Source organism: Medicago sativa, chromosome 6, assembly GCF_051527215.1.
Source record: "Medicago sativa cultivar Bolivia chromosome 6, Bolivia_mono, whole genome shotgun sequence".
NCBI classification, from domain to species: Eukaryota; Viridiplantae; Streptophyta; class Magnoliopsida; order Fabales; family Fabaceae; genus Medicago; species Medicago sativa.
Genome location: NC_140754.1, coordinates 93,345,339 through 93,417,427, shown reverse-complemented (window position 1 = coordinate 93,417,427; position 72,089 = coordinate 93,345,339). Strand labels below are relative to the sequence as shown.

Sequence of the window (72,089 nt, the reverse complement as noted above, 5' to 3'; positions counted from 1 at the left end):
CAGTTTTCTAATGAATGACTAACTGTGTTACAAGTTGATGACATTAGTCTATGTATTTATTTATGTTTTGGTGAGTATGTTGATGATTTTGTGTTCCTTGTCTTGTAGGGAAACAATGTGTTAACATTGTCAAGTGCTCCAATCTCAAGTTACAGCACTGGCCAATTAACTGTTTTACTGTCGAAAAACTTCAAAGAGGCACACATTGCACTCAAAGGAAAAGGAATAATGGAATATCCTTCAACAACAAGTGTAGGATCAATCAGTGCAGCACCTGATACAACACTTTTCAGAGCTTTCTCTTCCAATCTTCAAGGTTATTATTTCTCTCCATATATATGTGTGTGTGCGCGCGTGTGTGTGTGTTATGTCATAATTTTTTAAAGCATTTTCTTATTTTCATTTTATTTGTTTAACATTTTCAGAAGAACAAGTCTCCTCCTCTATGGCACTAGGAGACAGAATACGCGAAACTGGCAATACTATAACATCGGTATCGTACCTCTTATATTTATATAATTTTATCTGTTGGAATGATTCGAATCGCTATATTTTTCGTTATCTATTTTTCTTACGATATTAACATAAAATATATTGTTGTTCAGGAGCCTGAAAGCACCTCGCAACATAATTCTCAGGAGTTGGTTTTATCGAAAGTTACAGATCAGGAAAACGTTGTTCAAATGAATCTATACGAAGATATCAAGTCTGAGATTGACAGTGAAAATGATCTTTTTACACCAAATAAAAGATCAAAAACATTTGAACCACTAGAGGATGACTCTGATCTGCTAGATTTTTTCAAATTTGATCAAAATCCTTTTGATGGTTTTTACCAATTCCTTGAACAACAAGATCAACAAGTATTGAACCAACAACAGAATCCGACGGAAGAAGCTGTATTCAACCAACAACAGATTCCGACGGAAGAAGCTGGAGTAGAGATTGCAAATGAGCTGCAAGAAATTCTGAATGGTGCTTTAAGGAATACATCAACAGCTCAAACTGCCAATGTTGAATGTACCACAAGTTCATTTCAGGAAGTGAATGTTCAGTCCGAAGAACGACAAGCTCCTCCTTTAAATGCCGGAGAAGGGTCTTCGACAACACTACTTCATGAAAGCAATTTGCAATCATGGTATAATCCTCACGCCATGACGAGCACATCAACATTGGATACTCGAGTTTCCCAACCAATGTTTTCAATGGGAATTCTACATTTCCTAATGTAATGGGAAACTCAGCGGTGCAGCAACTTCAACTAGGCTCATCTACATTTCCTAATGTAACGGGAAACTATCAGATGCAGCAACTTCAACAAGGCTCATCACAAAACGAGATTTCCGTGTTTCCTGGTTTTGCTAGAGGACAAATGGGCAACTTCTCGGGGCAGCCTGTGGGACAACATTTTCAGGCCTACAACCAGTACCTGAGGAATAATAACATGGCAGCGTCTAATTTTCCTGCAATTGGAGCAAACACTTGGTTTCGTCCGATGCCAAGCTTGTCTCCCTCATATCCGAGTGCGAGCATGTATTTCCCTACCCTCGAAGAAATACAAGACTACGTTCTGACGTGGGAGGTAAAATAGATTGTGTTCATTATTTAATATTTTAGTATCATAACTTCATTGTTAGCTTGATTGTGAAGAAATGTTTTCTCTATTGCATCCAGGGTACATTAGCAGGAAAAATTACGTCTAGTCGGATGACCATCCTGACAGCGAAGGTATGATAGAATCTTTCTTGACCTAGAACATCTTTTATGAAAATATTTGAAATCAAAATGTATAGCTTAACATTTTCCTTGCTTCTTTCCTTGTAACAGGCTTTCAGGAAATCGAATATGCCACTAACGTAAGTCGATCCTTTTTTGTATAACCCTAAATTTTGTAACAAAACTTTGATGTTACATTTCTCAAATAAACATGCCTAATTGATTATTTTTGCTGCATTTTTCAGGCTTACACTTGGCTGGCGTGGTAGGTTAGAGATTAGCAACTATTTCTCTCAAAGGACTCTCAACCATACCATGAGGTAATTTTTAATTATTTATGCACAATGATGCATATTTAAACTAATATTAATTTATTATGTTTTCTTACATATTCTAATAATGTTCAATTGCAGATTTACACAGCCAATACATTATCTTTTCTTTCATGTGGCTAAGTACAGCAATGTAGATCTATACAAGCACTTGAAAACCACTTCTATGGTGAGTCACACACATATTCTTGGAGTTCAATTTTTATAAACAATCAAATTTACACATTCATCTAGTAAGTTGTCTTCTCATAAGTTTAAAAATACATAAATAATCCTACTAAAGAAATGATGTCCTAACGCACCGAAAAATACATAAGTATAAATATACCAGTCCAGTTCGATTCAAGAGGAACCGTAAACAATTTGGTTCAGTTTTACCAATCTGTTATAACAGTTCAGTTCGGTTTTCCTTCCTGAACCAAACCATCGACAATCTTATACATATACATATACATGTACATACTGATTTATATGATATAGTCACATTCATTTTTCTTGCCCTTACTAATTATACTCTATATTTTTATTTGAGTATGTGTTAATTATTCTGATGTTTGATGTTTTCATGCAGTGTGCTAAAGTAGATCTACAGTTCCAATCAATAATACTGTCTCCAACTGAAAGAGAATCAATCTTTGTTGGAACAGTATTCCCTGGGGTGAGTATAATATTCCAAAGTTTCTAACCTTATAGTTTTTGAATATTGAGCTACATGTGTGAGAATTTTCATTACTTATTCAATATTTATAATCTAACTAAATCAATATATGACAGGGAACATTATTTATAGAACAAGCATAATAATCAGAGAATAGAAGTCTTCTTTTTCATGTGATGAAGCTGGTGTAATCACATGAATACCTTCAAGGAGATGGAAGTTTTCTGGTGTAATGACAGGGAAAATTTGATTTGGAACATGTAAATTATCATTGTAAATATCTCTGAGCAGCATATTCATGAAAAGTAAAGCTTTTTGTGTTGATTACCCTATTGTAAACCAAGCTTTATCCCACTAAGTGGAATCGGCTACATGTATCAAATTACGTCATATGTTATAACATAAATCATATTTTAGTCCAACTTCTTAATCTACAAGTCTTTTCTATTAGTTTCTCTTATAATTTTCTTGGTCTTTAAACAGTTATATAACTTCATCATTGTAATTTGTAAGAAAAAAAAAGTAAAAATATCTTAATCGGTCATAATTTTCTTGGTCTTTAAACAATTATATATCTTCAACATTGTAATCTGTATTGAAAAAAAGTAAAAATATCTTAATAAGTCATAATTTTCTTGATCTTTAAACAATTATATAACTTCATCGTTGTAATCTGTATGAAAAAAAAAGTAAAAATATCTTAATCGGTCATAATTTTCTTGGTCTTTAAACAATTATATAACTCCATCAATTTTATAAACTAAAGCCTGGATATTTATCTAAACAATATTGGTTTTATTTAAATGCATATCTGAAATTTGTGAATATAGCACTTTTCACTATTAGTCTTGTAAAAGTTTTTTTTTTTGTTTTTAATCCTTGCAAGTATAAAAAAAAATTGGTCAGTTTTTTAAAGTCTCAGTAAAATTTGTTAATGTTGGAATTAGACATTGTAATTTGTATGAAATAATCAATTGTACAACTTTTTACATAGCTCAATTCCAAAGTTAAATTTTTTTCAAGGACTAAAAAGGTGCAGCTAGTGCATTAATACTCCCGCATACGCAGTCAGAAAAAGGGTCCCACCATCGAAATATGTTTTTTACACGAGTCTTCCAAGACTTGAACATGTGACCGTTCACATGACAACAACTTTACCGTTTCAATGACTAAAAGCAAATATATATGTTTGCTAGGATTAAAAACATTTTTTTTATGAACCAAAAACATATTTATACCAGTTTTTATATTTTGGGAAAAATAAGTATTTGAGAACATAAATGAAACACACCATGTATGACTATATCAGCAAGGTATCTAGATAATCTCATATTCATTAGAAAGCAAATTGTATGTCATATAACCAAACCTTTGTAGAATCATTTTTCTCAACCAAGAGAAAATAGAATTACATATTTGAAGCATTACCCAATCAATGAGGTTAAGGAAGTTCAGTAAAATGACAATATCAAATTGCATAAGAGTCTAGTGAACTACCACCATACATACATACATGATACAAAATTAAACTACACTCTTTACAAGTTACAACAACAAGTAACATATTTTCAAGGTCCACTTTTCCTCCAAATGAGAAAGAAAATGGTTTGTAGTAACAGCTCTATAATCAAACATACAAACAGTGCTTCATCCAACAATGAATGAATCAAAGTGGCTCCGGCAACGAATGCGAAAAGTACCTGAGTAGAGAGGAACTGTTGTTCAAGCCAAAAAATATCAGCTGATCCACTCGGCTAACTTTCCAGTTCGACAACGACTGTATAAACTTTTTGTACAACCTACTTGTTAGCTACATCTTGTCCTTTCTGCCCTGACTTTTCAACTCTTTGATTAGCTTGATGCTTTGAATTCGGATCAACAAGAAGCAAGCGGGACATAACATACGACAAGAGTTCTTCGCGGTGCGAGAATGTGAAGTCTAAATGTGCATATTCAAACTGATTATACGAAACATTTACACCGGCACTTTTCATCAATCTGTAGTGTCTCTTTACCATTGAAGGTCTTATAACTTTGTCTTTATGTCCAGCAACAAGATCAACAGGAATGTCGATGAGTCCGTAGTGTTTACCCAAGTCCAAAGGCTCAGGTGAACCGTAAGCCATTCTATTGGCAGATGCGTTTCCGTAATCGAACATTCTGAACTTTCCAACACGCATAATCTGTGCAAGATGGAGGGCAACACGAAAAGACACTCCTGGCATGTCGTTCATGTTGTAGTGAGGTAGTCCTAGAACTCCAACCCAATTTGAGCTGTCTCCGCCAACAACATAGCTCATTAGAGTTTGAACTAGTCCTCCAACCGCAGGTAGGGTATGAAGATCCCGAGCTAACTTAAAGACAAGCATGCGAAAAAATCGGGTAGGTATATAGAATGCAGGCACAACACGAGACAAAACAGGAGCCATAAAAGTTAATAGGATCTCTGCCGCGGAAAAAACTATGTTAGAGTCATCATGAAAACCAGCCGGGGATAATAAAATCAATCTTGAAAGTCTGTGTGGCTTCTCTTCTATCCTTCGTGTAATAACATACATTATCATTGCAGCTCCTCCTAAACTATGTGAAATTGCACAAAGCTTGTAAAGCTGATCGTCATCGGTTTCCTCCTCGATATCAGGTTTAATAAGCTTCAATTCGGCAGTTTTCACCTGATGGATTTTCTCTATCATAGCAGGAATATCCTCAGTACCGTGCTCATTGATTGAGTACTGCCAATATCTGCATTACAATCATAAAAAAATTATGTTCTTCACATTCCGTTTGTTCTAAAAATTCCTTGAGATTTGATGTGATGAACTTACTGTCGCGATGAAATGTTTTTGTTGACATGTTCCCTTGAAACCAAACCACGAAAGTTTCCGAGATATACATCATACCCTGCAGATAAAAGAAAACTCTACATGTAATAATTGCAACAAAATATTTGGTGGAGCACAGATATTAACTTGACAAAAATAACAAACCTTGATCATAGGCTGCAAAAGCTGGAGATCCAACAACACCATTAGATACCCAACTGAACGAAAAGAAAAATTGAATATCGTCATTATCTTGACAACATTATTTAAATTGGGAAAAGATAAATCTTTTCCAGCCTCAAAAGGAGAATTTTGAAATCCTACAAACAGATTATTCAACATAATTTTAAACAATCTTTTCTATTTACTAGACAGTTCATATAGCAAAAGTTTGAGCAATACTAACGGTCCTGTAGTAAAAAAAAAAAATATGGGAAAGTCTTATCTTAGGTTCCTAGACCTATCCCCTCCCCCCAGAGCCTGAAAAGCCGAATCTGGAGGCATGACTAACACTCACCCTAACCACTAAAAATACTATACCACACATGAAAAACCAAATCACAAGTCACAAACAGATGGCAAGACGACTCTACCAGAAAACCTCAAAATACCCAATTGATACCTCTATGATCAATAATAACCCTCCGTCTGAACAAATTTTGGCGTTATCACGAAGTAAATGCCAAGAGAAGACAATTACCGTAGAAGGGAACTAACTCTTTTAAGGTTTGGACCAACAACCTGGGAAAAATCAGAGATTACGGGATACCCTGATCTAACCAAAAGGACCCACTGCTGTCATGCTTCCACCTCCAACAATCCCCGGCATGGGAGAGCGAGATCTCATTGAGCACCAAGATCAATTGGCCACCAAGCTTTCCTCCCAAACAAATAAGTATCCACTCCACCTAAGGTCCTAGACCCACTTTCCCCCTGCCCAATGGCCCATGTGGCCAATCAAAATTCCCTGCTGGTCCAAAACCTGAAAGAGCCTTTGGAATTGGATCATCAAGGGTGCCGCTGCCACCTAGTGGTCATCCCAAAAAGAGGTTGACCGGCGATTCCGAACCACCTTGACCACACCATATGGGAACCAGTGGCCGATCAAATACAAACCAGAACCTAGCAACGAGACACCCTCCCACCACTGAGAGACATTTCGTAACCCACCCAAACGGCCACCCAGATGAAACAGGATTGAACGGATCCGTAACCTAGCAATGAGGATATCCCGCAACAGAGCTTGCCCCCTAGAAATTAACCTCCACTTCCATTTACCCAAAAGAACCATATTAACGAGGCATAGAACCCTAACCCCTAGACCTCCTCTACTCTTCGGCTTGCAAACCTCAGACCACCTAACACATAGGATTTTGCTAGCCGCTTAGAACCATCCCAAAGGAAGCGCCTCTGTAGTCAGACAATCCTTTTCCACACTTCAACCAGCATCTTCATGAAACATGATAAAATGAAATGCCATAAACCCATGGACTCCTCCACAAATATAGACTTAAACCGCCTAAGAAAATCGAGACTTAAATATCCTATAGTCTTTGAGGCTACCTTTGAGGCTAACCTACTCCACACACCTAGACTATTGGAAATGAGATTCTTGAATGAATTGATGGAATTGCTTGAGAGATTAAACCCTCACAATCAAAATCCCTTAATTATAGGGATAACAAAACTAATGTCATAAAGATGTAAATAAAATATCTATATAATAGGAATCTATATAATACGAAACTAAATCAAGGCAATATCTCAATAGAGATCAATCAGGGCTCCTCCGGTTGACTTCCTGCGGGCCCCCACTAGCAGACCAAGGTAAATAAAGGATTGAGATTCCACTCTACAGTGCAAGAAGCTCTCCGCTAAGACCAAAAAAGAGCTACTAACATTGACGCCCATCAACTGCTCTTGGCAAAGTTAACACGAAGACTTAAAGCTAGCTCAAAGCACCGGAGAATCGTCTTAATAGTCCAAAGGTTCTCCATCGTATCTTCCCCAAGGATGTAGTGTCATTGACATACTGAGAAAGGGAAACAGCTAAGCCAGAATCCCCTATCTTGATCCCTGAGTAATGATTAAGTCCTTCTGCACTTCTGATCTCCGCATTCAGCCCTTCCATCTCTAACAGAAAAAGGAAAGGAGTCAAAGGGTCCCCTTGTTTGATAACTCTTTGAAAATTAATCTCCTGAGTTAAACACTCATTAACCAGGACATAAAGACTCACAGAAAACACACACGCCTGAATCCAGAAACGCCGCCTCTCTAATTTGTTTGCACTTTTTGTATTAGTTTTCTTTTGAACTGGAGTTGTTGTTCTAACACCAACTCCACCACGCAACAAGTGGAAACAGGCTTTGGTTGTTGTCTTCTATCCTACTAACAGTAAGATTCATGCAACTACTGACTTAAATAAAACTATGCAACATAAAAATTCCCAACCTATTATAGCAAACCATTCAAGCAAAACATTGTTCTTCCAAATATGAGTTTTCAAACACACATATGCTACTTAAATCTTTGAACTTATGTAAGTAAACTAATCACGGTGTCAACCTAGAACCAAGCAAAATAGAGATAACATGACTCACCCCATTGATGAATCAAAAACTCCATGCTGAAGAAAAAGAGCTTTTCTTGCATCTCTCCTGTGAAACCAAAAACAAAATGATAAAACAGTAGACATATCAAAATATATCAATTAGCATGATGCATGAAGTATGCATTTCTGACTTCTATAGTGATTAATCTTAAATAATCATATGTAATACATTTAATTTTCACTTTGATAGATTAAAACAAAAGCAAAACTCAAGAAGATTAATTTAATTTCCCTAAAAAATGAATATTTTACCTAGGTATTCTTTCCAAAAGAAGAATGTATCCATCAGCAGTGATCACATTAATAGCTTCGTAAGGATACCTGTCACAAGTATAATGAGAAATCATGAAGCTAGCAAACAAGATGTCAAAATAGAACATGTATATAAAGGCAGCTACACGACAGCCATTACCCGAGATCTGTTATGACATCCTGACATGTACGTGTGTCTGTGTTCAGAGACTCGTAGTTGATTTTCCTCTCAGAAGATGCAGGGCCTTCTCCCCCTAGCGTGGCTGTAGAAACGGATGCATCCACAACAGGATTGCGAATTTTTTTAATGCCACTTTCATGAGATGAAAACAATCCGCATATTGCACCAAAAGCTTTTGAGGGAGATAGAACAAGATGTGCTGCCTTGTGAACAACATCGAAGACAGCTTCTATACATATCTCTGTGCCGAGATGAAGATCCTGTTTAACAAAATAATTTTACTTAGTAATATAAAAGTCACACTTATATGGATTTTTCTAAGAACTATAAATAAATAAATAAATAAATAAATAAATAAATAAATAAATAAATAAAGAGTTCAATATTAATACAACACTGACAGCAAATCCTTATACTGACAATGTATATGAATTATATCCATAAATAAACGAAACGAAAAATTAATATATAATTGTTGTTGCGAACCTCTACAATGCCGCGTCTTCTATCAGTAGCACGATGGACAAATTGTTCCTTGATACTTTGCATCCTCTTATATGCATGTAAATGAGAAGGGCGTTTCTCTCTAGAGATGCATAGGACTTTTGACACGACAAAATAAGCTAACTGGAGAAGACGAAGCGGAATCCTCAGCAATAATTTCACAGGAAGTAAAATCCAAAGTAAGATGTATTGGATCCAATTCATCTGATGCCTATTGTATCTAGCAAAAGCGGCTTCGGAGGCTCTAGAACTATGAGATGCAGGAGATGGAGGGCATTCATATCTATCACTATCTTCTTCTCCGGATGATGAGTATTCCACGCTTGAGTTATCAGAATCCACAGAAAGTTCATGGATGAATTGGTTGAAAGAGGACGCACCACTAGAAAAAAGAAAGAGAAAAAAATCAAGGTGAGGAATGTTATCGGAATCCGCTACACAAGCTATAATCCGCTATTTGTTCACATTCTACTACGCAATGGTTTCAATTAAAGTGTTAAGAAAGTAGAGATAAATTGACACAAAAATTACCGATGTCGTAATGAAAAGCCTTACTTCTCCATCCATCGTGGAAGCCGTGGCCCTCGGAAAGTTGGTCTGAGTTCCCAACCATGAATACCTTCAAGTATTTTAGCATTTCCAGGAAGTAATGCCAACAAAAGTGCAGACACTCCATTGATTATCCTAACGATATTGTTCAATGACTCACAAGTAATAGTCTTTACTGACCTGCACTAAAAAACCATATGAATAGGATACCCCTCGGCTCTCAAACATCAATGCATAAATACATGATTTAATTTCAAATACACATAGAAACATAGTTATCAGTCTTATGATAATAAGAGTGGTTTCTCAATTAAATACAAAAGTACACCTAATCAATACAAATTCCTAGTGTTTATCTGTTTTACACATTAATCACATCTTCAATCCTGATTCATTATGATGAATCCTGATTCACTTTGATGAATCACGATTCATTCTAATGAATCATTACCTAAGCTTAACTAGTCGGCAAATTTTTTACATCAAATTTGTACAGTCAGTAACTTTTCTTTTGTCATTTGAATGACTTAAATCTTGAATTATTTTCAGGTTCATATATGATATATCTTTAAAACATCAACAAAGAAAAACCAAAGTTCAGCATAATGTTTTGATCAATCATTCTAACAAAGTGCCAAAAATTTCACCAAAATCTTTTAGATTATCAATTAAATATCACCAAAAAGTAGGAAAACATGCTTAAACATTCCTGGTATATCATTGAAGCAGAACAGAACCAAAAGTGGAATTTTAGTCCATCCAACAATCAAATGATACCAATTAAACATTCAAATTTATATTATCAGCAAAATTACAGGAATTAAAATCCAAATAACAAAATCCAAAAAAAGATGATGAAACAATAACCATTTTAACACAACATTCTTATCATTAATAATTTCCTCAATAACCCTCATTCGTAATCAAATTAATATACTATAAAAGTTCATAAAAAACACAAAAACATGATTTAACAATAACCATTCCAACACAACAAAAAAAAAAAACCAAACATATTCTTAATTCTTATCATTCATCATTTCCTCAAGAACCCTCTTCATAATAATCTAATTACACAATAAACTTCATTAAAAAAACATGATCAAACAATAACAATTCAAACACAACAAAAACACCATCATTAACCATTTCCTCAAAAACCAAAAGCATTCATCAGCTACCATCATATAGAAAAATCAAATGGCCTTACTCTTTAGAGACACCAATGGCATGATCAACCAAACGTTGCATCATAGGCTTATTTTTTTCTCTTCCTTCTTCCTCAAAATCTCTCTTCAAAAATCAAAACTTTCCAATAACAAATCCAAGAATATGCAGAAAAACAACAAAATCTTCAATACCCAGAATCAGAATCAAAGTGAAAATGAAGGTTTATGAAGAGATTTGTGTTTAAAGAAAAAAAAACACTTTTTGTTGTTTTTGTTTGAACTACTACCTCCGTCCCTAATTATAAGACCTTTTGAAAAAAAAATTGTTCCTTTTTATAAGGCACTTTCTTTATTTCCAACTACATTAATTATTTCTTTACATACGCCCCTATTTATTATACATCTTTTTCTTCCATAAATGAATAAATAACGTGTTGAAAACATAAAAACCCTCTCTCTTAAAGGACAAAATTGTAAAAACGATAGTAATTACAAACATATTTAATACAAATATCCACTATCTTTATTAAGATTATTTTTTCAAAAGGGCCCTATAATTAGGGACGGAGGCAGTAATAACAAAAAAACAGACAAAAAATAATGTTTGACGAGGACGAGGTCGGTGGTTTATGTCGGAAGCCACGTGGAGGAATCTAATTAGTCAAAATTCTATGAATTGGTTTTTAGCTACGGTTTTTGAGTTTTAGCTACAGTTTTTTGGGTTTAGCTACGGTTTTTGGTTTGAAATGGATTAGATTTACACGTAAGGTGTGGGACCCAGCTATTTGTGTGGTGATTCTATATTCGTCTAAGGGATTTTTAGGAGAATCTAGACCGTTGATTAGTGTAGATTCAGAATATAATGGACGGTTGAGATTGGATTAAGATGTTTAGTTATTTACACGTGGATTAGGTAATTGCCTCTTGCTTGAAAGAAGAGGCATGATAAATTGATAATGGAAGAAAGTAGGTAAAAATAACTACATAAGTGCTTTTTTTAAATTAAACTTATTTTCAAGATGTGTTATTTATGAAGAATTTAAGATTCAACAAAGTATCCATAGATTGGACGGAATCAAATCTTAAAGTGAATGAAGTGGTGTTGTTTGGTATTCAAAATATTTTGTTGAACTTTTTGCTTTGCTTTACCTAATGAAACATTTATCACATGTTTGACGAAAACGAAAACGAAAACTTTAGCATTAAAACTAGTTGTCAACCCGTCTTCGCACGAAGTGGATCTTTTTTCGGATAATTTTGTTGGCAAACAGCATCTTTGTTAACGGTTAAAAGTGAACTGATTGTGAACGTAGATATTACATCTTTATAAATATAAAAAGCCATGGTCCATAACATATCATATCTTAGATAGGTCTACCATAGAAGAAACCTTAATAGAAGTTATAAAACATAGATTCTAAAGTAGTTGTGTTCGATGGATTACAAAGTAAGAAGGAGAAAATCATATAGCCTAACTTCACAAACTAATGAACACCCCCAAAAGCAAAATGTCACGCTAAACAATATGTTTCATGTTTGCAATGGGGCAAAGTTGTACTTCATACAGGCCTTCTTTGTGCTCGCAATTTTAAGCAAGACATATTGATGTTAAATGTTTTGGTTACACACATACCATACAGTCAGAAAAGGAGGATACTCTAATTTACCTCATCTACAGGGGGGTAATAACTAAAGGTACTTATTCTTATGGTATGATCTCTCATATATCCATATGCAACAGATATATGTGATCAAATAATATTAACTAATTTCTTTTAACACAACTAATTCTGAAGAGATTGAAATATTTATTTCACAATGGTAGATGATGCTAGGTCAGATTGAAAATTCTGTACTGTGGCAGTCAAGGTTAGCTAGAATAAGAGGACTTTTTATCCAAGCATGTTTAAAGGCTTCTTTTTATTCCTTTAAAATAAATGGTTATAACTTTGGTTTACAGGTCAAACCCACTACCTCTCTCAAAGTGATACATATATAATTGAGATTCATATTATGTGGTAGTGCTACGTGGGAAAAAGCAGGGAACAGCATGTACCCAAACTCAAAAATAAAGGGAAAAAAGTTCATAGATCAATAAATTAAAAATAACTTTACATACCAAGGCTTGGGGTTTTTGGGAAATTTTTGTTACACATGAATAGATTATTACAGGAAAACACAGATTTGTTAATATACTTAAAAGTAAACTGATCCGAAACATAGATATTCGGGCATATCGGAAGATCGAAATTCCTCTACAGAAGTAGTTTGAATAACAATTGCAGCTGGGAAGTTATCAGCAATGTGATTCAACCAGTTACTTTGCTTGGGAGAAATCATTCCAATTAAACTTTGATCCTCAGCTTAAACCGAATCAAGTGTGGACTTTCTTAGAAAAAAGCAGAAATTGGAAGGGGAAACATCCATGTCACACCTAGTAGGTTATGCCGACGACTTCATTGAGTTGTTCCAATGATTTTTTATAACATTGTCACTCCTGGCTTTACCCAAATGATACAAAAATAGATCAATCATATAGTGTCCTAATTTGAAAGAAGCTCTAACACAATTCAAGTAATCCATCTAATCCACTCTTAAGACAGAAGAGATTTTGAAGACATTCTAAAACAAAAAAATCATGCAAATAAAAGTGAGAATTTCTTCGGGAAGCACTACTCCCGAACATTATCAAGAATTAAGAATTTGAAATTCATGATAGGCATATACGATGGGCAGTTTCTATAAAAAAAATTCTCAGCAACATTGCCCCTTACTTTTTGACTACCAAAGCATGAACCATTTAGAATTAGATCAATGATAAAATATATGCTCTTTCTATACTTTATATTCAGATTTGATTCATCAAATTCTAAATTGCCAATTTCACTACATCTTGTTTATCTAAAGAGAACTTGGACCAAAATAAACTATTCTCATTGGAGAATAAACTATTCTCATCCCACAAAGGTAGCACGCTTACCATTAAATGTGCCGAATTACATTGAATACAACCTAAAAACACCATTCCTCAATTTTGCAAAACCTCACAATGACAGAATTCCTGAGACAATCGAAACTACTTAAACCATATTTCAAACTTCACTGTGCTACTTCCGATTATTTTGTTGAAGCAATGGTTAATTTAAAAAGATAGCATCAACATATGAAATTTGAGTTTAAAATACGTCAAAAAGGAAAAGGGAGCAGTACATACTAAAAACAACATATGCAAACTTGGTGATTGGAGTCACTTCAAACCACTACAAAAGCATCATACTTGAGTCCACATACATACTTTATATCGTAACTTTGGGAGTTTGCTGTTCAGCTTCCTTGTTGGCTTAGACTTGCCATGCTCACAGGAGAAGAAGCTGAAATCATATATTGAAAGATAAATATCTCAAAGTTGTATAGTGTTAATATTGTTAAGTCCATAATCAAACAAAAAATAATGCAAATTTCTGCTTGAATTTTTATTCAGTTCATATCTTTTAGCCACTGCAAATTTCAAGCACCAAGATATAACCAAAATAATGCAAACACATAAAAAATTGATAACTCACAATTAAATGGCAAGTAATGGTGTATTATTTCCTATATGTAATCACTAAGTTGGTTGAGAATCTTGAGATTGTTCTTTTATAACCTCAATTCATTAATACAACTACAATGGATATTAGTACCTGTTTGTCATGGAGCTCAATGAATTTTCTGATAAGGACCTGCAAGTTCACATGATTAACCTTCACACCTTTTCTAGTTATTGCCATAAACAACAAAATAAAAAAATATAATCAGGTGCAGGGACTTTCTTCATCCTGAAAGCCAGAACCGCTTGTAGTTTTTAGGAAAATGAATATTAGAGAAAGCTATACAGAAGTGTATATATTCCTTTCTCTTTACTTTCTTTTGTTTTTAGAGAATACCGAAAGAGTTACACGGAAGATACCTGTCGACATTTTCAGTATTCTTTGCTGCGATTCCCCCTTTGGGAGCTGCTAATAACTGCCAAAAGAGTACAAATAAAATACAAATTAGCTTGACCAAAAGCACTGTCAGTTGATATAAGTGCAGAGATTAATAAAAGCTTATTCCTACCTGAGGCAACATCCACACCGATTTCATCAAGCACCTGCCAAGAATAGGGTAAGTGAAATTACTATAAGTTTCTTTTTGTAATTTCAAAAGCTAATATTATCTTAATGTAAGGCCTTGAATTCATTTATCATCTTTATGATTTTGTTTTAAAAATATTTTTATGTTTTATAATCTAAATTCACAAGAACTGCATTAGAAATATAGAAACACTGCAACTAAAAACATAATTAATCCTAGCCTTTAATGTGCATTTGTAACAGAATAAACCAAAAATCATCAAAACAATATTTAAATGAGAAATTAACAGCGATGAATAAACCTAATCAAACAAAATAAAACTCACGGCGACCAAACTAAACCACAGTTCATAAAAGTCGCGAAATCGAGGTTTCTACTTACATCGTGCAGAATTTTCCTCGCTTCAGTATCCATTGGTAGTCACAATCTGGCAATTTCAGTTAAGCAAGAGCACCATTCACTGACCTGAAAAGGTAACAACCAAATTATAGCAAGTAATTACCGTGTAAAACACAACAACCCATCGCTCATGATTTTTTATGGGAGAAACATATCAAGCTTAAATCAAAATTGTGGGAGAAACTCATCGCTCATGATTTTTTATGCCTAACTATGATTCCAAATCATTGTAGAAACCTGGCAGAGAGGGATTTCTTTGTCAGTGTGGTGAATCCCGAAGAGGTATGTAACATATCAATATTTGAACTTGAATATTGGAATTTGAAGAGGTATGTCTCTTAAATAATTTCATCGTTTCAAACTGATATTTTCAAATTTACCTGGTTCTGAAAGATGGAGTTATTTGAATAATTAACTCAATTCAGTTTCCTGCTATCATAAAATGTTAAGCTGGTCTCTCACTTTGCAGAAAGTTTGTCAAATTAGTCCATTTGTCATGTATTTGCTCATCGCTTGAATTTCATAGACATTAAGTATGTAATTTCATGGACTAAGAATATGAAATTTCAGGGACAACTTGATACTCAGTATGTAACTCCAGTGACAACTAAGTGAGGGACTGACGTGACATTTTATAAAAGCAGGGGACCAAATTGATACACCCTATAAAAATAAGGGAGCAAACTGGATATTTACTACCCTATCTAGTATCTATAACCAGCCTGATTATTCATTACAATTACATGAGTCTTCCATCTTATTTTTATCAACATAAACTGACAACAAATTTTAGAAAATGAAAACAAAATATGTTTTTAAAAATTAAACAGACACTTACACTTCCTTTGCTTGTGCCACTTCTCTATACTTCCATACCAGTTCCACTGGAAACATAGTGCTGCAATACACATTATTCCAGCAGCAATAACCTCAACAAATGCCATTAGGAATGACCTCTGAGGGGATAAACCTGAAGTTGCTAGGGATAACGCATACCCTCGAAATTGCAAGAAATGATAAAACTGCCACGTCTTATGCCATCAAAAGCTTTCTGAGCAACTTCATCGGCTTTCATAAAACCAGAAGAGGCGACAATGATTTTGGTGAGCTCTGGTTCTCTTATTTTCTGCAAAAGAACCTTTCAGTTTGTACTTACACTTGGATTACCTCACAAAATGGTACTTGGCATGACAAAATCAGACCATTTAGGACTGAGCTAACAATATCCTACATGACAATATACTATATACCCAAAGACACAATCATAATATGGAAGCTAGACAAAATCAGAGAGAATATCAGTAAACAACAACACAAAGGCACTTTGACAGCATTCACACATTGATGAATCAAGGAATACAACAACCTAAAGTCAAGTCCTTTAAGCTAAAGACAATTTGGTTGTGATAAATAATAAAATAGTAGCATTCTTGCTGTGAAAGTAACAAAATAGAAAGTGATGAAGAAGGAATTTCTTCCACGAGCTTTCCACATGCCACGTAGGGGGCATGTAGATGAAGTAATAATGGTTTGGCTATTTTCTTTTCCACAAGTATGTTTTCCCCTATACTGCGTATAGCACATGATGTCCTCATCCTCATATATTGAATTCTCTTCCTTTTCATTTTTAATCTAATTGATTGAAAGAATTCACATTTCAATAATTATAAGCAAATTTTATAACAGATTTGAATGGTCTAAATACAATTCGAAAGTTCCTGAAAACTTGCACATAATAAATCAGTAAGTAATTCAGCCTGAATCTTAAATTTCTAACAGTTTTCTCAATCTTTCTATTTAAATTTCAAGTATAAGAACATAACCATGCACCAAACCAGTTCACTAATGTTGCTATGCTTCATGCCTGCCCTTTAATATTGACAGGAAATATCTGCAACATAAGGTAATTTTTTAGCAAACTTTTATGCCGTCTTTTTACTAAGAGGACACATTCTGCAACTGGCGAATTCGAAGTGCAACTCTTGTTTTCGGAAAAGAAACTATTTAATTTACCAATATGCCGGTTACGGCAACTGTTGGGACTGCTCCCACAGCCACATCATGAACCTGTTACTCACACAAGGATATCAATTTTACATATATATTAGGAATAATAACTTGAAGCTGTAATGTTCTTAGTAGGGATGTACCTTGAGATAGAATGCAACTGCAGTAAATATACATCCTGCAACAAATCTTGATCCAGATACCTAATTGAAACCAAGAAATAACAATAAGAGTATCATACATGTTTTCATAAAAAGAATAAGAGTATCATACATGAAACGGAGATAAGCAAATGAAAATTTGAAGATAAGTTGTTTGTGCTTTGAATTTACCAAAAGTAGGGGCTTCCGGCCTGCTCTATCTATGAGGGCTGCTCCAACACCTGTGATCACAATTTGTAAAAATAAAATCATGATTGAGTTGGATTCGGGGGAAACACAAATCAGATCTTCCAAGAATTATTGGTTAATTTAAAAATAAGAACCTGAAGGATAGCGTATATTATACTCCCCGTCGCAGAAGGAAATCCTACGACAAAAATACACCAATAAACCAAAACAAAATAAAAATCTGAGTGCTTCATGAAGGTTATTCAAGTTTCAAAACATGCTTTAATTTTGAGCTATAGTTTACATGCAAAAAGTGATATGCAAGAAAGTATATGATGGTGCTAAACTTGGAATGAAGAGTTACAATTACATAATTAAGTGATAGTATAAAAGCAAACACCATTGATTCCCCTAATTGCTGGCAGACCATAAGCCCTACTCCAATCTACTCATGAAGAAAAATAGGAAGATGAAAATTTTGAATGGAAATACTTCAGATTTGCTTAATAGAATAATAACATGAGAACTGGAAAATAAACTATCATATTCAACCAATACTTCATTTTCCACCTCTCAACCTAGTAGCCCACCACACACATTCTTCAAGAAAATGAACTACTATCTAGAGTGAGTGAGCGCAAATATCTTCTTTGAAATAAATCCAGCACCTTTGGTTTTTCATCAAATAAGAAAAGCAACAAATTGCCTATATCATTGCCAGAATTTTCTTTGCAAAGGTTAGAGGAGTTGGTTAAGCTGCTAAATTTATTATAAGTGACAATATGCCTGATTAATCTATTGATCAATAGAACTTGTAGTATTACAGAATAACACATTAAAAAGATCTCAAAAATAGTATTTGATTAGCAAAACCATGTGTCAGTAGGATTCAAGAATAGGACAACATGTAGTGTAATAAACTTCACTGTAATACCACTCCAATAAGCAATTCAAGTAGCACCACTCCAAAACCATACACATCGCTTCGAGCAGTCAAATGCCTTATTCATATTGACAAATAGGTTACATAACAGGTATGATCACAACTGATCAATGATAACAGACACACATGTTAAAGCTTACATACATTCTTATTTTTAAACATCGGCAGAAGTCACCGGAAGATAAAGCTTACCTACATCAACTCAATTTCAAGCCGGTCATGACGAATGAAAGGAAGGCGACATTGAGGATGATCATCACCGGAAGTTTACGGCAGCTAGCGAATCCTGTTTCAGAGATTCGAGTTCAACGACTGATGCACTTCCTTGCACGTTTTTGTCTCTCTTCCTTGCAACGCTGCTGAACCAATTTATAACAACCCTTATAATGGTCAGAACCCAAATCGTTATTCTGTCTTGTCGCTTGTTCGCCGTCTTGCAAAGCCATCTCACCGCGTCGCCATTATGCAGCCCACTGCAATACTTTGTTCTGAAACAGTGAAATTTAGAGATGAATTGTTAATTAAAATAAAGAAACAACACATAACTTCAAACACTAAGCATAGATACACCCTTGATTTATTTAGGGCTAGTTTTGATTGACTTATTGTAGCTTATCTGCTGACATATGTTTTGTGAGACTGTTTGGGAGAACTTGTGGAAAAAAGCTTATGAAAATTTTCACAAGCTTTTTTGGTTTATTTTCATAAGTTCTACAATATAACTTATAAAAATAGCTTATAGCATATACAAAAACACCATTTCTATAAGCTATATTTAGATAAAATTAAGATTTTTCACAATTTAGATTTAAGGACCTATCCTAGCCAATGTCATCAAAATAGCTTATAGCATACACAATTTAAGTTTTTTCACAATATAAGCTATTTTTAACACCTATTATGACAACTTAACGACCAATGTAATCATCAAGGTATGTATTTTGATAAAATTAAGATTTTTCGCAATTTCTGTGAAACTGTTTTTGTATATACAAAAGCACCTATTATGACAACTTCATTTCACAATTTACCATCAGGTGTATACTACATACCTTGATGAGGCCAGTTCCAGTAACATGATCAGCATGTACATGTGTATTCATAGCATACACAAACTTCAAACCCAATTCTTGAATGAGTGATAAGTCTCTATCTACTGTCCTATCAGTAGGGTCAATCAACTGAAGTTTTCAACAAAAAAAAATCAAAAATCAAAATCATCAATCAACTAAAATTTTCATAAAAACACCAAAATCATCAAAACAACTGAATTTTTCATAACAAAAAAAAATCACCAATCACCAAAACAGAAGAAATCCATTATTCAATTCAACAAATAATTCTAACCCACATAAAAAAACACAAATAATCAAACAGACACTTCAAAATCATTTTTTTCACAGAAAAATAAAAATTCATCAATCACCAAAATAGAAGAAACCCATCATCAAATTCAATAAATAATTCCAACCCAGATATAAAATTTAAACTTCAGAAAAATCAATTAAAAAGGCCACATAGCTGACATTCTCTATTTTCACCAATCAATTCACCAGAAGTTGAATTCGACGAAATCCCTACATCAATTTTCCTGGACAAAACCAAACAACAACCCAAATCTAAAAAAAGTAAAAAAATCACCATTGATAATCAAGAAAATGGAAGAAGAAAATGAATAAGCAAGTACCATTCCTAATCCCTTACCTCCCTTAACAGCCAAACCTCTACTTTGTACCATCCTCCAATTAATTGGTTCTGGTCACCAACACAACATACAAACAGTTCCAAAATCACCCATGCATAACTCTTGAAGCTTGAATTTGATTAAATCTCAATAATGGTGAGAATGGTGGTGAGGTTCAGTTAGGGACAAGAGAGGGGAAGATTAAAAAAAAATAAAACTTGCATAAGATAATTGAGGCTACATGGGTCATGATCTTTGAATTGCATGCTGCTTTGTGAATCAAATTTGAGTGAAAAGGGAGAAAGATTTGGAGAAGATGGTGAACAGTGAGAGGGGGACGATGGGTTTTTAGAAAGAGAAGGGAAAAAAAATTCTGAAGTTTAGAGAGAGAAGGGAAAAAATTTCTGTATATATAACATAACACTCTCCAATTATCAATTTCTTAAAATACGCTTAATAAGGGCGAAAATGGTAAAAAAACAGTCATGTATCGTCCTACATATATAAGTAGATTGTGTCAAAAATAAATTTTAGCATTGAAATAACGTTTTTCATTGAGGTTTTTTTAAGGATTTTTATTGAGGATTTGGTTAGGTTGTTATAGGTCAATTAGTAGGGATGGAAAAACGGGTTCAATCTGTCGAGACGATCCATTTAGCCTTGTTATTTTTGGCGGGGTGAGTCGAAATTTCGAACTCGCTTTCTATGGTTGGCTCGTCTAGCTTAACTTGTTGAAAAAATGATGCGGGCACGAGTCGGGGCGTCTTGGCCCGCTTAACTCGTTTTTTATAGACTTATTTTATCCTTTTGAATTTATTTTAGAACTTTTTTACGTTGTAGATTTTTTTGAACAAACTAAGCGAATTATATCAAAAAAAAACAACAAACAGTCCCTCGAAGCACAAGGAGTGCTAGAGGTAAGCTCGTTAAAAGTTTGATACAATACGGACACACTACCAACAACCAAAGAAAAAATAAAAATTACATAGCAGTTTGAAAACAACATAGAAGATTTTGCCTCCAAAAGGGATAGTCAAAGTCGAATGTAATGTAGTTCACTTTCAACCACCAATATGTTTGGAGTTTAACGCTTTTCGAGAAGACAAAGTGATCAAATTGATTATTAAAAATTCTACGTTACGGTCTTTCCAAATAACAAATAAGGCGAAATCCAAATAATAGTGAAAGTTGTCCTTGAATTTTTGAGAAACCTCCGAGCACAAAGCTGATTTGAATGAGTATTTAATTCGCCATGAAAAACTGTATTGATACCAAGCGATGGGATATCGAAACCACAAACATTTGTAATGATCACACTTAAAAAACAAATGGTCTCTGTCCTCTAATTCCCACATGAGGCCGCACAAGATACCATAGAGACATCCATAACATTTCTCTTCCGCAAATTATCCTTTGTAGCAAGTCTATTCGGGAAGAGACGCCAAACAAATATATTGACCTTTAACGGAACCGCTTTAAGCCACTAAAATTGATGAAAATCCTTAGAAATATTAGTGTCAACCGCTCGTTAAGTAAGAATAAGCGAGATTGCACGAGTGTATTTGTTGGAAGGATGAAGCTTCCACACCCACCTATCAACCATGCCAACTGCAAAACAATAACGTATAACCGCTCCACACACTCCCCCACCAAACCCTCCTCCCACGCAAATAACCTCATCCTCCACCTCCACGCCACACCACGAGCCCCCGACCTAACACAAACACCTCCGACACGTAGCTAGCTTATTTTTCCGATAACTCAAAAAGTCTTGCATAAGACGTTGCTAACGGAACATCATCTAGCCACCGATCCTCCAAAAACAAAGTGGTGCTACCATCCCCGAGCCTTCCTAATTAGTTTAATCTTAATTATTATGTTGTTTTCCCGATCTCATGAACAAAATATATGCTCTTTTCATAAATCAAGACCTGGTAAAGCTTTGATAAATATTTCTAATGTTTGTGCAATATTTCTTAATTTGCTTATTTTTCCTTTGAAACAATTTTTACAAAATACGTTCTTGACCGTGCGAAGCACGGGTTTGTAACTAGTATCTAAAATAAAAGGTTAACACATTCATGGTGAGAATCATGAAGAACATGAGAACTCGTAGGTGTATAGTTTTTAGCTCGTAATCCAATTAACAACATAATTTGCATGCTGCCTAAAAATGTATGAAAATGTAACATGCCACTCTCCCATCCTAATGCGATTAATGAGGGCGAAAATAGAAGCACTAAGATGAAGAGCCATGCATCGTTTGTTAATTAGAGTAACCACCATCGAATCTAACTCGAGAGACCAACAAATTACTTTTATCTCAAACTACTTAAAGCATACCAAAATAAATTTTAACTAATAAAAGAAAATGTGTTAAAAAGAATGTGATAGAGTGTGTGTGTGTGTGTGTTTTTTTTCTTCTTTTTCTTATAGAAGATATGATAAAGTGTGTTGCTACCTATAAAAATATTCTAATGTGTATGGTTGGGTTGTCAAAATGAAAATAGTTTAATGTGTATATTTTGTGTATGATTATTATTAAATTATCTTTGATATTTTAGTGTGTGTGTGTCTTATAGATTTCTTTCATTTAAGGTAATCATATTCCATGTGTACCAAGAACTAGATGTATATGTATAGATGTATTTTATAGGTTAAATTACTGTAGGGAATTAAGCTTTAAGTTTGAGGTTTGTAACTTGATTAGTCGCTTTAAGTTATTTTTGTCACACATAAGTCGCTTTAAGTTTGAGGTTTGTAACAAATTGGTCTTTAAGTTATTTTGATCATGTATAAATCCTTTAAAGACAAATTAGAAGCATTAATTAGAATTATGTTTGAAAAAATAATAAGAAGAAATGCACCTAGTATCGTAAGTTGACAATAAACTAAAAATGAATGAAATAGATTCTAAATGTCAATTATTTATTTATTTTTTTTGTATTTTTATTGCATATTGTTTTCCACAAAAAATCTTTGGTTAGAATTAATTCGTTCCTTTATGATTTTGCAAATCCAAATGCACCTTATCTTAACCACCAATATTTCTGAAGTACATAACGTGTCACCTTATTGACTTGTAAACTCAAATTCAATGTACACCTTACAATATGTCACCCCAAAAAAAAATCAACATAGTAAAACGACAAGACAACATTACATTATTTTACTCCCAAAGTATAGAACTAGGTGCCACATCTTGCCATTATTATTTCCAATTGCCACCACACATAGAGAAACTCAAAGCCATGAAAGCTTCATTACGCAGTGCTACTCCACTTGCTCTAATTTCACCTAACCAACTACTCAATGCATCCACTCCTGGTAATTATAACTCATCCACACTCTTTATTGCTTGTTTTCACTTTCTTGAATTCAAACATATTATTTTACTTATGATTATCATTTTTAAAACCATTTTGCTTTGTTGATTAATTTCACAAACATTACAAGTTTTATATTTTCTTTAATAATCATCTAGTTGTTAGAGGAAAAGTCCCTTGTATAATTTGAAGTTCAGTCGAGTTAATTAAAGTCGGACTTTAATAATCATCTAGTTGTTAGAGGAAAAGTCCCTTGTATAATTTGAAGTTCAGTCGAGTTAATTAAAGTCGGACTAAAGATTGTTTCAGTATATAAACTCGGGTTATTTCAAACACTTTGACCATAAATTAAGCTCGTTAATCAATTGAGTCCAACTCAATTGAAGAAAATATTGATGAAATTGTGTAAGAAGGATATAACTAGTTGTTTTATATTTATGATATTTTTCCTAAAATTATAATAATAAAGGGATATAGAATGTATACTCGTTAAGATATTTGAGCTCTAATTTTAATAGATTAAATATCAAAGATAGGAGTATTATAATGACTATGGTAGCCAGTGAAAATGTATTTCAGTTAAGACATTTCAGCTCTAATTTTAATAGACATTTCTCGTTAAAAAAAATTGTATTAAGGTTCAAATGTTAATTGATACATATAAAATTTGTAATTGCAGGTGATAAATATTTTGGTTTCAAATATGGCAAAGATAGGAGTATTGTAATGACAATGGTAGCCGAGTGGAAAAGGTGGTGGTTTGTTGGACAAGCCTCCAACCATTGAAAAAACAACACCCGGCCGAGAATGCGAATTTGACTTAAGGTAATACGAAAAAAGTTATCTTATTTGAACATCAAAATACGAATGTGTGATGTTGTATATATTTATCTTTATTTTTTTCTTACTTTTTATCTTATGTAACTTACACTCATATCAAAAGTATGCATAAATACCAATTGATACCATATTTCACATCAAAATTTTGATGTCAAAGTACCATTACTCTAACGATAACATTAGAAGTTGAAAGATTAGGGTAGTAAACATTACTTTAAATCGTCTCAAATTACCAACATGAAAGCATTACATTGGTCTAACTAAAATTTGACTCGGAGAATCTTTAAGGTCTTGGGTCTAAGTCTTGTGGATAGAAAGAATGCCCGTTAGGTTCTTAGACGGACATTAATCTGTTGGTGATTTCCAAAATAATGTAATCACTTTAGATCAAGAGTTGTAAATCTTCATGAGAAGCTTTCATATACATTAGAACCTTTGGCAAAGGGGTGCTTAATGAACCTTAGCATTGGTTCAAGTGTGAATGATCATAACCTTTGGCAAAATGGTGCTTAATGAACCATAGCATTGGTTCAAGTATGAATGATCATAACCTTTGGCAAAATGGTGCTTAATGAACCATAACATTGATTCAAGTCAAATGGGTGCTTTCTCTCATATGAAGGGTCATATAATGCACTATAAATACTTGGCATTTGGGCATTAATTGCACACACAATTTTGGACGAATTTTGTTGCACTAACAACATAATTCTTCATCATTCTCTTACTCTAAATCATCCATCAATTCTCTAATGCATGAGTGAATTCTTGGAACCATAAATACGTAAAATCTTGTTAGGAGATACGCTTGGTGTGGTTGTGCAATACACGTCAAGGAACTCATAGTATCTGAAGGGGATTCGCGGTCATTCCTTATTGCATCCAATTACGGTTATTGGTGGGGGCAAATCGAACCTAAAGGTTAGTGTGGCAACCCCATACGCTTTGAGTTTTACATGCATAATCATTAAACATTTCGGGTTTCAAGTGCGGCGGCCTCTTCCTAACAAACAAGATATATAACAATCTTTAGGTTCGATTTCTATGGTCGCTTCATTGAAAGAAATGACTTCGACTTTGTTAAGTTGGAAAAGTTTGATGGGGGAAATTTCATCCGCCGGCGAGAAGAAGATGAAGTTTCTTCTTACAACATTGAAAGTGGCATACGTTACGAACATGGCAAGGCACGAAGAGAAGGATGATGAAACATTCTTTGAGACAAGAGATAGACAGAAATGGGATAACGATGATTACATCTCGCTTGGGACATATCTGAATGGTATGTCGACTCTCTATTCGATATCTACCGGAAGCGGCCCTTCTGCAAAAGACTTGTGGGACAAATTGGAAACCGGATACATGCGTGAAGACGCAACAAGTAAGAAATTCCTTGTATCTCATTTTAATAATTACAAAATGGTAGATAATAAGTACATTATGGAACAATTATATGAGATTGAACGTATTCTTAACAACTACAAACAACATAGCATGAATATGGATGAAACAATTATTGTATCATCCATAATTGACAAACTTCCTCCTTCATGGAAAGATTTCAAACGAACCATGAAGCATAAGAAGGAAGACATTTCTCTTGAGCAACTTGGCAATCACCTTCGTTTAGAAGAAGAATACGAAAACAAGAAGGTATTAAGAATCATGTCACTCAAGAGAAGGTTCATGTTATGGAAGAAGGAAATTCAAGCAAATCTTCCAAAAAGAGAAATCATGAAAATGATAAGTCTCATCAAAACCACAATGGTAATAACAACAAAAGAAAAGGAAAGGTGAATGTTACTTTTGTGGGAAAGAAGGACACTTCAAGAATGAGTGCGGGTTCTTTAAAAAGAAGAACAAAGAAAAGAATTCAAGAGCAACAAATGATGATTTTGTTGCGGTCATTTTACGAAATCAACATGATTGAAGATGTTGATTCTTGGTGGATAGACTGCGGTGCTACTCGCCATGTGTGCAAAAACAAGAAAATGTTCAAGACCATCAATGAAGATGGGAGTGTTTTGTACATGGGAAATGCTTCAGCTGTGCAAGTCCAAGGAAAAGGGACCATTGAGATTGAATTCACTTACGGAAAAACACTTACTCTTAAAGATGTATTTTATGTTCTGAAGTTAGGAAGAACTTGATTTACGTACCATTACTTAATAAGAATGGGTTCAAATGTTTGTATTTGAGGGAGATAAATTTATCCTCTCAAAGGGGGGTGTGTTTGTAGGTAAGGGATATTTGTGTGAGAATATGTTCAAATGTAATGTTGCAAATATTAATAATAATAATATGATTTCTCGCTTATATTGTTGAGTCTTGTGATTTATGGCATATGCGATTAGGACATGTTAATTTTAGAAAATTGGAGGATATGATGAAATCGAAATCTAATTCCTAATTTTGATAAAAACTTTGATTCATGTACTACTTGCATGTTGACTAAAATTACAAGACAACCTTTTAAAAGTGTTAAAAGAAGTTCTAGGGTGCTAGATTTAATTCATTCAGATGTATGTGATTTACATGGTTGGCCCACCATTGGTGGTAAAAAGTATTTTGTTACTTTCATTGATGATTGCACTCGATTTTGTTATGTTTATTTAATGCATTCAAAAGATGAAGTCTTAGATAAATTCAAAATATTTAAAGCACAAGTAGAACTTCGGCATGAAACTTTCATTAAATGCTTTAGAAGTGATAGGGGAGGAGAGTTCTATCATCGAGGTTATTTTGAATCCTTGGTATTGTGCATCAAGTAACCGCACCATACACCCCACAACAAAATGGAATAGCGAGAAAGGAAGAATAGGACTTTGGTAGAAATGGTTAATGCCATGTTGTCCTATTGGATTATCTAAAGGATATTGGGGTGAAGCAATGCTAACGGCATGTTACATCCTCGATAGGGTTCCAAACAAAAGGAACAAAATAACCCCATATGAACTTTGGAAACAAAGGAAGCCGACTCTTAATTATTTAAAAGTTTGGGGTTGTAGAGCAATTGTGAAAGTGCTGAACCAAAAAGAAAGAAATTGGGTGAAAGAGGAATTGAATGTGTATTTTTAGGCTATGCGAGAAAATAGCAAAGCATACGAGATTCTTGACTATTGAATCGAATGACTCATATTCTGTTAATACGGTAATTGAGTCAAGAGATGCAATTTTTCAAGAAGATAGATTTAACTCAATTTCTTATCCCAAGGATATTGTTCATTCTAATGTACAAAATTTAGAAAACAATGAATCTAATGTAGATACATTGGATGGTTCGAGAACTTAGAAGAAGTAAAAGGATCGGAAAGAGAAAGATTTTGGATACGATTTCTTCATGTTTCTTGTAGAAGGAACGAGTAAATCCATAAATAGTTATGGACCAATTTGCTTTAACCTTGAGAATGATCGGTAACATATGAAGAGGCTATAAAATCTCAAGATTCAGCCTTTTGGAAAGAAGCTATTCAAGAAGAAATGGATTCAATTATGGGTAATAAAACTTGGAAAGTGGTAGATCTCCCACCGGATCCAAACCGATAGGTTGTAAATGGATCTTTAAAAGGAAAATGAAAGTGGATGGTACCATTGATAAATTCAAGGCTAGACTAGTTGCTAAAGGGTTTACACAAAAGAAGGCATTGATTATTTTGATACATATGCATTTTGTTGCAAGAATAGCATCAATCAGGAATGCTAATTGCACTTGGCATCCATCCATAAGTTTGTAATCCATCAAATGGATGTTAAAAGCTTTCCTAAATGGAGAGTTGGATGAAGAGGTATATATGAAACAACGGAAGGGTTTGTGATCAAAGGTCAAGAAGATAAAGTGTGCAAATTAACTAAGTCTTTATATGGGTTGAAACGAAGCACCCAAACAATGGCACCAAAAGTTTGACCAAGTTGTGTTAGCCAACGGATACATCATAAATGAATACGACAAGTGTATTTACGGTAAATTCCAAAATGGAAAAGGGGTCATGATTTGCTTATATGTAGATGACATGTTGATCTTTGGTACAAGTATAAATGAGGTAGAAGAAACTAAAGCTTTCTTATCCAAAAATTTTGATATGAAAGATTTAGGAGAAGCCGATGTGATTTTAGGAATTAAAATCATAAGAGATGGTAACCATATTGGTTTATCCCAATCTCATTACATAGAAAAGGTGCTTCGAAATTCAATCATTTAGATTGTAAACAGATATCTACCCCATTTGACCAAGCTTGTCGGTTTGCAACCAAACAAAGGTTGTCCGGTGGCACAACTTGAATATTCTAAAGTAATCGGATGCTTGATGTATGCTATGACTTGTACTAGACACGACATAGCATATCTTTGTTGGAAGGTTAAGTCGGTATACTAGCAATCCAAGTAAAGAACAACGGCACGCATTTGTGAAAAGAGTATTAAAATACTTAAAGGGAACAATGAATTATTGTTTAACATATAGTGGAGAGCCTTGTTTTGGAAGGATACACGGATGCTAGTTGGGTAACATATGTTGAAGATCATGCTTCCACAAGTGGATGGATCTTCAACCTTGGTGGAGGTGCGGTTTCTTGGGGTTCAAAGAAACAAACATGCATTGCCGACTCCACCATGGCTGCAGAATTTATTGCATTGGCTGCAGGGAGTAAAGAGGCGAATGGCTAAGAAATTTATTGTATGACATACCGGTTGGCAAAAGCCAATGGCGCCGGTATCCATACATTGTGATAGTCAATCCACACTATCAAAAGCTTATAGCCAAGTTTATAATGGGAAATCAAGGCATATTGGTTTAAGACATAGCTATGTAAGAGACTTGATTTCTAATGGAGTAATTTCCATCATGTTCGTAAGAGCAGAGAAGAATCTTGCGAGATCCTTTGACGAAAGGTCGACAAAGGATATGGTGTTGAAGACATCATTGGGGATGGGACTCGAAGCCCATATCTAATTGATTACCAATAGTGGAAACTCGGCCCACACTTGAGTAGCATCAAGTCTTGGGTTCAATGGTGAAAGTACACTATTAGAGTAATTGTAGTACTTGACAATAGATACATCCCAAGGGTAAAAGTACTTGGACCATAAGAAGAAAAAAGGTAGGATGAGGTTTTCCTCTTAATGGACATATAACATATATTTGTTTGGAATGCATACTTATGGGGCATTCCCGATATAGTCTACCTATGTGAGAATGAAGTTTGGCCGCTTCACGGAGTTCAAGGGCTTGACTCTTAAATTCTCATGAAAAGGGATATATGACACAAGGCCTTCTTAATGTGTCATTTTACAAGTCTCTTTATCAACGGTACCGAGATTCTATGTGTAAGTTATGCACACTTGTTCTAATGAATAGTTGGTTCAAAGCTTGCCTACCATACTATTTGGGAATGAGCGAAAACTTAACTTACTAAGTAATGGTTCAAATCGTGAGATACCATTATACGAAGGCATGGAATTTCGGATTTATGAGATTTAGTATTTTGAAAATGGTGGGGGATTGTTGGTGATTTCCAAAATAATGTAATCACTTTAGATCAAGAGTTGTAAATCTTCATGAGAAGCTTTCATATACATTAGAACCTTTGGCAAAGGGGTGCTTAATGAACCTTAGCATTGGTTCAAGTGTGAATGATCATAACCTTTGGCAAAATGGTGCTTAATGAACCATAGCATTGGTTCAAGTATGAATGATCATAACCTTTGGCAAAATGGTGCTTAATGAACCATAACATTGATTCAAGTCAAATGGGTGCTTTCTCTCATATGAAGGGTCATATAATGCACTATAAATACTTGGCATTTGGGCATTAATTGCACACACAATTTTGGAATGAGAATTTTGTTGCACTAACAACATAATTCTTCATCATTCTCTTACTCTAAATCATCCATCAATTCTCTAATGCATGAGTGAATTCTTTGGAACCATAAATACGTAAAATCTTGTTAGGAGATACGCTTGGTGTGGTTGTGCAATACACGTCAAGGAACTCATAGTATCTGAAGGGGATTCGCCGGTCATTCCTTATTGCATCCAATTACGGTTATTGGTGGGGGCAAATCGAACCTAAAGGTTAGTGTGGCAACCCCATACGCTTTGAGTTTTACATGCATAATCATTAAACATTTCGGGTTTCAAGTGCGGCAGCCTCTTCCCAACAAACAAGATATATAACATAATCATCGACAAGCTAATAGATACTTCACACCTAAAAAAACAGCTTCAAATTTTAAATTCAAATGTTGCTGCATCCTTTTACAATTTGAGGTGTACTTAAGGGACACTAGTAAATTATTTTATTAGGGACTTATATTGATAACATGAGCTATATAGTTCACATTCCATTATATTCTTCCCATTGAACTAAACATGTGAAGTTATTAGAACTGATTAAAGTAGATTGAAAAACATGTTGATCTTTATATTCAAGTTTCCTTGTCTGCTATAATAGTTGTGGTCACTGGTCATTTCAATTGCTAATGATTCCATCCTCCATGTGTATAACAATGTTGAAAATCAGTCTTTGTGCTTTCACAATTACTAACATTTAATTATAGGTCCACAATAATTTTTTCATTTTTTAGATAACTAAAGACATAATTAGTTGTCAAAAGTGGATATATGAATGAATGATTTCTTTTACTTCATGTGTCTTTGAAAAGAAGTGTAACTATGAAGTTAAGAAAATCATTTTGTGGAAGCTCATTCCTATCTATCTTTCTGCATGTGTAGTCCCTTTTATTTGTATTTCCTTGTCATGATATCACGTAATCACATTAATTGAAAGGCAAAATGAGTAGTCAAAACTGAAAACCTATGTAACTACATAAACAATGTCATGTCATATATAGCGAGCGATTTAGAGATCGAAAATATCAAATCGGTCGTTAAATCGATCGTTAACATTAGAAATTAGCGGTTTAACGACATTTCCTAAGTCGGACTCTAAGTTAGTCAAAAATCATTTACAAACCGATAAAAAAATATGGTCACTAAATTGGTCGACTAATAGCGATTTTTTAGTACTTCGGATTGAAGACATGTTTCGGTGTCAGACAAGATATTAATGCTTGTGATTATATACATCATTTCTATTTTTCAAGCCGGTGGCGTATATGATGTTCGTGTACGTATCCATGCATCATAGTTCAAAACCTTTGATGACATGTTTTATTGTTTTTGTTACTAGGAAATCAAAAAAGACATCTCCACCATACAGAGTAATGCTACACAATGACAACTATAACAAAAGAGAATATGTTGTGCAAGTGTTGATGAAAGTGATACCTGGAATGACAGTTGATATTGCAGTTAACGTCATGCAAGAAGCACATATTAATGGATTAGCAGTGGTCATTATTTGTGCTCAAGTTAATGCTGAAGACCATTGCATGCAATTGAGAGGAAATGGTCTTTTAAGTTCAATTGAGCCAGCTGATGGTGGTTGTTGAGTCAAAATTTAGTTGTCTCAATTACAATACCTCGCATTCACCACAGTCGGTAAATTGGAACCTTGAATGAAGATGATCAAACGATTCATATTTTAATTTCGATCAATCGATTTAAAATATGAGTTGTTCGATCTTCATTCAAAAGGTTGATTGATTGGTTGTGGTGAGGTATATATAGTAAAACTATAGGGTGCTAGGTGTATATTATACACATTTTCCATGGTGTCCTCCTTCCCACTTAAAGATAGATTGTATACAAAATTTATGACAAGACATTGAACGGTATATGTATAGTACTAGTTAGTATTTATTGAGAACATACTTAATTTTCTACCAATCAGTAGTAATATTTAGGTTTAATATCTTATTTACTATCAATTGTATTGTTTTTTAATGAAACAAGGACTATCAAGACTTGTTCAAGTTTACAGATTAAAGACTATCAAGACTTGTTGGAATTTGGTACTGCCCTAATTGGAGGAGTATTTGCAAATTGATCAAATTAAGCATTAGTAGTTAAAGCTTGGAAGATTTCTCAATCCGACCCCTAAAATGCGACTTTTTACTGGAAGTGCTTCCGATAGTATTACGAGCATATAGGAGGTGATTGAGAAATTTCCTAAAGAATATAATTCAAAAGGTCTAAATCAATTGGATTGATTTAGCTCGAGCCCGTTTAATTCATTTTGAACTTGAGATCAATAGATTTAGGCTACACTACTCGATTGACATTGTTTATGAGTAAACCACGGGAAAGAGACACCCTTAAAATCGTCGGCAGTAACACGAGCCACGCCGCCCGAGAAGGAGGCTGATGAAGGACGCTGCTTTACACCGTATAGCATTACCTATTCAAATGATGTGCATGCAAACTGAAATCAATAAAAAATATTTAAAAACGTTAAATTGTATCCCGATCGTATGAATATATGTTGTTGATTGTCCATTTTGGTTGTTCATAAATAATTTCTCTAAATTAGATCACCTTGAAAATTGTAAAAGGGCACTGCTATTAATCGCGAGAAAATTTCTCCGCGAATATCACGTGTGTAAAATCACCCAACTTTACAATTTGTCAAAAAAAATCACTGCACTATACACATCCTCTTGTTTCTAACATATTGAATGTTAACGTGTCTTCATTTGATGTTATAATCAATTGTGGTGTATCAGGTATGTTTTGTCAAGTGAATGAATTACACATTTCATGTCCACTCCCATGCACGTGTTGCACACAACATTTTGGTTTAGGCTCCTTTTCATTTGATTAAATGTACCTATGTTGAATTGAATTGTCAAATACAATGGAATATTTCCTCAAAAAATTTACAATGGAATACAACTCTATGAAAAATTGTATATAAAACGAGGATGCAAATTAAGATTTATTAGCCACTGTATGTACTAGTATTCGTGAGGTTGTCGTGAATTATTTGCTCGCGATAAATAGCATTATTCATTGTAAAAGAGCACTGCTATTAATCGCGAGAAAATTTCTCCGCGAATATCACGAGTGTAAAATCACCCAACACTTGAATTAACCATAATTTTGACAATTTATTGAATTAGTCATCTAGTCGACTAAATTAACCAAAATTTGTAACATGATTAACCAGATATCACATGTGTAGAAAGAAAACAAATTACTCAAACTAAATTCAACCTTCACATCACTTATAAGCGATGGCGTTGCCTGGATCTTAGGTTAAGGGGTTCAAAATTTAATTAATAATTATAATAATATATATTCAAAAAAATTACATTGTATCCGATTTACGATGTACTCAAAAAATTATATGCATACTCTGTACTCAACAATTGTATCTATGGTTCTTTCTTGTTTTGAAATCGTTTAATAATCAACTTGATATCCAAATATCTTTGTCAACTTTTATATTTTAAAAAAGGGTCATGCTAACAAGTGTCCCAAAGGTACTTGTTAAGTATTCAAAATTGGAAATGATTGATGAAATTTAGATAAATAAAGTTACTTTTTGTTGTTTTAATAAGACAAAGTTTCCATTTTAAATTTCTTAACAAATGTCATAAAAAAAAAATTATACAAAAAACAATTCATTTATCTAAATTTAAACACCGGATATATCGGTATACTCAAATTTTCGAATGTACCATAGAAATCGTTCAATATATCACATTGTGACTGTCGAGCTCAAATAATTACTAAAATTGTTATAAAACCAAGATATATCCTCACTGTATAATTAGTTTGTAAAATGTAATGGATAATGGAGTTTATTTTTATGTTTAATATGCTGTGAGACTTCTTTAACCAACAAGACTGATAACTGTATTCTATCAATGCTTATGACCATACTGTTGAATATAAAATCTAATAACCGAAAGTGATTAACATAGTTTTAAAGGCATTTAATTATTCACACGGAAACAAAGACAATGTCTCCTTAATTAAGCCAAAATGCTTGACTAGAAACAACGTAAAATATGCAAGTTACACCAACGAAACGATAAATCTTTTTAAGGTTGTGGGTCATCCTCGTAAAGCAAAAGGTGCTCCTGGTATTGCGGGAATGGTGAAATTTTTAATGGGAATGGAGAATCCTCATTGTATTGAGGATTGAGGATTGCTTTATATTTTTAATCACCAACCTATTTAAGTTTGTTTTATCTTTTGTAGACACAATTTAGATTGAGGATTGTCCTCGTCGTATTGTTTCTTATGTTGCAGCCGATATAGTTGCTTAATGAAATATTTTTTACGTCAAAAAAAAAGAAAGGAATGGATTCTCTATCTTTATATTCAGGTGACTTTATTGTGTTTTAGATGCGTTAGAAAATTATGTTAAGAGAAAGGTAGGGAAAAAAGTCGCTAAAAAGGTGGACGATTCAAAATAACTATAGGTAGGAACATAATCATAAACTAGCATAAAAAATTGACAACTTCAGCTAAATTATTCGTTTGCTTATGGAAGAATTCTTAATATGTGAATTGCTAAGAAAGTCACACTTGACACTCTCATGTACATGTTTTCAAGCCGTGACCAACACTCCCTACTATTTTAGTAGTGAAACATGTGATTTCTACTAGCATTGAAACATGTGATTTTTACTAGAGTCTATGCTAACGAGTGTCTTAAAAATACTTTTTAAGAATTCTTAATTAAGAAACTACCGATTGAAAAAATTTAATAATTCAATTTCGATGCATTGAATGCATAAATTTTCTTAAAAACTTACTATATAATGTCTTTATAGAATACATTTAGAGCACTCATTAGCATTATTATTTTTTAAATAATTTAATCCAAAAAAGAAAAAGTAATGGAACCACCCCAAATTATCAAAAGTCCGGGGTGTTAGAGCATCCACATCCATACCACCCATATGGGTGGTATAAATCGGTCCCATATAATACATTATATTATTTTACACTTCCCAATTATTTAAACAACTCACATACATCTTCTAAATATTCATACCACTCATCTAAAACTTTAAAGTAAGTCCCACAAAACCCCAATATACCTCACAATTGTATTTTATATTAATACATAACACCTTTTCAAATCATAATTTAATTTTATAATAGTTTATAAATTCAACAATCTAAAATACCACGGTAGCAATGCAGAGGAACGGTTGCCATTCTAAATTGTCAAATATCCTTACTGTTCTGACAAAGTTGCATAGGGAAGAGTTAAGACACTCAAAAATTCAACCGATATTGGTGCTCTTACATTTTTCAAAGTGACATAGGCTCTCCTTGATTTTTCTTTCTTTTTGCGCTGAAATATCTAGAACATTCGGGAGTGTCAGCTAGTAGATGCAATGGATGCCAAGCTATCATGTGATGTCATCTTAGCTGGTTTTGATGATGTCACCTCATTTCTTGTGTAGTACGATCAAAATGTTTTGGAGAATGTTCTCGTCCATGCTTCGGATCATTCTCGACAAAACAACTCTCGTTTTAAGTCCCATTTTTTTTTTTTTTGAGATTTTTCGGAAGAGATTAATAATGGTGGAAAACAATAAAATTAAATAAATTATCACTTATTTTTGTGATTTTTGGAATTTGTCCGGACAAAATTAGGGTACTACAATTATTTAGGAAAATTATAACAAATGCTCCTAAGGTCCGGTTAAGGAAAGAAATATAGTTATCTTTGAACTTGTATAGTCAAAGTTTTAAAAGTGTAAAAAAGGGTGAGATCTACATTATCCCTTGATGAATTGAGGGTAATTTACCTCTAATGATAAGTAGGATTCAATTATGGAACGAAGAAGACGGATATCATATGTTGAATGAAGGAGATGAAGAAGTTTGATGTTCTTGAGATAAAAATGGTAAATAAATGTAAGAAAAAACCATACCGATGAGACCTACATTACCTCTTGATGAAATGAGAGTAATTTACTTCGATGACAAATATGATTCAATTCTAGAACGAAGAAAAATGAGATCACATGTTGAATGAAGGAGATGAAGAAATTTGATGTTCTTAAGATGAAAATGATAGCGATTGTAAGAATAAAGATGAAGAAAATATGATTTTTCTTTGATAGAAGTAAATTACCCCAAATTCATTAAATGGTAAGATAGAAAAAATATATTCTCATTGTACTAGTTAGCATAAATAAACCAATTATTTAATAGCACCCTCTCAGATAAATCTAGCACATTATCTACTTGGCTAGTACTCCAACAAATTTGCAATTGTAAATGTTGGGAGTTAATGGTACATAGCAGAAGTAGATTCACTATAGCAATCTGGCTGGCATAAACCATGGAACCTGTTGATTTTTTTTCTCATCCTATACCTCATTAGGAACTTGTTTTCCACCTCCACAATACACCATGTACTACCACGCTTGGTTTGTTTGGCACTAAATGACCATCAGTTTATCACCCTTATGAATCTCGCAAGACTCGTCATCAATTGCAGCCACCAAATTTGTTCGGAAGAAACCAATGTTTTCTTTAGGCCCTCCAATATATCTAGCACCTTATAAATACACATTTAGTTCCATCATTATTTGGGGTCTAGGGTAAAAAATTCGAAACATGTTATGCCAATTGGACTTAACATGACCTTCTCATAGCGCACAATTTAATGGATATGGAACATAGCACCTTCTATAAATTCTCCAAATTAAAGTGTGGACTTTAGGAGGAACTTGTGCTCTCGACACACCACTCCAATGTAGGACTATAGCCAAGTTTAGAGTCAAGAAAACATGAATGAGGAAAACATGAAATTTATCTACCAACCACCTTCCAGTTTACACATGATATTCCAGCCATGCTTGTCAAGGATGGCTTCGTTAAACTTTTTCAACAATAAAACTAGGAACAAGGAAAATACTCATGATATAAGAAGGAATAGATTGTAGTGCCGACTTTATCATGACTTCCTTACCCGCTTTAGACACTTTATTATTGAGAATAAAAAATTCAAAAATCCACGAGTTTTTTTTTTTTTTGACAAAAAAAATCCACGAGTTTATTTTCCTCAATATCATATCCCTAATATAAGCGAAAGTCGTCTTGTTGCTTCTCCCAGTCATTGAAGGTAACTCAAGGTAGGTAACAATTCTCAACATGTGACGAACACCAAAAATATTTGTGGCGTTAGAAAATTTCTTTATGGAGTCCTCTACATAGATCTCTATAATTATAATAGTTTTCATAATGTAAACATTATGTAAAAATTGTTACTTACACTAACAATTACACCCTTCCGGTATTTATTATAAGCAAAAATCTTCATTTTAGATTCATTCATTAAATGATGTATGTGGTCTATAATAAAGACTATATGCATCATTAATTGAATGAATGTAGAATGTGGATTTTTGCTTATAATAGCTACCGGAGGGTGTATATTTTAACATTTTAAAATGGTGATTTTCTTATATATTAAAAAGAGTAGCTTCTCCTTTAAATAAAGTAGAATTGTATCATCGTGAGTTTAGCTCAGATTGGTAGGGAATATTGCATATTATAGCTCGGTTGGTAGGGATATTGTATATTATATGTAGGTCGGGGTTCGAACTCCGGACACTCCACTTCTCCACATTTAAAATATGTGAGCTTTAGTCACTAAACTACTTGAAAAAAAAGGCTTAATTGCATGTTTGGTCCCTTATGTTTATTTTAGTTTTCAAGTTGGTCCCTTACGTTTTGAAAGTTTCAAGTTGGTCCCTTACGTTTTAAAAGTTTTCAAGTTGGTCCCTTACGTTTTGAAAGTTTCAAGTTGGTCCCTTATGTTTATTTTAGTTTTCAAGTTGGTCCCTTATGTTTATTTTAGTTTTCAAGTCGGTCCAAAACATAAGGGACCAACTTGAAAACTAAAATAAACATAAGGGACCAACTTGAAAACTAAAATAAACATAAGGGACTAACTTGAAACTTTCAAAACGTAAGAGACCAACTTGGAAAACTAAAATAAACGTATGGGACCAACTTGAAACTTTCAAAACTTAAGGGATATAGAACGAATGCTCGTTAAGATATTTGAGCTCTAATTTTAATAGATTAAATATCAAAGATAGGAGTATTATAATGACTATGGTAGCCAGTGAAAATGTATTTCAGTTAAGACATTTCAGCTCTAATTTTAATAGACATTTCTCGTTAAAAAAAATTGTATTAAGGTTCAAATGTTAATTGATACATATAAAATTTGTAATTACAGGTGATAAATATTTTGGTTTCAAACATGGCAAAGATAGGAGTATTGTATTGACAATGGTAGCCAGTGGAAAAGGTGGTGGTTTGTTGGACAAGCCTCCAACCATTGAAAAAACAACACCCGGTCGAGAATCTGAATTTGACTTAAGGTAATACGAAAAAAGTTATCTTATTTGAACATCAAAATACGAATGTGATACCGTATATATTTATCTTTATTTTTTTTTCTTACTTTTTATCTTATGTAACTTACACTCATATCAAAAGTATGCATAAATACCAATTGATACCATATTTCACATCAAAAGTTTGATGTCAAAGTACCATTACTCTAATGATAACATTAGAAGTTGAAAGATTAGGGCAGTAAACATTACTTTAAACCGTCTCAAATTACCAACATGAAAGCATTACATTGGTCTAAGTAAAATTTGACTTGGAGAATCTTTAAGGTCTTGGGTCCGAGTCTTGTGGATAGAAAGAATGCCCGTTAGGTTCTTAGACAGACATTAATCATCGACAAGCTAATAGATACTTCACACCTAAAAAAACAGCTTCAAATTTTAAATTCAAATGTTGGTGCATCCTTTTACAATTTGAGGTGTACTACTTAAGGGACACTAATAAATTATTTTATTATGGACTTATATTGGTAACATGAGCTATATAGTTCACATTCCATTATATTCTTCCCATTGAACTAAGCATGTGAAGGCAATAGAACTGATTAAAGTAGATTGAAAAACATGCTGATCTTTATATTCAAGTTTCCTTGTCTGCTATAATAGTTGCGGTCACTGGTCATTTCAATTGCTAATGATTCCATCCTCCATGTGTCTAACAATGTTGAAAATCTGTCTTTTTGCTTTCAAAATTACTAACATTAATTATAGGTTCACAGTATTTTTTTCATTTCTTAGATAAACTAAAGCATCATTATCAAATTGTCAAAAGAAAAGTGAATACAATAATATATGAGTGAATGATTTCTTTTACTTCTTGTGTCTTTGTAAAGAAGTGTAACTATGATGAAGTAAACGAAATCATTTTGTGGAAACTCATTCATATCCTATCTTTCTGCATGTGTAGTCCCTTTTCTTTGTATTTCCCTGTCTCGTGATATCACAATCATATTAATTGAAAGGCAAAATGAGTAGTCAAAACACAAAACCTATGTAACTACAAAAACAATGTCATGTCATATATAGTGAGCAGTGACCGATCTAGAGATCGAATATATCAAATCGGTCGTTAAATCAATCGTTAACATTAGAAATTAGCAAGGATCCGGGAATGTGCTCCTCCTCAAGGTCTCGGGTTCGATTCTTTCCGGTGCCAATTTGGGTGGGCTAATTTAGCTTCTACAAAAAAAACATTAGAAATTAGCGGTTTAAAGACATTTCGTAAATCAGTCTCTAAATTGGACAAAAATCATTTACATACCGATAAAAAAATATGGTCACTAAATTTGTTGTCTAATAGTGATTTTCTTAATAACTTTAGATTGAAGGCGTGTTTCGGTGCCGGACATGATATTAACACTTGTGATTATATGCATCATTTCTATTTTTCAAGCCAGTGGTAGTGGCATATATGATGTCCGTGTTTGTATCCATGCATCATAGTTCAAAACCTTTGGTGACATGCTTTATTGTTTTTGTTACTAGGAAATCAAAAAAGACATCTCCACCATACAGAGTAATGCTACACAATGACAACTATAACAAAAGAGAATATGTAGTGCAAGTGTTGATGAAAGTGATACCTGGAATGACAGTTGATATTGCAGTTAACGTCATGCAAGAGGCACATATTAATGGATTAGCAGTGGTCATTATTTGTGCTCAAGTTGATGCTGAAGACCATTGCATGCAATTGAGAGGAAATGGTCTTTTAAGTTCAATTGAACCAGCTGATGGTGGTTGTTGAGTCAAAATTTAGTTGTCTCAATTACAATACCTCGCATTCACCACAAATGCCAAGAAATTGGAACCTTGAATGAAGATGATCAAACAATTCATATTTTAATTTCGATCAATCGATTTAAAATATGAGTTGTTCGATCTTCATTCAAAAGGTTCTTCGATTGATTGACTGTGGTGATGAATATATAGTAAAACTATAGGGTGCTAGGTGTATATTATACACATTTTCCATGGTGTCCTCCTTCCCAATCATTAAAGATAGTTTGTATACAAAATTTGTGACAAGACATTGAACGGTATATGTATAGTGCTAGATAGTATTTATTGAGAACATACTTAATTTTCTACCAATGAATAGTACTATTTAGGTTTAATATCTTATTTACTATCACAGTATTGTTTATTAATGAAACAAGGATTGTATACTATGAAGGACGGACGCTCCTCGGACCAGGCGTGTTTTGGTGCCGGACATGTGTCGTATCCGACACCGACACATATAATTACACCGAATTATGTAGTTTTCTCAAATTATTAGCGGTGTCAACGTGTTAGTGTTCATGTCATGTCCAATATCCACGTACGTATCTATGCTTTATAGATTGTATATCAACAAGAACCGAAACATACATAACCTTTTGATATGTTGGATTATTATAAGATGAATGGTTTATGCACAAGCTGACTTCAAGTTCAATCAATGAAGCACCAATTGGTTATCAAGAATACATAGCCCTAAAAAGGTTAACTAATGGCATAAGATAACATGTCAGCAGGGAATGAATTTAAACTTTAGATGCTCTGATGCCATATATGCCAAATTGAAGTTATAACTTATATATATAAAGCTCTCAAAAAGAAAAACTTATATATATGAGGAATATTGTACATGTTCAAGTTTGCAGATTAAAAGACTATGAAGACTTGTTGGAATTTGGTGCTGCCCCTGATTGGAGGAGTGTTTGCAAATTGATCAAATTAAGCATTAGTAGTTAAAGTTTGGAAGATTTCTCAATCCGACCCCTAAAATGCGACTTTTTACCGAAGTACACGCTTCCGGTAGTATTACGAGCATATAGGGGGTGATTGAGAAATTTCCTAAAGAATATAATCCCAAAGGTCTAAATCAATTGGATTGATTTAGCTGGAGCCCGTTTAATTCATTTTGAGCTTGAGATCAACAGATTCGGACCAATATGTGATTACTCAATTGACATTGTTTATGAGTAAACCACGGGAAAGAGACACCCTTAAAATCGTCGGCAATAACACGAGCCACGCCGCCCGAGAAGGTGGCTGATAAAGGACGCTGCACTACATTGTATAGCATTACCTCTTCAAATGATGTGCATGCAAACCGAAATCAATAAAAAAATATTTAAAAACGTTAAATTGTATCCCGATCGTATGAATATATGTTGTTGATTATCCATTTTGGTTGTTCATAAATAATTTCTCTAATTTAGATCACCTTGAAAATTGTAAAAGAGCACTGCTATTAATCGCGAGAAAATTTCTCCGCGAATATCACGAGTGTAAAATCAACCAACTTTACCATTTGTGTCCAAAAAAAATCACTGCACTATACACATCCTCTTGTTTCTAACATATTGAATGTTAACGTGTCTTCATTTGATGTTATAATCAATTGTGGTGTATCAGGTATGTTTTGTCAAGTGAATGAATTACACGTTTCATGTCCACTCCCATGCACGTGTTGCACACAACATTTTGGTTTAGGCTCCTTTTCATTTGATTAAATGTACCTATGTTGAATTGAATTGTCAAATACAAAGGAATATTTCCTCAAAAAAAAATTTACAATGGAATACAACTCTATGAAAAATTGTATATAAAAAGAGGATGCAAATTAAGATTTATTAGCCACTGTATGTACTAGTATTCGTGAGGTTGTCGTGAATTATTTGCTCGCGATAAATAGCATTATTCATTGTAAAAAAGCACCGCTATTAATCGCGAGAAAATTTCTCGGCGAATATCACGAGTGTAAAATCACCCAAAGCACTTGAATTAACCATAATTTTGACAATTTATTGAATTAGTCATCTAGTCGACTGTTGGAACATGTGTGGAAATTGAGTAAAAAAGACTAAACACAAATTCCCATGTTGGGTAGAACTAGTGTTGTGTGAATTGAAAAAAGTGGAAGTCCCACATCGGATGGAACACACACATTAGTAGTGTTTATATAGTGGGGGTGTACCTCTAATTAATGGGGGTACATAAGCACTAGAGAAAAATATATATTGATATATATTTTTGGAAATGATAAATTAAATAATTAATTTAATCATTATTAGAAAGTGCTTTCTTAGTCCCCAAGTTTTGCTTGTTCCCAAAGTTTCTCACTTATTAGTTGTGAATTTTCCCTATAAATAGAGAACTCACATAGTGCATTCCACACACCAAAGAGTTTCATTGAGTTGTCGGGAACTCTTTCTCTCTTCTCCCTTTCTTGACTTGTGTTGACGAGTCTTTCCTCTCTTCTCCCTCCTTCGACTTGTTTAACAAGTCATTCTCCTTTTTCTCGCTCCTTTCCGTCCCTTCGGAATTAAGAGTGTTCTTAAGACCATTGTCCCTTTTCGGTTTAATGTCCCTTCGGAATTAAGAATGGTCTTAAGTTCATAGTCCCTTCGATAATATATGTCCCTTCAGAATAAAGAGTACTTTTTAAGATCATAGTCCCTATTTGGAATAAACAATGTCCCTTCGGAATCAAGAATGATCTTAACGATATATAAAAATTATTCAATAATTTTATTTGAGGAGAAATGGTGGTAACACCATATTTGAGTGGTCATAGTACCATATTGATAGTTTGGAGAACTTAAAGGTTAGAATGGTGGAAACACCATATTTGAGTGGTCTTAGCACCATAATAGAATGGTAATGATACCATATTAAAGTGGTTTCGGTAAGAGTGGTCTTAGTACCATATTTGACGGTGTAATTCTCGAACGATTTTCTACTGCGGTAGTTAATCGAACAGTTGTAGCCGGGTTTGTTTTATCCCGGAGGCGGCGTGGTTGATAGTTTACCTTGCACAATTTTGGGTAGTGCCACGAAACGTCTTAAAGAGAGCGATTCGGTCGTGACTCAACCTAATAACAACTTCGGTAGATAATAGAATTTGGAAATCCAAATACAACAGTTTGGAAATCCAAAAAACAACAATTTTAAGACGTTTCGATATGTCTACCGAAGAAGTTACTTATTAAGGTTAAGTTGTCCCTAAATATATTAAGGATAAATCAAGCTATAGAAATACATCTTTTGACTGAAACGATGAAGTGATTGTTGTTTTAAATAACAACACTAAAAATTCAAATACGTTGAATTTGTTTGAAATATGGTTTCGAAATCGTAGCCATATAATGAAACAATAATTTGTTACAAAACAAATTATTTGTTACAGAACCAAACAAGTTTAGTTTGTTAAAAAACATATGAAAAAGGTTTGGACCGGAAAAGAAAATAACGTGAGGCTGCTCTTTTGTTTTGATTAACTCGAAAGTCTTCGGTTGAAAATTAATAACACATGCTTACGTGTTGTTTTTTCTTATGAATCAGGTAACGTGAAATGCTTATGTAAGGTTTTATATAATCATCATCATGATAAGAAATAAATTGTTAAAGCCGATACGTCATGTTCTAAACTAAGCCTCTTTAATTAATAGTTTGGAATGTACCGTGGAACAAGATTAACCATCAAAATGGTTCTTGTTATTTGTTCCAAATGTTTTGTAAAAAAAAAAAATTAGAAAGAATGCGAATTTCAGATTTCTATCGAATAAGACCGATTTGACTCGGACTTAAAGAAAGACTTGTGTACCATGCATTCTTGTGGGAAAAGACTGCACTTTGATGGTATGTTAAAAATTAAATTCTCCTTCTATTTCATTAGTTGTGTGATTTTAATATTTGACATATCAAAATTGATCACGAACAAGTGTTTAATTTTAAACTTGAGTAACTTGGAATTAATTTTAAAGTTATATGATTGAACAATTTTATTTATTGCAGTCAAGATATATGAACCAAAAGTTCATATAAATCAGAATTTAGAGAATATGAATCTCTAAACATAATAAATTATGATATGTGTGAATTTGATGACACATAAATTAGAAATGATAAAATGATGTTTTTATCATATTTATTGATAACTTGTGAATTTTGGAAAATAAAATTGATATGCTTGAATGTTCAATTTTTATAACAAAAATTGAAATTTATGTTGGCTAGAGTACCAAAGTCTAAGAACAAAAATTCTAATTAAGAAATTTTTGAAGAAAAGACAATCCAACTTCTTATTTTTGAACTTGGGATTGTCTCGAACTATATTTAGATTACGGACCCCGAGAGTTGAACTCACTAGTAGAGCCTATGAATGTGTATTCATCGGGTATGCGATAAATAACGAAACATATAGGTTTTATGACCTAAATGTTAAAGTGATCATAGATTTAAAAGATGTCGTTTTCTATGTAAATATTTACCCCTTTAACTAAAGAATAGTGGGGGCACTAGTGGGGGCTCTAATGGGAGCACGACATTAGTGGGGGCAAAATAAATTCCCCTTTAAAAATTAAGAACTAGTGGGGGCACTATATTCCGATCATATTTCGGTAATCGAAATAGTTATGAAAACATCATACGTGATGTTATAGAACCTCGAAGAGGTAAGAAAGCTAGAATAGCTAAAGAGTATGAACTTGGTTTATACATTGGAAGAAGATCCATTAAGCCTTAAAAAGTTATATCCTTAATGGATGCTGAATTATGGCAAGAAGCAATAAACGATGAAATGGATTTTCTAGAGTCTAACAAAACATGACACTTGGTTGACTTGTCTCATAGTTGCAAAACCAATCGGTTGTATTTGGATTTGGAAAAGGAAACTAAAACCTCACGGGACGGTTGAAGAATACAAGGCTCTCCTTGTAGTCAAAGGTTTTAGACAAAGAGAAAAATATAGACTTCTTCGATACTCATTCACCAAATCACTAGAATCATATCCATAAGAGTACTAGTCCCTTTAGCCGCTGTTCATAACTCGATAGTACTCCAAATGGATGTGAAAGTTGCCTTTTTATGGTGAACTAGATGAAGAAATCTATATTTAACAACCTGAAAGTTTTGTGATTCATGGACAAGGAAACAAGGTATGTAAGTTAGATAATTCTTTGTGAGGTCTAAAATAAACTCTTAAGGAAATATTTTGACCGTAAACTTGCAAGCACACCTTATGATCCAAGTGTAAAACTCTTCAAGAACACTTGAGATGGTGTTAGACATATAGAATATGTGAGCATCATTGGCGGTCTTTAGGTATGCCATTGAGTGAGATTTTTGTTCAAGTTTATAGTAGACGGATAAGAAGCATTGTCATGCTATTGAAAGAGTCATGAGGTGCCTTAAGAAGATTATGACTCTAGTCCTATTGTGCTTGAATGGTACAAGATACAAATGAGAAGTATCATATTGTACATGAATGGTACAAGATACAAAATAGAACATCCTTCGATGAGTCTTAAAGCGACCAATGACCGCATATTGAGCATCATTAGAGGAGTTGTTTGTTAAAACAAATGATATTGACTCAGTCCACTATGGAATGAATCTGAGATGAGAACACTAGAGAAAACTAGTGGAGAAGCAAGTTGACAAGATGCTTGCTAGTTGAGATCCCTTAGTGGATAAAGCCGTTTCCGAAGTGTTAATTTGTTGTGATAGTTCAGCCTATTACAAAATTGAGAATCGTTACCACAATGGTAAGAGATGATTATTAAGTCACAAACACATAAAGTATTAGAGAGCTAGCTACTTTCAAAAGGAACGGTTAAACTAGATCATGTACGTACCGATAAAGAATTAGTCAATCCTTTGACGAAAGGAATTACTAAAAAAGAAAGTCCTAAACACATCCAATAGGATGGGACTAATGCCCAAAGGTCACAAGTGATGGTAACCCGAGCCTACATGTCCGGAGCTCCCAAGAAATAGGTTCAATGGGTAATAACAAGTCACAAGTGATAGAACATGCTATGTTAAAAGTAAGAAAGCATGATTCATTTTGTAGTAACGAAGGATGAGATAATAGAAACTCTTAATGAGATCTATACTCTATTTGGAGTGGAGTACATAGCTACAGGAGTACTCTTGATAGACTCACCTATATGAATGTGGAAATAAGGGCCGATTCCTATGGAATTCGGGGCGTAATACCTAAAGTGTTCGTTAAACCGGGATAGACGTGCGAGAGTCATAAACGCACGGGCTTTTAGAATACACCTTATGAAAAGGTTTGTGTGTGGGTTCTATATCCGAGATAGAGTTCAATGATGTAAGCAACTCTTGTTAATCAGTAATTTTACTCGCTATGCAAAGGTTCAAGTTGTAGGTGACACCTTTGTTTACTAGCAAATCTTATGGAGACGTTTTTGACGTTATTTCGAAACCATTTTTTAAATTCAAGTGGGGGATTGTTGGAACATGTGTGGAAATTGAGTAAAAAAGACTAAACACAAATTCCCATGTTGGGTAGAACTAGTGTTGTGTGAATTGAAAAAAGTGGAAGTCCCACATCGGATGGAACACACACATTAGTAGTGTTTATATATAGTGGGGGTGTACCTCTAATTAATGGGGGTACATAAGCACTAGAGAAAAATATATATTGATATATATTTTATTATTTGGAAATGATAAATTAAATAATTAATTTAATCATTATTAGAAAGTGCTTTTTTAGCCCCAAGTTTTGCTAAAATGTTTTGGTACATAATATAATATATTTTGGTACTAAATTTAATATATTTTAGTACTCAATTAAGATATTTTTTGTACTAGATCTAATATGTGAATTACTTAATCGCAAAGTAATATGTTACTTGTTCTCAAAGTTTCTCATATTACTTGTTCCCAAAGTTTCTCACTTATTAGTTGTGAATTTTCCCTATAAATAGAGAACTCACATAGTGCATTCCACACACCAAAGAGTTTCATTGAGTTGTCGGGAACTCTTTCTCTCTTCTCCCTTTCTTGACTTGTGTTGACGAGTGACGAGTCTTTCCTCTCTTCTCCCTCCTTCGACTTGTTTAACAAGTCATTCTCCTTTTTCTACTCCTTTCCGTCCCTTCGGAATTAAGAGTGTTCTTAAGACCATAGTCCCTTTTCGGTTTAATGTCCCTTCGGAATTAAAAATGGTCTTAAGTTCATAGTCTCTTCGATAATATATGTCCCTTCGGAATAAAGAGTACTTTTTAAGATCATAGTCCCTATTTGGAATAAACAATGTCCCGTCGGAATCAAGAATGATCTTAACGGTATATAAAAATTATTCAATAATTTTATTTGAGGAGAAATGGTGGTAACACCATATTTGAGTGGTCATAGTACCATATTGATAGTTTGGAGAACTTAAAGGTTAGAATGGTGGAAACACCATATTTGAGTGGTCTTAGCACCATAATAGAATGGTAATGATACCATATTAAAGTGGTTTCAATATTAAAGAGTGGTCTTAGTACATATTTGACGGTGTAATTCTCGAACGATTTTCTACGGTGCGGTAGTTAATCGAACGGTTGTAGCCGGGCTTGTTTTATCCCGGAGGCGGCGTGGTTGATAGTTTACCTTGCACAATTTTGGGTAGTGCCACGAAACGTCTTAAAGAGAGCGACACGGTCGTGACTCAACCTAGTAACAACTTCGGTAGATAATAGAATTTGGAAATCCAAATACAACGGTTTGGAAATCCAAAAAACAACATCGACTAAATTAACCAAAATTTGTAACATGATTAACCAAATATCACATGCGTAGAAAGAAAACAAATTACTCAAACCCAATTCAACCTTCGATCACTTATAAGCAGTGGTGTTGCTGGATCTTAGGTTAAGGGGTTCAAAATTTAATTAATAATTATAATAATATATATTCAAAAAAATTACGTTGTATCCGATTTACGATGTACTCAAAAAATTATATGCATACTCTGTACTCAACAATTGTCATCTATGGTTCTTTCTTGTTTTGAAATCGTTTAATAATCAACTTGATATCCAAATATCTTTGTCAACTTTTATATTTTAAAAAAGGGTCATGCTAACAAGTGTCCCAAAGGTACTTGTTAAGTATTCAAAATTGGAAATGATTGATGAAATTTAGATAAATAAAGTTACTTTTTGTTGTTTTAATAAGACAAAGTTTCCATTTTAAATTTCTTAACAAATGTCATAAAAAAAATTATACAAAAAACAATTCATTTATCTAAATTTAAACACCGGATATATCGGTATACTCGAATTTTCGAATGTACCATAGAAATCGTTCAATATATCACATTGTGACTGTCGAGCTCAAATAATTACTCAAATTGTTATAAAACCAAGATCTATCCTCACTGTATAATTAGTTTGTAAAATGTAATGGATAATGGAGTTTATTTTTATGTTTGCCGTTTCAAAAAAAAATATGCTTTGAGACTTCTTTAACCAACAAGACTGATAACTGTATTCTATCAATGCTTATGACCGTACATATTGTTGAATATAAAATCTAATAACCGAAAGTGATTAACATAGTTTTAAAGGCATTTAATTATTCACACGGAAACAAAGACAATGTATCCTTAATTAAGCCAAAATGCTAGACTAGAAACAACGTAAAATATGCGGGAATGGTTGTGGGTCATCCTCGTAAAGCAAAAGGTGCTCCTGGTATTGCGGGAATGGTGAAATTTTTAATGGGAATGGAGAATCCTCATTGTATTGAGGATTGAGGATTGCTTTATATTTTTAATCATCAACCTATTTAAGTTTGCTTTATCTTATGCAGACACAATTTAGATTGAGGATTGTCTTCATCTTATTGCTGCAGTCGATGTGGTTGCTTAATGAAATATCTTTCACATAAAAAAAAAAAAGGAATAGATTCTCTATCTTTATATTTGGTAACTTTAGTGTGTTTTAGATGCGTTAGAAAATTATGTTAAGAGAAATGTATGGAAAAAAGTCGCTAAAAAGGTGGACGATTCAAAATAACTATAGGTAGGAACATAATCATAAACTAGCATAAAAATTTGACAACTTCAGCTAAATTATTCGTTTGCTTATGGAAGAATTCTTAATATGTGAATTGCTAAGAAAGTCACACTTGACACTCTCATATGTACATGTTTTCAAGCCGTGACCAACACTCCCTACTATTTTAGCAGTGAAACATGTGATTTTTACTAGCATTGAAACATGTGATTTTTTTAAGAGTCTTGTCAATGAGTGTCTTAAAAGTACTTTTTAAGAATTCTTAATTAAGAAATTATTCTTTAAAAAATTTAATAATTCAATTTCGATGCATTGAATGCACAAATTTTCGTAAAAACTTAGACCATCCACAATGCGGCACCCCATTTGGGTGCTTAAATGGGTCCCGACCGTACACGTCATTCGTTTTATAATTAATACGTAATAAGCACCCAATCTCTCCAACCCAAGGCACCTCAAAATAATTATTAATTGTGTCCCAGCAATAACTCTATATCATTATATTTTAACAATAATTTTTATACTCATTCATAATTATATAATTTTAAAATATTGAAATAATTTAATTATAAATTATTTAAATAAACAAACAAATTCAAAGATGGAAAAAATAAAGTAATTAAGTACAGATTTTTTTTTTAAGGAGTAATTGAATACAAGAAATGTCAACTAAAATTTCCAACGGCTATGCTACAAGAAAATTCAAATTCAACTATTTTTTTTAAGGAATCAAATTCAACTATTATTTACAACTATTATATAATCATTTTTAATATCAAAATAATACAATAATTAAATATATAAAAAAATAGAATTAATTGTACATGTGGGGCCCATGAGTAATAAGAGAGAGAGGGTGTCTATACAAGCACCCACCTTCATAAGCACCATATTCATTGGTGTCACAAAGGGGGTGCTTATTTACAATGATGCTTAATAGGGGAAGGACTCCCCATTGTAGATGGTCTTACTATATAATGTCTTTATAGAATACCTTTAGAACACTCGTTAGCATTATTATTTTTAAAATAATTTAATCCAAAAAAGACAAAAGTAATGGAACCACCCCAAATTATCGTAAATCTTGGGCGTTACATTTTTCAAAGTGACATAGGCTCTACTTGATTTTTCTTTCTTTTTGTGCCGAAATATCCAGAACGTTCTAGAGTGTCGGGTGTAGTAGATGCAATGGATGCAAGTTGTCATGTGATGTCATCTTAGCTGGTTTTGATGATGTCACCTCATTTCTTGTGTAGTACGGTCAAAATGTTTTGGAGAATGTTCTGGTCTATGCTTCACATCATTATCGACAAAACAACTCTCGTTTTAAGTCCCTTTTTTTGAGATTGTTTGGAAGAGATTAATAATGGTGAAAAACAATAAAATTAAATAAACTATCACTTATTTTTGTGATTTTTGGAATTTGTCCGGACAAAATTAGTGTACTACAATTATTTAGAAAAATTATAACAAGTGCTCCTAAGGTACTCATTTACGAAACAAATATAGTTATCTTAGAACTTGTGTAGTCAAAGTTTTAAAAGTGTAAAAAAGGGGTGAGATCTACATTATCCTTTGATGAATTGAGGGTAATTGACCTCTAATGATAAGTAGGATTCGGTTATGGAACGAAGAAGACGAATATCATATGTTGAATGAAAGAGATGAAGAAGTTTGATGTTCTTGAGATGAAAATGATAAATGGATGTAAGAAAAAACCTACCGATGAGACCTACATTACCTCTTGATGAATTGAGGGTAATTAACTTCTAATGACAGATAAGATTCAATTCTCGGAACGAAGAAAAAAGGAGATCACATGTTGAATGAAAAAGATAAATTTTTTATATTTTTAAGATGAAATGGTAACTAATTGTAAGAATTAAGATAAAGAAAGTAGGATTTTTCTTTAATAGAGTAAATTACCTCCGGTTCATTAAGTGGTAGTATAGAAAGGATATGTTCACAGTTATACTAGTTAGCATAAACCAATTATTTAATAGCAGCCTCTCGTATAAATCTTAGCACATTATCTACTTGGCTAGTACTCCTACAAATTTGCATGTGTAAATGTTGGGAAATGGTACATATAGGCATAAGTAGATTCACTATAGCAATCTGGCTGGCATAAACCATGGAACCTGTTGATTTTTTTTCTCTCACCCGATACCTCATTAGGAACTTGTATTCCTCCTCCACAATACACCATGTACTACCACCCATGGTTTGTTTGACACTAAATGATCATCCGTCTACCACCCTTCGAATCTCGCAGGACTCGTCATCAATTGCAGTCACCAAATTTGTTCGGAAGGAACCAATAATTTTTTTCTTAGGTCCCTAATATATCTAAGACCTCATAAAAATATTTGTGGCGTTAGAAAATTTCTTTGTGGAGTCCTCTACATAGATATCTATAATTATAATAGTTTTCATAATGTAAACATTATGTAAAAATTGTGACTTACACTAACAATTATATTTTAACATTTTAAAATGGTGTTTTTCTTATATATTAAAAAGAGTAGCTTCTCCGTTAAATAAAGTATAATTGTATCCTCGTGAGCTTAGCTCAGTTGGTAGGAAATATTGCATAATATAACTCGGTTGGTAGGGATATTATATATTCTATGCGGGGGTCGGGGTTCGAACTCCGGACACCCCACTTCTCCACATTTAAAATATGTGAGCTTTAGCCACTAAACTACTTGAAGAAAAAAAGAGAGTAGAATATTAGTTTGTGTTTTCTAAAAATAGTTCAAATATATATTGATATATTGAAGTTACAATTACAAGCACACATCGTAGACATCTATCATAATAATTGGAACAAACGACTGGTGGACATGATCAAATATAATGTGGACGTATCCTTTTTAACATTAATTTTATCCTGAGTGCGATATTTGTATTAGAGACTCTTAGGGGCTATTCATGCTTGGAAAATCAAATTATTTCTATTCCATCGCTACCGTTCATGAAGCTGAAACCATAGATTTGCTGCAATATATCAAAGTGGTCGTATGTTAGTAAACAGCTAAATATGATTGCTCATAGTATAACTTGAGCATTCTTATCTCACCATAGGCCCCGTATTTTCAATATTGTACCTATATTTTATACTTCATCTGGTACTATTTATAAGAGACATTTAAGTCAACAAAAATTAATGAATATGGTCTAAATTATAAAGCTAATACATTAACTTTTGTTGATTCAATACATTTTATAAATAAGACCAGATGGAATATTCGTAATGGGTTAACTTTGCCTTTGCAAAACAAAAAACAAAAACTTATCTAAATGACTTAATATATATATCGAAAATTGGGTGTTTAGTTTTTCTAGAAATAGACTTGGACCAATGGTGGTTGCATGGGAGCAGCATTGTCTCCCGTAGGGAGCAGATTGTCTCCCGTGAAGTTTCTCTCCGGTCTTCTCTGTGCAATCCTAGCCTTTCCTTCTTTTTAAAGACATATCAACGGCTACGATTAAAACCAATTAAATCACAAATTTTGTCTCTTTCACAAACCATTTTCTCGCTCCATTCCCGCATAGGTTTGCGACGGTGTGGGGGAAGTTGCGATTGAAACCACGGCCGTGCACGAATACGTACGTTTCTCACGTGGATCTTGAAGGTTAAAATGACAAACACGTTTTCAAATACGATCTCTAACTTCTCTCGCGAATACGTACCTATTCTCTCGCTTTCTTCTCTCGTTTAGGGTTTCATTCTCACTTTCAAATTTCCATCGATTCTTGCTCAATTCCATCTTAATATCGGATATATAGCATGCTTAATTTTCGGCGTCAATTTTACACTGCGATTCTTGCTCAATTCCTTCTTAATTTTATACTTTGATTTTCGACTTCACTTTTCCATCTTCCTTTCTTCTCTCATTTTATGTATTTATTTTCTCGATATTGTGTAGGATTGATTTTAATTAGTTGATTATCAATTTAATTTCAGATTTACTTACTTGGAAGCACTTTTTCCGTCATTGGAATAACACTCACACATGTTGGAACATATGGAATTGGAAAGTTAAATGAATTAAGAGAACTTATAATTCAATATTGTTTATTGAATAGTACTTGTTTATGAATTGGTGAAATGCCGTAAAGAATTGGAGACAGTTTATTCGGAGAAGTTGGATATTTCAAGTTGGACATGTTGTGGAAGAGGTTAAGGTTAGTTATGTCGTGGACATGGGGGTTAAGTCGATTGCAAATGTCTGCTTGCTTGTTCTATGAGTGGCAATGGAACCCTATAGAGTGATTGTTATGGTAGGGCTTTGGTGGTCTGTTGTGCTTTCGAGGCTGAAGTTGTGGTCTTCGGCGTGTGTGGACCGTTTTGGTGCTACGTTTACCGTATATGACAACATCGGTTTTCTTCGTTTTGATAGCAGCAAGGTTCGGCTAGTGTTTGTTGACGGCATGGCAGATTATTTGGGCTAGTTTTTAGGGTGTTGGTTTCGGGTTTTACGGTATATCGGTGACCTTTGTTTGTTTTCCTTGCTCACGAGTTTGTTGTGCTTCTTGTACACTCTAGACGTGAATAAAAAATGTAAAATTAGAGTTGTAACATTTGATCTTTATGATCTTGTACTTTAAAATTGTGATCAATGTAAACAAATTATTTGTATACATTGTTTAGCATATTGCCGCTATTAAACTCAAATGGAATTAAACTTGTAATATGTGAAAGATCCGAAGCAATTGTTAGGTGTAAAAATTGAATCAAGATGAAATTGAACTTGTAATGTAACACTCGCTATAACAATGCGAGAAACCAACACCTACACCGATATAACGGTGCGAGAAATCGAGCATACAATTGTTAGGCTGCGCATTGCTATAACCAACATGTATCGGCAATAAAAGACATAGAAAGTCCGATCATATTCAAATTAAAAACTGAACTCGTCAAATTGGAAAAATATTACACCCGCATGTCAAACATGTATTACCGATACATGTTGGTTTCGCATTCGTAAAATTTGTTTTTCTCGCACTATTCTAGCAAAGGTGCATGTACTGATCATAAGAGGTCTACAATCGTAATACCTTGCGGCCAATTTTATGTGTTGTTTTTACCGCACTATTCTAGTAGTTTTATGTGTTGGAGCAAAAATTTTATGTGCTGTTTTTTTTGCACTATTCTAGCAAACTTTATGTGCTATTTTTCCGCATTATTCTAGCAAAGTGCAATACCCGTAACAAAACCCGTAGAGCGGTTTTATGTGTTATTTTAAGTGTCAACAAGCAGAGAAATATTGCATTGATCATAAGTGCAAGCTATACCAATAATTAGGTTCCATTGATCGAAATTTCAAAGTATAAGATCTTGAAGATCACATGTTAAAACCATAACTATAATTTTACATTGATGTACAAAGAACCTAATACAAGCTAATAACCCATCCTCTTTTACAACTAGGACTATAATTTTACATTGTAGTACAAACAATCTAATACAAACTAATAACTCTTCCACTTTTACATTTTTCTCTTTAGAATAACATCGGTGCCAAAACAAGCCCCGCACGCGCCAAATACCACGGCTTCAGCCTCGAAAGCACAAATGTACCACGACAACCCTACCGCAACGTACACTCTATTGGGTACCATTGCCACTCATAAAACAAGCAAGCCGACGTTTTTCAACCCACTTAACCCCCATCTCCACGACAGTATTTTCCAAAATCTTCTTGTATTTTCCCTACAAGTATGCTTATATTCTTCAACATGAACAAACCACTTGAAATTCATCCACATAAACCATTTTGTGATATAACCAACTTCTCCAAATAAACCATATCTCCAATTCTTTCAGGTATTTCACCAATTAAGTTAGAGTTGTAGACATAAAAAAACCTTCAAATTGTTCAACTCGGGCATACTCAAAAGCAAAGAAAACAGGAGCATTAAAGGACAAATCCAAACACTCAAATTCAACAATTCACCAATCTCATCGAAACAAACGGTACCATTCAAACAAAAAATAACGAGACCAATGATTTGAATTGAAAATTAGTATTCCGTAATCACCGTAATCAAATTAAGATTTCTTTTCTTCAAATTATCACCGTAATCCATTCAAATGATTGGAACCGAAATAAAATTCAAATTGGTACTCACCGTAATCCACCATCGTGGGTGCGCCACCGCCTCCACCGTCGCACAACATAAGGAAAGAAGGATTTTGAAGGAAGATGGAAAATAGAGAAGGAAGGACAACCGTCGCCGTAGTCCGCCGTTGTGGTTTGCCGCCACACGTCTCCACCGTGCAACCATTCCCCGCCGTTGTTGAGATGGGTTTGGGAGGAAAGTGGGTTGAGATGGGTTTCGAAATTGAGAGTGAATGAATGGCAACGAAAAAACGTGAGGAAGGGAAGAAAAGAAATGAATGAACTTGTAAAATAAATAAAAAATGAATGAAGGGCTAAGATTAGTTATGACATCATTAAAAGGAATGGATGGCTAAGATTATTTCACAGGAGAAAACATGAGGTAATTTTCACCGGAGTGGATCCTCTCCCCGGTTGCATGACATAAATATGCAATCTTTATGACATACACTCTCCGGTCACTAATATAAGCAAAAATCCACTTTCTAGGTTCATTCAATTAATGATTTATGTAGTGTTTATTATAGACTACATACATCATTAATTAAATGAACCTAAAAAGTGGATTTTTGCATATATTAGTGACCGGAGGGTGTAGCCATCATTCGTAAATAAAATGATATGCAGCCCAACAATATCCTCAGTTGTACGTAAGACCAAAGTTTCTATAGAAAAAGAGAAATGATATTTGAACAACCACTTTTAAACAACTTTGGTGACAACTTTCTCTCTCATATTCTCATTGTACTTTTATTCTATCTCCTTCCTTTTCTCTCTCTATTGTTATTATCCAATCGAAGAGAGGAAAAAAGGTTGTCAATAGAGTTGTTTGATTTTGGTTGTCAAAATATCACTCCTCATAGAAAAATATGCACGCAAAACCAAAGTTTCTATAGGAAAATGTTAACGAGTGCTCTTAGGACACTCTTTAAGAGTTTAAAATAGTAATATTTTATGAAAATATGCGCATTCAATGCATTGGAAATTGCAATGTTTTACTTTTAAAATAAATACATTTGAATAATTTCTTTTGATGGAATCCTTAAAGAGTGCCCTAAAGACACTCGTTAACGAGACCCAAAAATAAATTGTATGATCACCAAAGTCACAGTGTATGTTTTTCTTTTAATTTTTGGGTAAATTAATGTTGATAAATATTTACAGATAGAAATCAATTTTCTTCTTTACTCTCGTAATTTTAAGAGTGGTAATACTTTACAATGGCAACCAAACAGTGTACTTGTAACTCAATATCTGAATATTTAAATAGCATGTTGTGATTGTATTTACCTAAATGTACAAAACCTGACAAAGTAAACTTTTGCCCTTATCTAAGATAAAATAAATGTGAGCTGTGATCCAATACAATATGATGCTTTCATATGTATATATCTGTGTGGGATTGCTCTAAGGAGTCACGTAATTTGACCTCTCTTCTATGAGTAAATCATCAATTTGGTCTCTGTCTTTGTACTAAATTTCCAAATTGGTTTATGACTCTATTAATAACTCAAAATGGTCACTTGTCTTTGTTAAACGTTTTTCAAATTAGTCCCCGACTCTATTACTTGTTTTGTATTTTGAGTGTTAATGACTCAATGTCTTTTGGATATTATTTGATGATTAATGACATAATGTATTTTGGATCTTATTTGGTACGTTAATGACTTAAAATACAAAAGAACTAACAAAGTCGGGGACCAATCTGAGAAATTTTTGATAAAGGCAGACTATTTTGAGTTATTAATAAAGTCAGAGACCAATTTAATAATTTGTTACAAAGACATGAACCAATTCAGTGATTTACTACTATTTTCTAACCTACCTACTTTTAACCTCTGTGGTCCTTCTTTTTCCATCTGAGTAAATTATCACTCTCATTGTCTATTATTAAAGACGTAAAAATCTCTTACCACTTAAATAATTTATTAATAATAAATCTCATGTTATCTTAAAAATATACACGTAACATTAAAATGAAACTAAATCTAGTACTGCAAGTACATAATAACTTTTACATAAAAGCCACCACCAACCATGGTGCAAAATATTATGATCATCAGAGCTACCGCTGCTCTATGCACATCTAACTGTCACGTAAGAAAATTCACCGTGGCCTACTTACTCATTTGAGTTTTAAATCTAAAACACCTCAAATTAAGTTTTTTGTTTTTGTGAAATAGTATACTTTATTTGTATTTTTGGAAATTTGTTAATCAACATAAAAACCGACTAATTCATATAATCGATCTGTCTGTCTCTCGAGAAGTCACTTGATTGCAAAGTTTGTCCTACAACCTTGATGAACTCGGTTCAAGACTCAGGTGAGAGAGGAGTTCATATGATTGATTCTATTATCCACTAGCAGATGATTCAATTAAAGATAGAACAAAATTCCGGATGAAGTATCACAAAAATTGTTAACATTTAAATGATTTGAACTTAAAATTTAAAGAAGAGCATACTCCTAATTTTTAACTCGAAAGAGTAACAAGAAAGAGTAATAAAAATGTTGCTGCCTTCCCCTCAAAATAAAAAAAATAAATGTTGCTATCAATACAAGCTTTTAACTCCTAGCACTCTAATTTCACTTTCCTCATCAAGCATTTCTTGAGAGCAAATTAATCGATCTTCCCCTAGGGTAAAAGCATAAAAATAGTGGTAAATTAATGAAATAATTATATTACGTAACAAACTTTAACAATTTTAGTTTGATGGCATGTGAAATGGACAATGACATTTTCCGATGAAGTAACAAATAATCCTATTGTGTATGATAATAAAATATCATGCTGTTATATAGACAAATCTAAAATTGGGAAATTTTAAATGGACAAAAAGTGAATTGCAGTTATCTACCAAAAGAAAGTGAATTGCATTGAGATAGATGTGAATGTATATTACTTTTATAAGGAGTGAAATATACTGAATTACTAATAAAACAAATTTCACAAGCAAAGACTTCCTTGTGAATGTAACAAATAAAAAAGGCTTCTTGTGAAATTGTTAATTGTTATTTATTCGCTAAAGAATTAAAGTCACAAATCATAAGAGTTAGTATACGTAGTTGCACATAGAAAATATCTAATTCAAAAGTAAATTTTTTAACATTATTTATACTTATTAACAACACTTAAATGAAATGACAAAAATCACTTCTAATTTAATCAATGTTCTGTCTTTGAAATTGAATTTGGGTATGCAACAAGTTAAAATTCTTAGAAAATGTTTGGTTATTGAGTTTCGTAAATAGGGATGGCAATTGGACCCAGACTCGATGGGTACCCGTATAAAATACCTATAATGGGTAGAATAAAACTCCGCTTTCATGGGTCCCGACTTGGGTCCGGGTATTACCCGCAAATTTAAATGGGTATGGGTACGAGTAAGGGTACTATAATACGGCACAGCCCCCCGCAACCCGCATATACATGTTCATATAATATGATAAATAATTTATTTATTTTTGGTGTATAATTAATTCATTTATTTAGCTATTTAAGCCTAAGCCTAAACCTAAAAACTTCTTAATACCCGATCCCTCCCGCCGGCATACAATTTTTTAAGGATGTTTTGAATGCTTTTTATTTTGTTAAATACTAAGATTCGTACTATTTTATGAGTTGATTTGAAAAAATTTGAACCATAATTTTATTTCAATTGTGATATTCTTATTGTCTTTTCATAGTTAAAATGCGGGCATGGACACTAAGGTACCCATTGAATATGGGGAAGGGTACTAAAGTTGTTGCCCACTACCTATAGGGTACCCATTGACATCTGTATTCGTAAAGCTCCAAGGATTAATTTTAACTTTTTTATGTGAGTGCTTTCATTTCTTTCAATTATTTCATTGATTAACCCCTTGAATTTTAATTTTATCTTAAAAAAAAGGGTTAAATATGTTTTTTAGTCCTTACATTTTGCGTCTCTTTGAAGAATAGTCTCTACATTTCATTAAATGTTTTTAAAATCCTCACATTTTATCTCCGTTATCAAAATTAGTCCGTGCCGTTAATTCTCTAACGGAATGCTAATGTGACAGTTAGTGGGTCCCAATAAATATGTTTTTGGTCCCTACATTTTGCGTGACTTTGAAAAATAGTCATTCTTTTCATAGTTAAAATGCAGTGTATGGACACTAAGGTACCCATAGGATATGGGGAAAGGTACTAAAATTGTTACCCTCCAATATATGCAATAAATTTGTTTTGGTTCAAAAAAAAAAAAAGAAACCTGCAATGTCACACGCAAACGACATATATAAATAAATAAGATTTATTTATAAATTAATAACTAAAGATATGATACTGAAATTGTTTAAAAATATATTTTTTGACAAGTTGTTTAAAAATATATATTTTATGTAAATTGGATTTAAATAAAATCAAAGATATGGTTTTGAAATTGTTTCAAAAGATATATTTTGGACTCAAATAAAATGAAAGATATGATTTTGAAATAGTTTTAGTTTATATATTATGGATTCAAATAAAATCAAAAGTACGATTTTGAAATTGTTTCAAAATATATATTTTGGATTAAAATAAAATAAAATATATTATTTTGAACAAGCTCTCCATCTATAGCACATTCCCTAAATCCTAACCTAATTTCCATCGATAGCACATTCTCAGTTCAACGCCGCGAATTTACCAATTCCAAACCTGTTGTTCGATGGCACCTCTTTCAGAAAACCAAGGTAAGTAACTCCTGCTATCATCTCCCAATAGATTGATTCACTCCCTTTTGAAACCCTAACCTAACCTAATTGTTCATGATTTTGAATTAACTTTGTGTTTAGTAGTTTAAAATCATCAATTCATTAACTTTGTGATTTTGAAAGCTATGGTTTTTCAGAGAGAACCCTCGAAAGTGTACGAGGTAATCAATGTGTTGTTGTTGTTGTTGTTGTTTTCTTTTTGTTTTACAAATAAATTCCTTATTGATTGATTGTTGGAGAATGAATGAATGCAGAAGAAACTATTGCATCATCAAGCAAGAATAAGCGCAAGAAGAACGCAGTTAATGTTATAGGAAGAAAAAGAATCCGGCCCTCTGTTCAAAGTGATGATCACAAAACAATAGCAACAACAACTATTGCGGATTTGCTTGAATCTAATTACAGACGTATTTTAAATAAAGAAATTTCAATTTCATTCACTCTGGAACCGCCACCATCTAAACGCATAGTCAAAATACCTGAGAAGAAACCAGACCTATGTCACTGTTATCGCACTGAAGCGTTAGACGGCCGCGAACAATGCCTGTGCAAAAGAAATATGCTTAGTACTCGTTTTGAGCACTTGGATGATGATTACGAAGACTATTTTGAGTGATTTAGCACCACTCATTTTATTATTGAATTCACCTCTCATAAACATTTCTTTTGTTGTTTTGGTTGTAAATAAATAAATAAATGGTTTTATTTGAGAAATTTATTATTTATGTCTCATTCTTTCTCTTGTTACAATCTACAACTCTCTATGGATTCTATAAAGGATAAAATTTAGTCCTATGATGCTTGAAAGGATAAAATTTATGCTGTTGTGCTTTTTTTTTGTCATCTTTTATCTGAAACGTATACTTGAACGAGTTGATTGATAGGTGCATGATTCAAGTGAGTCACTACTTGAATGAGTTTATTCAGGCAGGCATGTATCTGTTTTTAGAGAATATAAAACCTTAGCCAAACCATTCAACAACTTGAGGAAGTCATCTTAGCTAATGGCCGTTATACCCTAATTTTGGACCTAAAAACACTTGCTCAAAATATTTTTTCATCTCTCGATATGTGTCTTTGACTTTTGAGAGATTGCCAATTTGATGTTGTTTACCTTGATATTTTACTATGTTTTAGTTGCATGTTTTACTATCTTTGTTTTGAAAATTTTCAATTGTGACTTTGTCTATGTTTTCTTGCATTTTAAACCATCTAAAGGGTCTTTCTTGCATTCCAAGTTATTTGAAGAGTGTCTCGATCAATTGCATATTTCTCTCGCATTTTATTTCAATGTTATTTGCAAAAATTCATGAAAAAGGGCATTTTAGTCATTTCCTGCATTCAAACTCATTTTAGTCCTTGAAAAATTGTCTCCGGGTCTTTTCAATTTGCTTGAATAAATTCTTGCTTTAATTCCCCGTTAAAAACCATTTTGAAATTGCATTAGAGTCATTTTAGTCTCTAGGGGCATTTTGGTCATTTCACACGAAATTTTGACAGAGAGAGGTTACTTTGAAGTACTTCATTTATGTAGTTGGTTTATTTTAGTCCATTTTGTGTTTTTTATTGGTTTCACTTTACGTTATTTTCAAAATTACATTTTTTAACCAATTTTTTTAATTTTTCATTTTAAGTCCTTTTTTCATTTTTAATTGCAGCTTTGTCCTTTAACCGAGTTTTGCATTTTAGTCCTTTAAGTTTCAAATTTTTGTTTTTAGTCCTTTTTCAAAATTGCAAATACCGGTCCTTTAGGGTTGTCAAATTACGAATGGTCCAAGTCCCAAATTTAGTCCAAATCCGAGCCAAACAAGTCCGTAAACAAAGTGTCACAAGATGATTGGGTCTCAAGTCCACATGGCAGCCTATATAAGGGCCATATCGTCACTGCACGGTGCCAACGGTCCCATTCACAACACGCCAACTCATCAAATCACGAAACAAAAAGAGATTTTCTCTCTTGGCGATTAGATCAAAATTCAACAGAATCAAAGAACATTGTTGAAGTTCATCAAGAACTTCATCAATATTCATCATCACCAAACCCTAACCAACTCAATTCTTCACCAAATTCATCATCTATCGCACAAAATCAACACAAGTTTCCAGAAAATCGAAATCAAAATCGTTTCAATTCGACAAATCCTCATCAAATTCGGTTGGATTCGTACTAGTTCTCGGTGATTTTCTGCGAAAATCCTCATCACCGAACTGTTTTTTCTCCTCTTGCAATTCAAGCGTAAAGCGATCACAAGAAGAAGTTTGAGGAAGAGAAGAAGAGGAATCAAAGAGGAATTGAACCGGTGAAGAAGACGAAGAGTGAGAAGACGAAGAATCTTCGATTTATTTTCGGAGATTGAACCAAAACACTTACAGGAAGCAAAAGCAAGGCATCGAATTCTTTTCACCGTTTCTTTGCTCGAATCTCCGAATTACAACGAGGTAATCCGTTAATCCTTCTCTGTTTCACAAGTTTTCTTCGCATGAGTGTGATTCCCTCACAAAACGATGTAGATCTACAAAGTGTTTAAAGCGTTTAGTTACGAGTTTCATTGAAATCTTTTGAAAAGAATTTAAACCGAAGAATTTAGGAGTAGATCTACGTCGTTTTGTGGTTTCTTTGTGTTTTTTGGTTGTGGATTTGTGTTCAGTGTAAAGAGACGAGTAGAAAGATGTTTAGATCGGGTTTTTCGAGCTAAAAAGGTGGCGGTTAGGTTTCCGGCACCGGAATCTTCACGGCGGTGGTCAAATCCGCCGGAGAAGACGACCGGCGTTTTAGAGAAAAGGAAGAGCGTTTTAGGGATTAGAGAGAGAAAGAAGAGGAAGAAATGAACCGGACCGGTAGTCCATTCCTTTTATAAACCTTTGAACCGGTCCGGTTCAGTTCCGGTTCACTCTTCCTTCGTTTTCCACCCTTAGATCTAGGTTTTGGAAGATCTCGGATCAATCAAACGCCTACGAGGCTCTTGGATAATCCAGATTCATCCATACGTTTGGGCTTGGGCCTAAGTCTTTGCTTCCTGCGTTTTTCGATAGTTTTTGCTATTTTCATACCGCTTGTTTGATATTTGCACCATCGTTTGACTAAAAACCTTGATAAAAGTTCCTAAAGTTTTGTTCAATGTTCTCTTGCTATTTTTGATAAATTTTGATGTGTTTTACATGATAATCTTGATAACAAATACATGAAAATATTTTGTTCTTGGGTAATTCAATACTTTGGTTTAATTTTGTTTAAAATGTTGTTAAAAAAACTTCTAAAATTTTGTGAAGCAGCTCTTGTGATTGATGAGGATACTAAAGACTTGGTTCTATGATATTTTAGCATGTTAAAAATGGATAAAAATATGTGTGATTTTGCTTGTGATTTTTGGTGCCTTTTGTCAATGTTTGTGAAGTTTTCTTTGCATATTTTGATTCCAATATTTTGCCTCATGATGTTTGATACTTGATGAATAAATTTAAAGATATGTTTGTCTTTGATTTAGTGTATTTGGTGTTGTTTGTGATGTATGGCATTAGTTTCTTGTTTTACAAGTCATGCAAATAATTGTGTGTGAAAATAAAGTGTCAAATGTGTCTAAAAGTGTGTCATAACTCTTGGCTTGAATATGTTCCTATAATTCCCACATTGTGGCTGCAATAAAATCTTTTGAAAAGTGCTATGATGAGAGAATTATAGGTCATGTGCATATTGAGAAGTTATCGTAAATTTTTAGTGTATTTTGACACTTTATTCTTGTTGATTTTACCACTTTTGTTTAACACTTTCTTGCCTTATTTCTTTACCCTATTATATCTTGTGCTACTAACCCTTTCATTTCATGTTTCATACATTCCATAAGCATATTTCATCCTTTAGCTTTAGTTTTATTTCTTGCACTTTAATTTTCATGCCAAGACTTAGCATGTAAAAACTTAGGGATTTTTGTATTTTCTTTATGCTTTTAATTTCTTGCAAGACCATAGAATGTAAACTAGGGCATATGTAAAGGACAATGGACTCTAATGATGTACACCGACACAAGCACCGACACATGCACACACATCACATGGATACTTTAGATGAATGCTTAGGGAATGTATGCTTTAGATGTATGCTTAGGAATCACGATACTTAGAAAAATTCTCTTTTCCAAAAAACATGAACAACTTCACTCAAATAATTTTCCAAAGAAACCTTGGGATCAAAATCCCATTGAATTTTCCCTTTATTTTCTTAAACAAAAACTTTAATGAATTCTAATAATACTTAGACTTTCTTTGCAAAATAACTAATTCCACCTCACATTTTCCAAATCTTATGCCCTTGAGCCCTCTCTCTCTTATTCTTCAAAATTCCATTTTTAAAATTAAAATCAACCAACAAAAACAAAAAAACATTTTTTGGAAGAGAACTACATGGAGTTTGATCCCTTAAAAGGGTATGTAGGCAAGAAGTCAAAACTTCTCCAAGTCCAATAAAACAAAAATTCAAACACCTTCTTCTCCCTCCAATTCTTAACTTAGTAAACCCTTAGGTGTAAATAGCATTTTCAAATAGCATTTAAAAACAAAGCGCGCGCGTAGAAAGTAAAGACGGTTCTTATAGGATACTATAGTCGTTATGGGTGCCTAACACCTTCCCATGACGAAAACAACTCCCGGACCTCGATTCTCAAGGGTTTTTCTTATTTTTCCCTTCCCAAGAAAAAATGAGATATCAAAGGTTAAAAAGGTTCAAACTTAATCAATGTTTCACACCCGAAAAACCAAGATAAAACAATGGCGCCATAGATTCTCGACTGCGAACACGATTTCCGAATTGCAAGTACGCATTCGAATCCGAACTAAAATTACTTAATGTTATAAAACCGAGTGTCCGTTGATCTTATGCGGCGACTAGAGGATTCTATTTAAATGAAATGTCCCCACCCAAGTGTCATGCCGAATAAAGTATCCTTACCTTCCCCCACCACCCGCCTAACATTATCCCCAAACCACCTACCAACACCCTCACCCACCCCCTCACGTACCACCGCGTAAGGTCCTCCACCAAACCGAACACCCCCCCCCCACATCCTTCAACCGCCCCTCCTCCTCCCCATAACGGACTTTCAAAACCGTATACCATAACCCCACCACCCCCCCCCTCATCAGTCAACATCCTCCAACACCATTTTCCCATCAAAGAAATGTTAAAATCTGTCATCCTCCTCACCCCCAAACCACCATCCTCCTTTGGAGTACATATAGACTCCCAATTGATCCAGCCTATTTTCCTATAATTCTCACCACCCCCCAAAAGAAATTTTTAAAAATAGATTCAATAGAAGAAATTATACCCGTAGGGGATTTGAAAAAGGAAAGAAAGTAAACCGGAAGAGAGGACATGACGGCCTTGAGGAGAATCGGACGGCCACCAAAGGAAAGGAACTTATTGTTCCACGACGACGTACGAGTAACTATACGATCGAAAACAGGTTTCCAAAAGGACAACTTAGTAGAATCACCACCAATTGGGAGCCCCAAATAAACAAACGAGATAGCCCCACGCCGACAATTCATAACCGAGGCCGCCTCCGCCAACCAAGAATCGGAAATATTAACACTTGTCGATACTCTTATGAAAATTCACCTTCAACCCCGAAACTTCACTCTTCTCCAAATTATCGGCTGTTGAAATATCTTCATATTGAGTTGTTGAAAGAACCTCCTTTTAAAATTATAATACCGCAAGTTTCTTGTATGTATAAAATCATAATCTTTAATAAAGAGCATTCTCCACTTCCTTGATGTTGTGTTTTCAAATGATTGGGTGATATTGTTCCTACTCTAAGGTACAAATTGTATGCTTGACTTTGCTGCAATATCGGTATTGACAAAACTAAAACACCACGATATATATATAATAAGCAAAATACATTAGTGTCCTCACTTAACCAATTCAAGTTGTTCATAATTTTCTTGAGGACGTGATTTTTACTCACATCAAGTGACATCACAATCATTCTATTACATAATCAATTATATTTGTCCATATCAACATTTATATAATAACAAATTTTAGAATATCTTCGGGATTTCTAATAATATTTTATACCTTTACATTAAAATTGATTTGTAATATCCCGCCCGACGGTATCGGTATATTACCCTTTGATCGTGTCAGATGAATTTAATTCATGGAAAGTAAGTTAAGGTTAATATTTTATGAGATGTCGGCTTTTTACGGAAAAGTATCGTAGTCGTTTTAAACACGCTTGAGGCAAGGGCATAATGGTAATTTCATGAAAAAGGATATTTATATGTTTTTGGATGGAAAATATCTTATTTTCCCTTATCCTTTCTCTCTCTAAGTTTGGAAAACATTTCCTCTTCCTTCTCTCTTCTCCCACACGCCCATCTCTTCCTCTCTCCACCAAATCTTCCAAATCTTCCTTCCTTCATGGCAAGTGAATCAATCTTGTTCCCTCATGATCTCTTGTACAAGTAGAAGCTTGATTAAGGTTTGATTTCCCTTTTTCCACCTCTCATGAAGCTCATCCCATCTCTTTTTCCTCTTCACCAATCTTTCATGAAACTTCACCCTCTCATGGTAAGTTTCCAAACTTGTTCCCTTATGATCATTTAAGCTGAAGGAAGTATGGATTATGTTTGATTTCTTCTATTCCTCTTCTTGAAGAAGTGATTTGAAACTAGGATTTGGTGTATGGTGAAGATGGATTCTAAATTGGTACAAGGTATGGTCTCCACTTGATCAAGGTAATAATATTAAGTTTGAATGGATTAATATCTCTATTCTTCCTCACCAAGAATTCCTTTTGATTTTAAGTTTTGAATATGTGTTTTGAGGGTAATGTTGGAGTATGGTTTTGAGCTTGAAATGGTGTCTTGGTTTGCAAGATAAGGACAACAAGTTTGAAAGGCTTGAGCTAAGGTTGCAAGGAAATCAAGTTAGGGTTTTTGATTCTTGAGCTTATAAGCTTGGAGATGTTTCAAGAAAATTTACTAGGTGAGTTCCATAGCTAGTTTTCCTACCCTTTGGGATCATGTTTATGCCATGTTAGTTTATTATGAAAACTATGAAAAGTCTAGGATTATGTATTGTGATAGTTGCCCCTTTTCTTGCCATGCATGCAAAACATGTTTATACTTGCCAAATGAATGTTTTATAAGTTTCCAATGATCAAATATGTTCCAAAACACATAGAGACACTTGGTTTGAGGTTTTTGGGTCAAAAATACCATTTTTAAGTGATCTGGACTGTCCTAACTCGCCACGGCGAGCTATTACTCGCCACGGCGAGCTAGAACTCCTAAAGGGGGGTTCCCCGCTCGCCCCCAACTCGCCACGGCGAGCTACCACTCGCCTCCCCGGTGAAATCACTCGCCTAGGCGAGTAAGACGATGAGAAATCTCACCGTTTTGCTTGCTTCAGGCAGGCATGGGGATTCGCGACGCGGTTTTCTCCGTGGTGTCTTTTTACGAATGTAAACCCCTCAAACCAAGGTCCCAATTGATGATCAAGGAAAGCAAGATTCTTATGTTAAAGAGGCAAGTATTATGCATGTTAGTAAGGCATGGTATACGAAAGAATCATGTCATGAATCGAGTAGTAAGTTACTCATTAAACAAGGGAAAACTAGAGCCTCGACATAGTTGTCGAGAACTAGCTAGTTAGCACGAATTCTTAGAATGACAAGACGCGAAGTATAAGCTCTTCGCATATGTTTAAGAGTGTTTAGCAAGCATGTTAAGTCGTGGTTTGATTAATTAATCACTCCACCATGATTAAGAAACTACAAGCATGAACAAGTATGAATTTACCGCTAATCGGATCGATTAAGGTTCCGAGGTAAACATGTATGCATGATTAGGTTTATCCTAAATTTATGACAAGTTTTAAGTAGGTGGCATGTCTCTTGCTATCCACACCAGGGGGATACAAGGGGTTCTCATCATGAGAACGATTCAAGCTGTAAGGGACCCGCATGTCACCGAAACCGCAAGACTAAGATAATAACCGCATGGCGGTGCTCGTGTCTCTTGTTATCCACGTCGGGGGATACGGGAGGTTCTGGACCTAAGGGGAACGGTTCAAGCCGTAAGGGACCCGCACGACACCGAGGGAGTCCGATGTACGTACATCGATCATGTATGGGATTGTTCTCGGGGTTACTCCACCCGGGCACTCCGTAAAATGAATCAAGATAAGAATGTTTGTTCAACGCTAACATAATGAATGAACTTAGATACGATTATGTTTCTCATGATAATGATTATATTTTGGTATGCTAGAATGATTCCATGCACGATTATGTTCAAGAACAAGAGCACTAGATGCTATAAGACAAGTATAAGACATGGAATAGAGCAAGTAAAGATTATGATACCGATGACGATCTTAGGTTCCCCTAATCGTCCGGTTTAGACTCGTGTCATGATATGTTATGTTAGGCCTCGATACGTAGAGCGTATTCTTGGCATTGCGGTCCTAGTTTCCCCTTGGCCGCCAAGACACGTATAGGAAGTGAAGCCTATAACAAGTGAGATAAGACTATGACGGCTCTAGTATGCAAGTCCCCACACACGTATAATCAACCGTCGAGTTGTAATGTAGACACGTGGTGACCGTAGGTTTCCCCGAGGTTACCTATAGCCTAGGATTTAGGGGAACTCACCGAGACATTATGTCTCATCCCAATCCTTATTTGTTTCGGATAAACAGGTTGGATGGCAAGCTAGTAGACGAATGGATGTTTCAACAAGTGATCGTTCGTACCGCAGCGGGATGTTATGGACTTCAAGGACGTAATTTTATTATACTTCAGAAAAGTTGAGTAGTATATCTTTGTACGAACGCATGTTGTTGTAAATAATATTCATTCGAAATTTTATTGTTGTATATTTTAATGTATCCAAGTACTAAATTCAACGCACGTGCTAGACTTTCTAGATACGTCCGGTATGGGTGTTACATGATTATAGCAAATTCATTTCCAAATCCTTAAAATGGACAAATGATGTCATCTTTTCAATAATTTTGATAGTATGTATTATGCAAATGAAATCCTTCAGGGAGTTTCATATATCACTATCAAGTGAGCCATACAAATATATTGTAGCACATCTTTCATATAATTTGAGCCTTTCATGTGCTACCGAACTCAAGTACGAAAAAGTTATTGAATTCCCTTCATGTGAATATGTGTTTAAAGAATATATGTCTCTTAAACATAAATGATAGACATTGATCAATTCACTTCAGGTGAACATATCAAACTCTATATATATATATATATATATATATATATATATATATATATATATATATATATATATATATATATATATATATATATATATATATATATATATATATATATGTATTTTACCATTCTAATTCCCTTTTCTCGGGAAAAATCATATATATATATATATATATATATATATATATATCCATTTAACTTCACATCTTCGAGTGTGCGGACTACAGGTCCAAAGAGTTTGATTTCACTGGAACAGTCTCATTATTACTTATCACATATAGCGCTATATTATACTCAAAAACACGTTGACATTGACTTCATTTCGGTTCCATCTCATTCCACCGAGATCTTTCATTCATGACATAATTTATTAATATTTCATAAGTTTCAGGTACCGATTAGTTCTTCTCGGAACAAATACATCAATTATGTCGAGAAAACACTTTCGGTTTCTATATCCTCGTTCGGGTTATCATTCCTTTAAGCTCCTTTTCTTATTCGAGGATTTTTATATTTGGAACCGATTGATCTACTATGCTTCAGGGCACAGTTGAGACTCATTTGCATATTAGATTATCCAACAAGGACATCTATTTCATTTGGAGCATTAGCAGCTGATATTTGATTTATTTACCTTTGCAAATGAGTTATACCTTGAGGATCAAGACAAAACAATAATATTTCCTTTCAAATAATTTATTTGAACGTTAGGTTCACATTTTCAGCTGCTTATTATCTCCCCTAATATTGGGAAAACTAATCCATCAATTGATAATCAGCCTACTAGGTTGTAAATAAGTTGGCTCAATACAGCTTAATGATAGATGGAGATTCATATCAATATTTTTTCCCAATATTCTTTCGAGATTTATCGTAGTGCATTATATTGGAGCAATTGTGAAATACATAACACATCCAAACATCCACTTAGATGAAAATATTAGGTTGTTAACCTAAAACCAATGATAAATTAAGGGGAGAACTTAAATATAGTATTGTGTTGGCTTGATGCAAATCAATATATCAACAACTTATTGATTCCCAAAATTGAGTTTATAAGACATGGTATCATAACCAAAATAGAGTTTATAAGGCATTGTCTGATAAGTATCAATTATACAATTAAATTTAGACGTCTAAAGAATGGATCTTCAAGTCCATTTTTATGAGCATATGCTACCGGTTATTCGATATCAATTGATAATTGATACTTATCAAATGCTTTATGAAAAGTTCTTAAAATAAACTCTTAGTCAAATTTGTTGACATAATAATCTCACAAACTTCTGGTTGTGGATATACATGTGATCATTTAGTTATAATATCCAAATGATTCACATGATCATTGTATTAATTTAAATATCACCTTATATAAGTGAGAGACTCATTCTTACTGTCAACTTTCTATGGGAACTAGTAACACAATAGTTACTAGATTGAAGAATCTTCCGGCTCTTCAACATATATCCAACTTCTTCTTTTTAACTAATTTATGCATCATAATAGATCCGGGATAACCCAACCGGTCTAGCCAACGATAAATTTAATAAAATTTTTAAACTTCGGTTTACAATAATACGTGCTTCCATTGCACTTGTGTAAACTTCGGTGTACAATAATATGTGCTTCCATTGCACTAATATAAGTGCGGTATAAATCAACCTTTTATTTTCACTACACTTATTTTCTCCAGAGTAATCTCGTAATAAAGAGATATTTAACTTTTTTTCTTCAATATGATATCCTTGAAACGTAATAAATTTCTATGAAATTAATTTCATATAATGCTCTCTTGGATATCGTATAATGCATCTCGGTACATAATTTTATTATTCCATATAACAATATATTTGCTCTTCTGGAGCCTTTCTATAATTTTTATAGTGTCAAATATAATACTAAAATTAATTTCACAAAAGACAATATATTTGCTCTGCTGGAGCCTTCAGTAATTATACCATCATTTGTAGTCTTTCACAAAACACATCTTTCGTTCACAAACAAAATCCAACAAAATATACATAAAATTATTGTGATCCTTAGTAAGGTCAAGTTCTAGGAGCAATACTTGCTTGAGACCTCAAAATATCACATACTTTTTAGAAGGAATTAGTACTACAAAATTCATATATAGTTCTCCCGTCAACTAACAAGGTTCCCAATTCAAAATAATGTTATTCTTAAACTTAATATTTTTAAAAGAAATAATAACATCCATTCACAACCACAATAATTAAAATTTCATTGGAAAAGCAATTATATAGATCATTCTACCAAAAAAAAAAAAATTAATACGTGGAGCACAAATTATAAGTATCAAGTATGTAAAGATATGACACCGCCTTTAATTTCTATGTCTTGATCATTTCATCATTTATTGTACTCTTACGTTCAACCATAAATGTGATTTATCGGCCAAAATTTCCTTGATATTGT

General features: G+C 33.6%; 3 protein-coding genes, 1 long non-coding RNA gene and 2 pseudogenes across 26 annotated transcripts in view; 4 read left to right on the top strand and 2 right to left on the bottom strand.

Moving 5' to 3' along the window:
• LOC146918330 (uncharacterized) overlaps nucleotides 1–3,128 on the top strand; it is a 4,812-nt pseudogene extending 1,684 nt beyond the window's left edge. Inside the window, exons 5-13 of the transcript XR_015016159.1 lie at nucleotides 109–316; nucleotides 426–493; nucleotides 606–1,582; nucleotides 1,675–1,728; nucleotides 1,828–1,856; nucleotides 1,962–2,036; nucleotides 2,130–2,217; nucleotides 2,620–2,706; nucleotides 2,823–3,128. The product of XR_015016159.1 is annotated as an uncharacterized LOC146918330 (transcript). The remainder of the gene's footprint in view (nucleotides 1–108; nucleotides 317–425; nucleotides 494–605; nucleotides 1,583–1,674; nucleotides 1,729–1,827; nucleotides 1,857–1,961; nucleotides 2,037–2,129; nucleotides 2,218–2,619; nucleotides 2,707–2,822) is intronic.
• Nucleotides 3,129–4,024: 896 nt separating this feature from the next.
• LOC146918329 (uncharacterized) lies at nucleotides 4,025–11,071 on the bottom strand. Of its 2 annotated transcripts, none has more exons than XM_085719988.1 (9): nucleotides 10,836–11,071; nucleotides 9,608–9,805; nucleotides 9,059–9,458; nucleotides 8,552–8,832; nucleotides 8,392–8,460; nucleotides 8,129–8,185; nucleotides 5,694–5,746; nucleotides 5,532–5,607; nucleotides 4,025–5,448 (listed from the first exon to the last, which is right to left on the bottom strand). In XM_085719988.1, the coding sequence occupies exons 3-9, from the start codon at nucleotides 9,278–9,280 to the stop codon at nucleotides 4,506–4,508; spliced, it is 1,701 nt and encodes a 566-aa protein (XP_085576114.1). In that variant the 5' UTR covers nucleotides 9,281–9,458; nucleotides 9,608–9,805; nucleotides 10,836–11,071; the 3' UTR covers nucleotides 4,025–4,505. The 2 variants fall into 2 exon arrangements, with proteins under 2 accessions (XP_085576114.1, XP_085576113.1); XM_085719987.1 differs by having other exon boundaries at nucleotides 9,632–9,805.
• Nucleotides 11,072–12,863: 1,792 nt separating this feature from the next.
• On the bottom strand, nucleotides 12,864–20,654 carry LOC146918328 (sugar transporter ERD6-like 7). 20 transcript variants are annotated; one of them, XM_085719967.1, is made up of 16 exons: nucleotides 20,293–20,654; nucleotides 20,115–20,179; nucleotides 19,641–19,769; nucleotides 18,785–19,076; nucleotides 17,801–17,844; nucleotides 17,649–17,698; nucleotides 17,460–17,519; nucleotides 16,306–16,435; nucleotides 16,148–16,207; nucleotides 15,292–15,546; nucleotides 14,893–14,926; nucleotides 14,744–14,799; nucleotides 14,478–14,516; nucleotides 14,009–14,165; nucleotides 13,775–13,855; nucleotides 12,864–13,295 (listed from the first exon to the last, which is right to left on the bottom strand). In XM_085719967.1, coding segments are annotated over exons 4-10 (372 nt in total). In that variant the 5' UTR covers nucleotides 18,787–19,076; nucleotides 19,641–19,769; nucleotides 20,115–20,179; nucleotides 20,293–20,654; the 3' UTR covers nucleotides 12,864–13,295; nucleotides 13,775–13,855; nucleotides 14,009–14,165; nucleotides 14,478–14,516; nucleotides 14,744–14,799; nucleotides 14,893–14,926; nucleotides 15,292–15,520. The 20 variants fall into 20 exon arrangements, with proteins under 20 accessions (XP_085576093.1, XP_085576098.1, XP_085576102.1 ...); XM_085719972.1 differs by having other exon boundaries at nucleotides 12,864–13,291; nucleotides 15,292–15,375; XM_085719976.1 differs by having other exon boundaries at nucleotides 14,090–14,165; nucleotides 15,292–15,375.
• A 2,815-nt stretch (nucleotides 20,655–23,469) lies between these two features.
• LOC146918327 (ATP-dependent Clp protease adapter protein CLPS1, chloroplastic-like) lies at nucleotides 23,470–32,225 on the top strand (annotated as a pseudogene). The gene is made up of 3 exons (XR_015016156.1): nucleotides 23,470–23,599; nucleotides 24,278–24,423; nucleotides 31,627–32,225. The product of XR_015016156.1 is annotated as an ATP-dependent Clp protease adapter protein CLPS1, chloroplastic-like (transcript).
• Nucleotides 32,226–38,615: 6,390 nt separating this feature from the next.
• Nucleotides 38,616–40,487, top strand: LOC146918326 (ATP-dependent Clp protease adapter protein CLPS1, chloroplastic-like). Its single transcript, XM_085722037.1, has 2 exons — nucleotides 38,616–38,707; nucleotides 40,226–40,487. Exons 1-2 carry the CDS (start codon nucleotides 38,616–38,618, stop codon nucleotides 40,485–40,487), a joined length of 354 nt encoding a protein of 117 aa, XP_085578163.1.
• A 19,780-nt stretch (nucleotides 40,488–60,267) lies between these two features.
• On the top strand, nucleotides 60,268–61,123 carry LOC146918325 (uncharacterized). The gene is made up of 2 exons (XR_015014306.1): nucleotides 60,268–60,384; nucleotides 60,490–61,123. It is a non-coding gene; the product is annotated as an uncharacterized LOC146918325 (long non-coding RNA).
• The last annotated feature ends 10,966 nt before the right edge of the window (nucleotides 61,124–72,089 follow it).

What these genes read in the sequence shown, in the direction of transcription:
- LOC146918329 (XM_085719987.1), bottom strand. Translation starts at nt 10,879, where the DNA reads ATGATGCAACGTTTGGTTGATCATGCCATTGGTGTCTCTAAAGA. An exon ending in GAAGACGCGGCATTGTAGAG is followed by an intron (nt 8,833 to 9,058) that starts GTTCGCAACAAC and finishes TTTGTTAAACAG; the next exon opens with GATCTTCATCTCGGCACAGA. An exon ending in CTTTTGGAAAGAATACCTAG is followed by an intron (nt 8,186 to 8,391) that starts GTAAAATATTCA and finishes TTGGTTTCACAG; the next exon opens with GAGAGATGCAAGAAAAGCTC.
- LOC146918328 (XM_085719967.1), bottom strand. An exon ending in GCCGGAAGCCCCTACTTTTG is followed by an intron (nt 17,520 to 17,648) that starts GTAAATTCAAAG and finishes GGTTTCAATTAG; the next exon opens with GTATCTGGATCAAGATTTGT. An exon ending in GTGGCACAAGCAAAGGAAGT is followed by an intron (nt 15,547 to 16,147) that starts GTAAGTGTCTGT and finishes CCTCTCTGCCAG; the next exon opens with GTTTCTACAATGATTTGGAA.
- LOC146918326 (XM_085722037.1), top strand. Translation starts at nt 38,616, where the DNA reads ATGGTAGCCAGTGGAAAAGGTGGTGGTTTGTTGGACAAGCCTCCAACC. An exon ending in GAATCTGAATTTGACTTAAG is followed by an intron (nt 38,708 to 40,225) that starts GTAATACGAAAA and finishes TTTTGTTACTAG; the next exon opens with GAAATCAAAAAAGACATCTC.